The following is a 61,162-nucleotide window of genomic DNA, read 5'->3' on the forward strand; positions in this document are numbered from 1 at the left end:
AATTATTTTGCTACAGTGTTTTCAGTTTTCAACAATAAGTTCTATTCAAACGGACCCATAACACTGTAACTCATATTTATGTGAGAAAAAGTATCACTATATAGATCACTAATACTGGTAGTTTTTTTTTTTTCCTAAAATAAGCTTGGTTTCACATATGCATAAATCTTGTTCTAGCAAATAGTAAGATGATTGTCCATACAATGGAGATATCAGAAATTTATCTTCCGCTTCTTTTTGTTGAAATTACTATCCATATGATAGTTCACTTGAGCAACCTGGACCTATCGATCTTCTGAATTATTAGTTGGCATCCATGGAATCATAGAAATGAGACAAGCTTATGACTTCAAGTTTCGTGTTCATCCCTATAGGCCCTGGATTGGAAAGTAATAGACTTTGTGATTCAATTTTTGGAGCTTCTTGGTAGCAATAGGAGTTAGTGGAGCACTTCTACAGTTCTACTTCTTAACTCCGAATAGGGCTTTACTTTGGTTGGCAGTCTTGTCAATGGGTTATAACTTGCGTCTAGCTATTTGGATGGAGGAAATCACATCATAAAAAGCTTTTCCTGTCCAGTTTATTCTAATAGAGTAATTGTATTGTTTTCTCTTTGATAAAATTCTTTTAACAATTTTAGAAAAATGAATTATCCTCACCATGCCAACTTAACTACGACGGTAAAAGGCACATACATATTATACCTTATCATGGAAATTTTTAATGCCACGTAGGACGAAAGAGGTGGGAATATAATATTGCAGAATTCCATATTATATATATACATATATATATATATATATATATATATATGAAAATTAAGTTACACTAGATTTAACTTTGATTTAATTAGAGTACTAGCAATAGTAGTGTTAAATAGCTATATAACTATTTTTAGCACCACTAAATATCAAAATGTACCCTGCAATAGTGGAGCGAAAACTATATTTTTTGGCTCCACAGCTATAATGCACAACTACTTTTGGCTGTGCACTGTAGTTGAAAGGTAATATATATATATATATATATATATATATATATATATATATATATTATGTTCAAACTGCTTTTGTTCACTACCTCTCTATGTCTCTCCTAATGTCTAACTTGTTTTCACACTATTTTTTGTTGTGGTTGTGTTTTGGTGGTTGAATGAAATATTATTTTATTGTAGTACTTATATTATTTTACTGTGTTAAAAACTAAGATAAAACCATTGCTGTTGAATGTAAGATGGTAAAATAGATAAAGTAACTTTTTGTAGTGTTAAAAAACTAAAAATTTGGCTCCAATGTTATGGATGCTCTTACAACATTTAATAATTTTTTATTAGATAAAAAAAACTTGAAAATTTTACGATTGGATTATATCTTCGTATGTTCTTAATATAAATGCTGAATTCTATAATAATCAGATATTATTTAATATTCGATCTAGAACTCATCTTTTATACATAATTTAAAATTTTAAAAAGTTAAAATTTAAATATTTTATAAATGACATAGTTATTAATCTTTAATTATCCTAAAAATTTGTAATCTAAAGTATAAAAAGAATATATAATCTAATTAGGGTTGAGGGGAGGCGGAGGCGGAGGCGAGGGGCACATAAACAACTTTTACTTTTTTCTTTTTTTCCAATTCCCAAAACAACTTTTCTTACGCCATCTACGGTCTTACATAAACTCTAATATTAAAATAATGGGTCCACCTAGTCATGAAAAAATTAAAACAATTTCTTTCCATCATTGAATAAAAAAAATAGTTAAAAAATTAAAGTCAACAAGTAAAAATGGTAAAAAAAAAATGTTGCAAGAGAGAGAGGTTGATTGCACCCTCCACCAGATCCTAATCCTCTCTACCGCTACTTTTAAGCACACCTCCCATCAATTTTTTTTTTCTTCATTTGGTACCAGCCTCTTTCAATCTGAAACCTAGAGTCTCTATTAAAATTTTAATACCATTCAAGCCATTGAGTCTACCATAAATGATCATAGATATATTGATATATTTTACATTTATTTATTTATTTAGAAGAATCAAATTATATGTTTAATCTTGCCCCCGCCTTAAAAACCTGGCTCTACCACTGAATCTAATGGTGAATTTGTTCCAATAAAAAATACTAATGGTCTAATTACTTAAAGCTATATTTGGTATTTTTAAAGTTACAGTAATGTGTGTGTTTGAAGGGGAGCTAAATTCGGGTTATTTTCATAACATAGATTTACACGGTGATATATATAAGAATGTAAAGCTTGATTATCTACCCAAGAAAAAAAGCGTTATAAAATTGCATTATTAATATATTATTGTTTTTCTTGCGGTTTAAAAATAAAAATTCCCTCTAAAGACACTTAATTAGATAAATAATAATAATAACAAATAAATAAGTTATGAAGTTCACCATACTAATTCTTCGCGTGCCTTAGGAAGGAACTTTCGAGTTAGATGGGAAAAAAAAAAGCTCACTTTGACCTTTCTTTGATGCCCATTCAGTTCCTTAAAAGATTTTTTTTCCTATATTTCTTGTTTAAGATTTTGGCTTTTGGAGTAGAGATCGGATGGGTATGCTTTAGAGAGACATTTGATGTATAATCATAATTTTAATATATCTAAAGTGTTTACATCGATCTATAAAATATGATGGTAGACAATTTCTCATTCTTACTTGCATTGGGTAATAAAATGCTACACGTCTTTACCCATATTTGTCTGTTGAATAGTAGTTCACACAGACCCAAAAAAATAAAGACTATATTTTCTAATAAAAATAATATACATCGATTTGTAATCTTCACTTACTTTTTTTTAGTATGCATAAAATGCTTGACTTTTTTGAACAGTTTAAAATATAACAGAACTGTAGAATTACATTAAAAAATAAAATGGACATAAAAAATGAGAAATAAAATGTCTGTTTTCATAAACTCCGACAGGTGGTTGCCCTGTAACGGATTCTCCCTTGCAATCTGTCTTTTATTTGTTCTCAAAATGTACATCAGTAATCACATATAATAACAATCGAAAATGAAGAAAATAATGTGTGCATATATATAAATATATACACACATATTTGTACCAGTAAAAGAAAGCCAAAATATTCATAAATAAAACAAAAACCCAACTATTTAATAGAACTTTTGCCAAGATATTATCAGCTTTGATTTTACAAATTATGTAATTCATGTTCAAGTAGAGCCCTGAGGTTGAAGGTAGAGCCCTTGCTTCCACTTTTTTTAAAACGAGGAGTTTATTCTCAATATTTTGGTAGTAGTAAAACTTAAACATAACTTCTTTTTTCCACAGATAAAGAAGCTGCATGAATGGATTTCGTTACTCTTTTACATTATTAGAATATTGTGCAACATCCTAGAATGCATTTGGAAATTCTTTCCCAGCAAAGTTTCTTTTACACTAAGCTTTACATAACGCTTATATACACTTGGTCACAAGATGATTGAATAGAGAAGCAATTTGCCAGCAATATAATCATTAATCTTAATAGGCTTTTGGGTTTTTTCAATATTAATTTCTTTTATATTTTTTAACGGTTATTATATTTTTATGCCTCGAGTTTGGGATCGCTTGCAATTTCTGTTGTTTTTCAAAGTCATAACATTGTTGAAGAAAATGCAACAATCACTACCTATGTATTTCTATTTCAAAGTTGAAAACAAATTTTGATTTTCACTCTCATGCTCTCATACCGGACACACTTTTCTAGATCGGCTAATGAATTTCCCAAATTGGGTCGAAGCCATGCAGCCTAAGGAAAAAGATAATCTGTGAAAGTGAATGTTTTAAAGCCAAGACGCATGTAACTCACGCTTAATTTTTATATACTGCGGCTACAAACACGTGCACACACTCAATTGGATGGATTATTTAATTAGATTATGTAATTAAATGAAGATCTTGCATTGGGTTCGGCCGCATTTTAAAGCCACTTGATTGATGGGAATATGAAGTGTTACTCCGCTTGAAAGCCCAATTAAGTAGGCGATGAAAGTTTGCCTAGGATGGTCGAATACTCTAAGGAGTGTCATTCAGGGGCCTCTTACTCAGGAGGAGAATGGTCTTAAGAGTAAGGGATGTAGTTTCGGATAGGGGATGGGAGTGGTCAAAAATCACTATGGAGCTCCCCCTACCATATAAACTTGAAATTCAAGCCATTCCATGTGCCGCTTCCATCCCGAGACCTGATAAACTTGCCTGGGCCTGCAATCCTCAAGGTGTTTTTGATCTAAAAAGTGCTTATGATTTAGCTATTAGCAGCGAGATTACTCCTTCTGAGGGGGAGTGGATTTGGAAATTGAGAACCCTCCCCAAAATCCAATATTTCATTTGGAAGTGCCTTCACAATAGCATAGGAGTTAAAACATGCCTTGCCGCGCAAGATATTAATTCAGACCTACTTTGCCCGCTTTGTAAACATGAAACAGAGACTATTATTCATATCCTTCGTGACTGTGAGGTGATCAAGCAGGTTTGGTGGAATTTTGGGGTCCAAAGAAATGACAACGCTTTCTTTGGAGGAAACTTGCTAAGTTGGTTTGTGGCTAATACAAAATTCAAGTCTGGAGCTACCAGAGGTCAAACCCACTGGTCTTCTATTTTCTTATTTGGCGAGTGGTGCATTTGGTTAAAAAGAAATGCTATTATGTTCCGGAACAACCCTTTCCCAGTTGATCTTCATGTCAAGATTCTTCAAAGACCAAAGGAGTTTGCCTACTGTGCAGTGAATTACCAAGCACCAACCCGTGTTGTCCTTAAGCCTATCAGGTGGGAGAAACCCCCTAGGGGGTGGATAAAACTAAATACAGATGGTTAGTCATTGGGTAATCCAGGGTTGGCTGGTGGAGGTGGCATTTTTCAGAATGAGGGCAAATGGGTTCTCGGCTTCTCCAGACATATTGGCAAATCAAGTTCTATGGCTGAGTTATGGGCAGTTCGGGATGGAAGCAGCTGCCCATCATATAATTCTACAATCTGGATCATGATTCTGATAACATTGGGATCTGGATCGTCTAATATCAAATGAAGTGTGAGAACTAAAAAAGTAAAAACTTCGTCTGTATACTCATGAGCGAAAAAACAAAATCGCCTGTACACATACATACATTCATACATACATACATACATATATATACACACAAAAAAAATAGAGAATTTACTGAATTTAAAAGTTCATCAACACTCACTCAGTAGGGTTGTACTTTCCATGCCCTGCTGCATGCCAGAATCAGCTGGCCTTTCAAATGCATTGAGTAAAACGTCATCATCAGTTATAAATAACAGAGGCTCAACCTGAACAAGGACAGAGTACATCATAAGACACAAAAAGTGAAGTCAGAGCAACCATTTTACCTCAAAATATCACTTAAGAATCACATGTACCATAGTGTCCTTAATTTCTAATCCTCACCAAATGGACATCCTGCCAATCTATCGATTTCCTTATTCAATTACTATGTTTCTGTCTGTCCCAAGATAAGTGGCTTAGTTGACAAATGCACAAATTTGAGGAAGAGCAAAAATGTTGAACTTTTAGCATAACTTTTCAGAACTCTCCATTAAAGGTAAATCAACAGGCAAATTGAGGTGCACACATGCTTTTAAAATAAAGTATTATGGGAGAATAATACATTGATTTTTGAAGTAGACATTTTATGGGAAAAAGTATTGGCAACTCTATCGCTCATTATGTGACAGGAGTAAAACATACTTCCATCTTTCATTCAGTTGTGCTCTTTTCACTCATATAATATTTATGAGCAGTACCTGAGTACCTGGTAGGCTGTAACTTGAGACTTTAGATCCAGTGCTTACAATGTAATTCCAACAAAAGCTTGCATTATTATTATTTTCAATTCCAAAATACAAAAATGAAAGCTGGCAGTTAAAATGAAATAGGAAAAGTGACATATTCTTAAAATGCAGCCAAGCTGTAATATCTATGATGTAAAAGGTAAATGAAGTTAGCGAGTGTGTCATCATATGACATAATTGCAAAGAAAATATTTCTTCAAATAGATTTTTTTAAAATTTATTATTTTGAGACCACCAAGAGTCTAATTGGTGTAATTATTGAGTTATATTTAAGAGGCAACTAATGAGATTGAGATAGGCATGCCCAAATGAAAACCAAGTAACCAACACCAACAACATTACAGCACAGAAAATTTTCCATTGAAATGAATCAATTTTATATGTGCAGCAGTCGTATGTCCCACTGATATAGGATATAGGCCAACACTTTTTAGATTGGCTTAGGGAGACTGATATAGGATATAGGCCTACACTTTTTAGACTGGCTTAGGGAGTAAGGTTCGGTCTTGGCATGACTGCTGCTGGGGAGATCAGCCACTGAAAGTGACTTTCTCACTTTTATTTGAGAAGGCTATGAATAGGGAGGTGTCTCTGGCAAATGTGTTGATGAGTCACAATAGTGGATTGGTGTTGCCTATGCCAATGTAGTGGGGAGGATGTTAACCATTTCTTGATTCTTTGTGAGGGGGCTCCCCGGTTATTGAGTTTTGCAATTAGATCTTTTGGAGTCTCTTGGGTTTTACCAAAGAGGGTGATTGATCTATTGGCAAGGTGAAGGAATTGTTTGGGAAAGCATTCGTCAAATATTTGGAATTTGGTAATGCAGTGTGTGATGTGGATTATTTGGATGTAGCACAATAATCATATATTTGAGGAATTAGAGCGTTCCAGGGATCAAGTCACAACTTCATTTGCAGGGACTTTGTTTGATTGGTCTCGTGCTTGGGGATTCACTTCGGGTGATTAACATATGGCTTATAGTAAAAATGGAAAGAAAATATTCACACAGCCAACCCAAGTAATTAAGATAACACTGCTAAACATGCTTATTCAAACCTGTTCCATCCACCAAAAAGCGTTTCTTACACTAGTCAACAATATATTGCTAACATACAACCATATTCTCAGATTCAAAAATCCATTTAAATTAATTTACCTAGTATATATTGTAAAACCAGTTTAGGGACACATGACACTTGATAGTTGTAAACATACCTGTTGAATTCTGGTATTAAAAAAACTAGAGTTCTAAATAATATGTTTATGTTTGTTTGATGTTTTTCCAAACTTTGGAACTTATAATGAAAATGATAAATCAAATATGAAGGACAAAAGATATAGCTGGTACTAATTTCAAAATGTTTCTCTAAATGCAATTGATTTTCATTCCAGTTTGCAACCATTAAAGATTATGCAGACAAAAAGCAAGTTTCAAACTGCAATTACAAAGCAAACCTTGGATAAGGTTGCCCTGCTTTAAGAATATCCCTCTGATTCTACTCTGTCCGCAAGGATTATACTTAACATTGATTCCATCAAATCGATGGAACGTGCTTTTTTCAGCATGGACATCCAACAAATCAACATTCAGCTCATACCTGCATTGCAATTGCCTTCAGTTTAGACAAACAAGGACACACATGCAAAAACACATAAAGAAATGGAGAGAGAGAGAGATAGAGGCTTTCTTCTAGCAAATAGGAAACAAGAAGAGAACTATAATAGTGCATACCCTGAACAGAATTGGTTAAGCTAGTATTTGTGATGGAACATTTATATGGGCCTAATAAAACTAAACAAAGCTCTAATAATTTTCCTTCTCAAAACTATTACTTACTTTTCTATTGAATGAAGCAGTGGGTTAGAACTCAGAAGAAGGCTCTTAAGTAAATTTAAGACAGAATTTGGCAGTTATAACCATCATAAATATTAACATCAACCCCAATTTTAATCCACATTTCATTAGCAGGAAATAACGAAATCTATATTGATTTCATGGGACTATTTCAGGAAAGCTGGCTTCTCCTGTGTAGACATACTGCATCTCCTCCTTCCATGTCTGCAAAACATCAATCTCATTATTTGGTAACAACAAACATCAAACTGATTGCATTTTATGATTTATATCAATAATCATAAAACTTGCCTCATGTTGAAATACAATACTTAAATGGGGATTTTTTTTTTTTTGGGAATATCATTTCCATCAGGGCCACACATATATTTATCACCAAGCCAACGCAACTGCAAGAGGAACATTGCCATGATCATTATTAGAATTACTATTTAAATAAAAACTTTTGGCAATTATTTTGCTTCTCCATGCCAATAACACACATGCAAACTGCAAAACCCAAATAGAGAACAAAGAAATTTCAAGTAAAAGTTGGACGGTATGAAGGGAAAGTAATCATAAATATAGAAAATGCTAAATATTTTTAGATTCAAAATATTTGATGCAGTTGAGTTTGTTTAGCATTTAGCATACGTGATGCTAGACTCCCCAAGGATTGGTACCATCAATGTAAAGTTGTAAAGATGTGTTCACAAGTTGGCCGCCATCATGGATTGACAGCGGATCAATGAGTATTTGGGTATCATTGAAGTCCAGTTAAGAGTTACAAACGAGACAAGAGTTCAAAACCAGGCACAATCTTTTATGGCTTGTTTGGATAGAGGGGGGAAAAGAGAGAATAGAGGGGAGTAGAGTTAGCTTAAAATTGGCTAGTTTTGGACTAAATCTACTTAACTCCCCCTCAATCCAAACGGACCATTACTTTGTATGTATCTCCCTCCTTTTGGAGATAGATACCTAGTCTCTTGAATAAGAGAGAAACTTAAAAAAAGAGTGGCAGAAGCCGCAGCCATGTTCTTGATGCATTCAGAAGCGTTTGCCAATCTTTGTACCTTCATGAACTATACACATTCACACCCACATCCGATCACACCCACCCCTCATTTCGACTTTTAACACAAGGACATCTAACAAACACTTCTTCTCCATCCCAATATTCCACCAACCAAAACTCTCTCTTGGCTCTCTCACTCCACTCTTTACACTCCCTTCCCATCCCTTTGGTCTCACTTTATTATTATATTTTGTCAATTTGGAATTTTTTTCCTTCTTTATATTAATTTTTATTTTTTTTTACCAAATACGAAATTTGAGACTGAACTTACTAAATTTGTGGTGTATTTGTTTTTCTCAAAAATATAGGTGGCAAGTATATTTTGCATATAATTTATGGTTTTGTTAAAATTGTAAGAAGAATTTCAAAAAGTGAGAAGGGACATGGCTCTCCTAGTACTCTTCTTTGGGAGTATCTTCTCTCTCACACTAGAGCTGAAATGCTCAAAAATTCCTCATTAGAAATAAGATTTGCAATAACTACATTTTTTTTTTAAAAATCTCAAATATTATGCAAACATATAATAAATAAAAAAATCTTAAAATTATCTAAATTAAAAAAAAGTTCATAAAACTATTTCATTACAATAAGATCCAAAAGTTGCTTTTCAATTAAATTTGCAATATTAAATTTTGAGACCTCAAAAATAGTAGCATTCATCGTATGTTAGTTGGAACGATGATTCTATTCCTCTAAGTACTTAGCAAAATATCTCTAAATAGTAATTCTAATAATGATAAGAATACTAAATTTCCAAATGAATTTAAAGGTAGTTTGCTAAATACTTTCAAGAATAAAATTATCATTTCAAATAACATACTAAGAGGAGCTACTAGATTTGAAGATTCCATAATTTAATATTGTAGACCCAATTGGAAAGCAGCTTTTGGATCTCATTGACGGTGAGATAGTTTTATGAATTTTTTTAATTTAGAGAATTTTAAGATTTTTTTTATTTGTTCTATTTTATATGTTTGCATAATATTGAAATTTTTTTATTTTTGTTTCCAAATAGTTATTGCTGAACTTATTTCTAATGAGGAAATTTTGAACATTTTAACTCAATTCCAATATGAGGGGGAAGATACTCTCAAAGAAGAGTACTAACAAAGTTAAAGGGGGCGGAGGACTACAACCCACCCCAACTATTTCAAATTCCTTCTTACAATCTTAGCAAAATAATAATTATATGCAAAATATACTTGCTAAAATCCTATATATTTGTGTGTGTATATATATATATATATATATATATATATAAAAGGATTCTTCTTTCATCTAAAGTCTAAAGTCTAAACATGAACCATCAAACAAAAACCCATATTTGAAAAAAAAATCAAAAAAAAAAAAAGAAGGAAAAAATCTTCTCCCTTATTTTAAAGGAAAAATCCTTACTCCATTTAAAATAAGATTTTGTATAACAACTTGGCTTTTTGTTACAGAATCCTTATTTTATATATATATATATATATATATATATATATATATATATATATATATATATATATATATATATATATAAAAATATAACCCTTATTTTAAATAACTTTTGCTTATGCAGGCAAATACGGTACTCAAAAAGTCAATACCTAATACTAGGTATTGAAATTCGATACCTAATAATTGAAATTCAATTATTGTATTAGGTATTGACTTTTTGAGTACCATATTAGTCTGCATCAGAAAAATTTATTCAATATGATGTTTTCAATATCAATATATAAAGGGCAATTCTAACAATTGTACTTAGGGCAATTATTAATCATCCATTTTCGAAAAATTTTGACATGAAATGAAAAAACGGTTAAAACATTGAAGGTGGAAATATTTTGCAATTTTTTAGGCTTCAAATTTTTTAACTGAAAAAATTCAAAAGGATGCAAGTCTATCCTAAGAAGGACAAGTGGATCTATAACATGTAAAATCTACCCTAGGGTGACATGTAATGCACAAAATGTGTGTATAATATACTCTAGGATGACATGTGAATCATAAATGACATATATAAGCTATCCTATGATGACATGTGAATGTATGGACATGTGAACAATTTAATTTAAAAAACAAGATTAACCAAAAATACTAGCAGCTTTCTTCGATTGTTTCTTTCCCGCCGCTGCAGTACCTTTACTCTTCAGCCTGAACTCACCAAAAAATAACACACATTTACTAGTGAGTTAAACAATAAGAGTATTCTCATTAATAATGCTAAATACTATGAATGCTAAATTTTAACATACCAAATACTATAAAGGCTAAAAAACACACTTCATCAATGCTCTTAAATCTTATTATTTTTGCAATTCAGACTGCTATCTCTAGCAGCCAAGATTGTAACAGAAAAAATATTTGTTTAATAAAACACGCGCCTATCTCTGTTTTCCCTCGTTCCTTTCGCGCCTATCTCCTCTTGTTTTCCCTCATTTTTTTTTTTTCTGGCTCTCTCATTTTCCCACGCCTACGCCTCTGCCTCATCTCTGGCTCTCCCTCACTTTCTCACTTTCCCTCACTCATCTGCTCTCCGTTAAGCTTCAAGGGTTTGTGGTCGGCGATTGTGGTCATGATTTGGTGGGTTTCGTGGGTCTGATTTGGTGGGTATCGGTGGTGCTCGGCAACGGTTTTGATGGGGTTGAGATCGGAGTGGTAGGTTTTGGCTGGGGTTGTGATCGGGGTGGTGGGTTTTGGTTGGGGTTGAGAACGAGGTGGGTGGGCGGAGGTGGGTTTTTTGTTGGGGTTGAGATAGGGGTCGGTGGGTGGTGGGTGGTGGGTGGTGGGTTTTGTGGTTCGATTTGAACGACGACATCAAATAGCTTGTTGTTTTGATCAGAAAACAGTGCTCCAACAATAAGCCTTACGTGGATCCCAGAGAACATGAGGTTAAACGCACCGTTTTGGGTTTACTCGATTCGATCAAGAAGAGATTGTTCCAGAACAATCTAAGCTTGCTTGGGTGATAAATTTTTTTGGATGTGGTGGGTTGCAGTTTTTTGTGATTGTGGTGGTTGGGGGTGTGACCGTGACTGAGGTGTGGTTGCTGTGGCTGAGGCGTGTTTGATGTGGTTGAGGCGGTACTAGTTGTGGCAGTCGTGGGTCTCTGGGTTGTTTTTGTTTTTATTTTTCTGGTTGATGGTGGTATGAGGATGTGGGTTTCGGTGGATATGAAGTTGTGGGTTTGGGTTTGTGATTTTGGTGGTTAGGGATTGTGGTGGCTGCCGGCTGGTGGTTTTCTTTATTTTTTTATAGTGGTGGTGGCTGGCAGTGGCTAGCCGTGGGTGTGGCTATGACCGGAGTTGCTTGAACTGTGCATGTGAAGAAAGGGGCGGAAAGAGAGAGTCACAGTGGTAAAATAAAAATAATATTATTTAAATGAAATTGTAAAAAAAAGTAAAATGTTTGATGTGCTAAATTCTAAAATATTTGGCATTCTTGTTGAGAATGCTCTAACAGATCTGAGATCTAACTCGGTACCATCAAAGACGAAGAAAAACTCACCTGCTGTCAGTTCTGAAACTCCGCAAAAAAAACCACGAAAAACGGTGAGAATCGGCGCAACTCGGTCCGAGTCAAAGAAGTTTACCTCTAGGGTTAGGGTTTTCGGCGCAGAGAGAAAGCGAGAGAGAGAGAGAGAGTGTTTTGGAGATAGAGATAATGGAGAAAGGTATGTTCTTTCTTTCTCTCTCTCCGGCCTCCCTCATCTCCTCTCTGCTTCCCCGGCCAGCTCGCCGGCGGTGGTGCTCATAAAATCCATATAAAACGAGATAGAGAGAAGTGAGAGTGCAGAGTGGAGAGAAGAGAAATGAGAAGTGAGAGTGAAAGTGAGAGAAGTGAGAAAATACAAAATAGCACCAGCAGTGTGGATGCTCTAAAACGAAAATTAAAATTGAATCAGGAAAAAATTTAGCGGGATTTCAAAAAATATTGCCACGTCATCGATCCGTGTGCTCTTACACTATTCGCTCTCAGGCTCCTCTCATTTGTGTTTCCTTGTGTGTTTCTTCGTAAACTTGCTGCGGAGTGGACACGTGGTCCAGTATTCGGTGGCACACGCTCGGGAAGGGATAAAAATGTACACAACTTCTTTGGCGCGTGTCGGTTTGTTCAGGTGAAATGACCAATATAGCCTTCAAGGCTGGGTAGTTGGAGCTTTATCAAAAGGTCCAAAATAAAAATATATGCGTATCACGATTCACGCTAGCTTCAGGTGTCGATTTTGCGGATATTATTGCCTTGGAGGGTATATATGTAAAACCGTAGTCTTTATATTTTAGACCAGGCTGTTGATGATATACAGTATGTTACAGGGCAAATCACACTTTTTTGACACTTTCTTCTCAAAATCGAACGGATTACACTAATGAGCTTTTGAAATGCACTATTACTGTTCAAAGACGTGGATTTTTTTTTTTTTTTTTTTTTGAAAACATGAATTAACGTAAGAATACTCTATTTTGTAGACATTTTAAGTATAGTTCAAGATATATTTTAACCAAATTATCTTTAAGTTTTTTCTTATTAAACCTAAGATTTATGGGTATTTTTAAAACACATAAAAGTCCAACTTAAAAATAAAAATCCTCTTATAAATAGTATAGATGAGAATATCGACATTTGACCATTTATTATTCTAGGATGAAAATATTTTATTTTGGCACAAAAAGGATCGAAAATGCATTTTTATGGCCTAAAAGGCCCTCATGCAATTATTGGAAATTTTGAAGGTCATTTTATGATTTCATGAAAGATTCAGGTCAAAATACAATTTGGAAAACATTTAGGGGGTTGAAATGCAATTTTTGTAAAACAATTTGGGTTGAAAATGTAAGTTTGAAATGTTTTGGATCAAGAATGTAATTGTAAAATTTGGAGGGTTAAAATGAAATTTTAACATAGCTTGGAGTTGAAAAGTATTTTGAAAAGGCCTTAATGAAATCCTATCTCCCATCTCTAAGGGTGTGTTTGGTTACCACTTATTTTATTGAAAACAAAAAACATTGTAGCAAAATATTTTTCATTAATAAAAATATTGTTCACGCATTTTTCATCACTTGGTTGGTCCATGAACAATGCCACGGGACCAGCCGAGTAAAATGCAAACGCACACTATGTCACCAATGAAGTATTGCCACATCACCCAAGCTTATATCTCTTTTATTTCAAATATATTATGAACTTCAAAATTCAAATCCTAATCATACTAATCTAAATTTTAAACCTCCCCAAATCTCTCATCTCTTCTCTAAACCGTATCACTCTTAGCTCAACTCTAAGCTCTCTTCCCTCTTCAACAACCACGATACATGATCATCAAAGCACACACAAGCACAAAAAAGCTCGATAGCTTACCTTTTGTGAAGCATGTGTTGTTCACGTACCTCAAGCCATGAACCCACGCGCCACCACAGCCATGGTTCTCGGTTGATCATGTAACCTGAAACTTAAGTAAGAGAACCCCAACAGCAACCGATTCGAACAACAGAGAAAGAAGAGAGAAACATGCCATTATCGCCAATTTATTCTCATTCAAACCAAAGAGAGCATTTTGGTTCGGTCAAGAAATAAGAGAAGCAAGGGAGAGAGTGGAGAGAGATGGGCAATTGGGACAAGAGACAGAGAGAGATAGAGACAAATGAGATATGAGAGTGGATAAAATATTATATTTAAGGAACAAAATGAGAGGTGTTACGCTTACAACATTTTCAAAACAAATCATAGGTGGTTAGTTGTTACTGGTTCAAATTTGAACATACCACTAAGATTATTTTTTGGCCCAACAATATCAACTTGCCACCTATGATTTATTGTGAAAATATTGTAAAAATTTATGGACATATCATTTCTTAAAATATTATTAAAAATTTTGCATCCTCAGCTTTAGTATAGAACCCACTGTTCATGGTTAGCAAATGTTTTTAGAAATACAAACTAGGATGGAGGCGAGTATTTGGCTTCTTAATGGTTAAAATAGCAACTAGGGGGTGTTTACGCCCCATGCTAATGTTCTTACAAAGGAAATAAGAGAGTTGGGCCAGGTCTAGTCCAACCCATTTATGAGGTCCAACCCATGTCTCAGTCAGCCTTGGGCCCGGACCAAAACCTACAAGCCCAAATCATCTTGTGCTAATCCACAATCCCTTAGGCCCAATCGTTTTTATTTTTTGATAACAGTTAGGCCCAATCGTTGGTTCAATCTTCTAGTTCAAGCCTACATCTGATCAGCCTAGCCAAACCAACCCATCAGGTCTTAAGCTAGCCCAAATCCGAAATCCACACTAGACCTAGGTCCAAACTTATTTTAGACTTAAGCCCAACATCCATTGGCCCATGCATTTTATTAAAAAGGGTCCCGCAGAATTGTAAATCAACAATTGATTCAAAATAAATCTGGACACGTCCATTAACTAAAATAAATTAACTGAAATTATAAATAAATCACATCTAGTTTATGAAAATCAATTAAATGTATTAATCAATTGGACTAAGCATTCTATTTTTTCAAATGTAGTTTATGAAAATCATTTATGAAAATAAATCACATGTAGTTTATGAAATTATATTTTGGACTAAGTATTCTATTTTGGACTAAGCATTCTATTAACTGAAATTATAAATAAATCACATGTAGTTTATGAAAATCAATTAAATGTATTAATCAATTAACTCAACTACCTCAAAACACAAGAGACAGGGCATTCTATTTTTTCACTTTTCTATTATTCTTTTCAAATGGACTAAGCATCCAAGAATTGAATACTGCCTCTTTCAGATTGCAATCAGCAATTCATATTTGAAACATTTGCATAACACAAAAAGGCCACATAGTTGAAATAGAAATTTGCATTACTATTAGAGTATTGAATTGTCTATTCAATATCTGAATTCTTTTGGACACTACCATATTTTTTTCCATCACCGTGTCCACAAAAAAAAAATCAACACGAGGCTTTTTGTCTAAACCAAAGAGAACAGAATTGTCTAAATCAATTGAGAAAAGAAATATTAAAAGGCACATTTAGGAGCATTTCAAGGAAATAAGGGACTTTTATAAGGCAGTTTGGAAATTTTACCAGGACGAGCTTTCAGAACCAGAGCACTCTTTCACGTGTCCTTCACTACTGGTATCACTACTGGTAGCGAATAAAGATCGTATTAAACAAAGCAAGAATCCAAGCCAGATCATTTGGTATCTTAATCAGATGAAACAGACTAAAAGCTATAAATAAAAAGGTCATTTCTGTTGAAAAATAAAAAACTAACACCGTCAAAAAGGTTTTTCTTCATTTCTAGCAACACCATCGGATCATATAATTCTAACAACTTCTCTATAAGCTACAACACTAGCAACACCATCAAAAAACAAACAGAAAAATAAAAAAGAAAGAACAAGGAACTGTCCTAATCAGTAGAAATTTTAATTACAACTTGTTCCACTATCCAAAATTCCCCAACAGCAATTGTTCCCAGCAATTTGTAGAAATTCTCATTCCTTTCTCCTGATGCTCTTAAATGAGATTGGTAGGAACTGTCCTATCCGTAGAAATTCTAATTACAACTTGTTCCACTATCCAAAATCTCCCCCAACAATAATTGTTCCCAGCAATTCGTAGAAGTTCTCATTCCTTTCTACTGATGCTCTTAAATGAGATTGGTATGAGGTTGGCATCCGTCATAACTCACAACGGTCAAGGTCCTCATCAGATTCTTCGAAATTGGTTGACATCTACAAAATTCAACATGAAGGAACATTAAAAACTTTAATTTTCTTCCGGTAAAAAAATTTTAAGTTCAAAACATTAATAAATATACTTACTGTGATTTGAAAACAAAAGGCTCCAAAGTATTTCCACATTCGATGAAATTCAATTATTGAATCAGGTATTATTGACTTTTTGAGTACTGTATTTGTCTGCATCAGAAAAATTTATTCAATCTGCCGTTTTCAATATCAAAATATAAAAAGTGCAAGTTTTCTTTGGTAAAATGCACAAGGAGAGGCTACATGGAAAATGACTTGTGAAGACCTAAAAGTTGTAGATTTAAGTACATATTTAGTCCTTAAAGGTTATAAGATTTTTTAAAAAATATATAGATAATAAAGTTTATCTATGAAGAGAAAATGTTATAAGATTTGTATTATGCACTTGTAACAAAAACAAACAAATCAAAGAGGAGAACTAACAGATATAAGGAAATCAGAAATTGAAATACACTGCATGAACCCTCCAAATACAAGACCATTCAAGGGCTGACCCCCATCATAGCAACATGAGCAAAACCAATTATCAAGGTTATCAATGGTGAAGGCTCCAAATCACCGCAATGTTATAAGAGTTAAAAAGAGTTAATAAACACTCACTTTGTTTGAACCTTTTTTGTACTGGGAAAACACTTTCAGCACCCCCTACAATTTTAATGTAAAAAAAACAATTTAGTATACTCAAAATCGTCAAATAAAAAAGATGAGAGAGAAAAAGAAACAACCTTTTTAAAAGGTAGGCCAGTCTGAGTCAAATGAACTTGAATAGAGTCTAGGAAATTGAACCTGTATAAGAAAATAAAAATATAAATAAAATAGATAAATAAATAAAAGACAAACCACAAGCAAATAGGGGAAATAATCAACGTACAGATCATTAGATCATCTCCAGCAGTATAGGTAAAGGCAAAATATTGTCTATAATAGAGAATGAGACCATAAAAATGGTCTCCAATGGATTCGCTGTACCTGAAATTTTTTTTTTGCTGATGAACAGTCGCTCATCAAATCTGATGGGCTACTGTACATTAGCAATCCCATTTCCGGGATTATATCAATTCTTTCTCTCTCCTCCACATTTCTTTTTTTCTCTCATCCTCTCCGTTGCTTCTTTTTTTCTCTCGTTCACTCACAAAACAATTCTTGCTCTCATAAAACTGATATAATTTAAACAACAAATCTAAAATCAAAACATCAACAACAGAAAAAAAAATTAGAACAACAATAAAAGATCAAGAAAAAAAAAATAGAAGCCGATCTGAATCATTCTCTCCGTTCCTCACATAATCCAAACACAAAACAAAATCCAATTCTTAAAATAAAATTGAATCAGAACAAGAAAATATGAAAAAAGAAAAAGAAAAAAAGCAAGCCGATCTGACCCAGCCTGGTGCTGCATGGTGAACGCCGATCTCCACCGGCTTTGTCCTTACGGCGACTCGATCTCCACTGGCGGTGGGGCGGCGGCCGAGCAGCAGTCTTTCTCCTCTCACTCTCTCTCTCTCTCTCTCTCTCTCTTTTCTCTTCTCTGCTGTGCTGGAATGTTCTGGAGGCGAATAAGAAAATAAAAGAAGCGGGGATAGAGATGGGAGTTGTGTGGTGGAGAAAAACAATAAAAAGATAAAAGATAAAAAAGAAATGAAACGTGAATGGATGAGGAAGAAATGAAAGAAAGAAAAATAATATAAAAAATAAAAAAATCGTAAATGAAAAATATTACTTCAATACTTTCACTATATTTTTATAATAAATTTTAAGTAATATATTGTTATTAGTTAATATTGACAAGTAAAAACATAATTTTAGTGGTGGGTTCAAATTAGAACTAGTAATAATTTTTCACATAAATTTTTTTGTAAAAGTATTGCGTAAAATATTATGAACATAACACTTCTCATTAAAAAATATAATTGTCAAAAATAAATAAATGATGATTAAAAAAAGAATAAACAATAAATGAAGAAATAATATTTAAATGAGATAGATAATTTGTTAGAATGTGTATTTGAAAAAGTTGATAGATAATAATTAAGTGTCACTGTTTATTTTTCAAACGATAAAAAATTTGAAGAATATACTGGAGATTGTCTTATGAAGTTTTCTTGCTTTTTTTTTTTTTTTTTTTTTAATATAGTTCACACCAACTAGTATAAGAAAAAGAAGAATAAATTAAGTTAAGCGTGAAACAAAATAAAATTATAACTTAAATTAAAAATACAGACTCAGATACTTTTTTTTTTGTTAAAAATATATATATTTAGTTTGTTTCACACTTTCACTGTGATGGGATGGGACACGATTTTTCTTTTTTTGCTATGATAGCTTTTCTGCCCCTCTTTGTACCCTTCTCTGCCATGATAATTGATAGGAGTAGGAGTGTAGGACACGTTTTTTCTGTAAAACTTAGCCATAGGCATAGGCATAGGATGATAGGACTTAGGAGCAGTGGAGTACAGCTGTGCAGGCTGGTCGGCTTCCCGCACTTTTTTTTTATTTTTAATCTGACACTTTACCGATTATTATACTGATTATTAAATAAATTTTTATTTGTGGAGTTTTAAACTTTAATCAGGTTCTACTGTCTAAAAAAATTAAGTAAATTAATTATATTATTAATTAAAAAAAATGTTAGAGGAACTTAAATACAAAAATTTAATTAACAAAAAAAATATATTTTAAATAAAAAATTTTAATATATATATTATTTAATTAATGTTTAATTATAAAAATGCCTCATTTAAAAGAGAAAAATTAATAAAATTAATCAATAAGAAATACTATGGGAACTGAAAATGCTAAGATTATAGTAATAAAGTAAGAAGAAGTATAAAATTATAATATAAAAAAAATGGTATTTACTACAATTGAGTCCTTAAGGAGTGCAAAATTGTAATAAAGCATAACTGTGGTCACCACTTAGGACAATCCATGACTATAATATTTCTCTTGGTACATTTTTTAAAGAAAAATGAAACTGGAGATTATTTAAACGTAATGGGTTGAACGTTACAAATTTGAATTATTAGATATTTTTTTTATAAGCTTTTTGTTAAATAATATGTACACTTATTGTTGTCTAGTTTAGTCGATTTTTTTTTTTTAATAGTTATTATTGTTTTTATTTTGGGCTAATTTTTATTGTTACTATTTTGTTTAAGAAGTTTTTTTTTTTTGAGAAAGAAGCTAACTTAGATTTATTGAATAGAATCAACTACATTCGATTGTAAAAACGAAACAATATGCGATGGGACATCTTCCATCCATACTTGAAAATCTGGTATGCGTAATGCATTTTTCGCCAGACTATGAGCTACCCTATTGCTGTTTCTCTTAACATGAGAATAAAACAATCTTACAAAATTATTTGCAACCCTTTTCACATCGTCTATTAGCAAACCTATTGGAGATAAGCTACACTCCGCTGACTTCAAAGCTTTAATCAGATCGAGAGAGTCCCCTTCGAGTATAGCATTTCGGAAACCCAATTCAAGCACAAAGGACACTGCCCTTAGAGCAGCCAACACCTCAACCTCTTTAGGTTTGTAAGCTTGATGGATTTTTTCTGAACAAGAGGCCAACGCAACACCATTATTATCCCGAATTACCACTCCAATTCTGGACTGATTGGAAACAGCTCGATCAATATTTATTTTCACCATGCCAGCTTGTGGCCCACTCCATCTAGACCCTCCAATACTGTTGTTCGTAACCTACAATTAATCATTCTGCAGATCAGCTTTGACTTGCACCAATTTTTGCTTTGCTTGTTGAGCCACTTGGTGGAGAGGGGCAGCTTGTTGATTCACACGAGCTTTATTTCTTTGATTCCACACAATCCAAGCCGTATAAGCAAACAACTCTAATGACTTACCTTTTGCAATCAGCCATGACAGCAACTCCTTCACATCTGTAAACTCAATCTCAGATCTGAAGCACCACTCATCACTATCACTCCAAACCACTTCCAACTCCGGGCATGACCAAAGAGCATGCATGGACCCCTCTACAGCATCATGGCACCTCTCATAGATTGAGTCAGCCAAGATTTTCCTCTTCATCAACGCCTGTTTTGTAGGGATTGCATTGCGACATGCCCACCAAAGGAAGTTTTTAATTTTCGGTGGGACTTGCAGCTGCCATATCCTATTCCAGACCTGTTTAACGTGAATTGGTGGAACTTGTTGGTTTGATTCCAACTTTGATTCTTCTTTGAGGAACCTATAACCAGACTTGCATGTGCAGTGACCTGATGTGGTGTAAGGCCAATACAAGGTATCCTTCGTTGCAACTTGGCTACGAGGAATCTTCTTGATCAGCTGAGCATCCTCTTCCACAAATAAACCATCAATTAGCTCCTCATTCCATTTCATGGTGTTTGAGTCTATGAGCGAATCCATTGTATGATTTTCAAAGCTCTCTAATGAACAAGTTGGCTGCCTTGGAGGGTGTTTCCTTGGCAGCCAACGTTGTTGCCATATATTTAATTTTTTCCCCAACGTTGCTGCCTGGATCCTCGGACCACATACCTCGTCTAAATTGATACTTTCTATCAAGTGTTAAATAAAACCTTAGTTATGTCTAGTCCTCAGATCATCTACTTTGGGAAATTAACATTTCATTTCTTTTCACTAAGTATCAAACTAAAACTTGGTATGCCTAGATCATTGGACCATATGCCTTATCTAAGTATCAAACAAAGCCTAATAAACGTTTTGATCCTTAGCCATGCCACATCTAAATGAAATTCAACTACGTATATCTTAAAGCCTCCCTGAGATAGTGATAAATGGATAAAAATCCATGAGCATCACTTAATGCATTTATAGACATGTTGAACATGTTTATTGCCTAAAAATCAATCCAGGTTGTTGCTTTGACTTTAGTAAACTAATAAGGGTAAAAGGATTACTGTTCTAAATATGGCAAAACAATTATGAAGTAGCATGATCAAGGCAAAACAAAAGAAAAAGAGAACATCAAACAAAGGAAGTAGAACTTATGTTTTCATTAAATTCAAAAATTCTTTGAAATTACAAAAGTACTTACGAAATATCGGAAATTATACTAAGTAGAAATAAAGGAAAGGCTAAAGACGAGAGGAGAATAGTCACTGCTTCAACTTTATCTTCAAAGGGCCTTTAGGGTCTTGAGGAAGTTGAGGTTGCGCCGAAGACTCAACAGCTATTCCTTTACCCTTGGGATCATCCTTCAAGGTTATCGAATTCGCTTGATCACCTTGCTTGTCCTTGGGAGGGTCATTGAGGTCACTTGAGGGCTGTGTGTCCTCTAGTGCCTTTCCTTCTATTGGATCAGCTTGCCTGGGGAGTTGATCTTCAGCAAAAGCAGAGTCTTCAGCCAGCTCACTATCCTTATCCTCAGATTGTGGTAGGGAAGCATCATCATCAATTTGAGGAAGGTTAGAGGCTTGAATGGCTGGGGGGTAGTAGACACTTTTTGCTTTCCAAAGAGTAGAAGAAGCCTCAACCCCAGCTCGGGAGAGTGCCTCGTTCCACACTTGGAGGCAGTAATGCCTGCATACCTCGGGGACCTGAACTTTGAAGGTTTCTGTGATCTCCTTCACACCAACCTCATAACCTTCCTGTTCGACTCGGTCTTTTGCATTCTTAGCCTCTTCCCTTGCCTTCTCAGCCTCTTCTTTTTCTTGAAGGGCCTTCTCTTTGCTCTTGATAGCCTCCTCTTTTACCCTCTCAGACTCCTTCAAATTTTTTTTAAGGTCCTCAACGAGCTTTCATGCTGCAGCAAGATTCTTATCAGTTTGCCTAAGCAGCAGTCGTTGGTCCTCGATCTGTTTCACAGTTGTTCGAAGAGCATCCCTCAAACTGGATTTCTCACTTTTTGCCTTAACCAGATTATCTGAGACCTCTTGTAGTTTTTTCTTTTGTAGGTCTGAGATCGTTTGGGCGGTTTCGCGCCTTGATTTTTCGGCCCTCAAAGATTTGTATGAGCTAATGGTGATCTCTTCTGCCCTATGGGCAAACTAAACAGCCAATGAACGAAAAGACAACAATACAAAAAAGACAAAGTTATAAGTTTTATGCAATAACAGGAATAAAAATGGATAAGGTTTAGAAGAGATGCTTACCATGGCGAGTTCCTTCTTCAGAATCATAAAAACATTGTGGTCTCTCTTTTTTCTGAGCTCACCCATATCCTCGGGGAGCAGCAAAGCTTGCTCTAATGCGTCTGCTACGCAAGCAGCAGTCCCCTCATCGAAATTTCTAATGGATGCGTCAACAATGACTGCATGGTCATCCATAGTCATGTCAGGGAGCCAGAGTGGAGCGTGTACAGCCACGTGAGATTTGGTTCATCTATCTGACCTCGTCTGCACGGTGTAGGCCTGTTTTCCTCCTTTTTCGATCTCAGGCTCTTTAGGAAGAGAGCCATTTCCTACCTCCATCACTTATTTCCCTTTTTGCTGGTCCCGTTTTCTTTTAAGATCAGTCAGATTGGTACGCTGAGGTTGGGAAGGAGGAGGAGGAGGAGGGAGCCTGGATTCAGGGCCCTTTTCAGCACCTTTATCTTGGACCCTAGGGCGAGGTTCCTTAGGAAGCTCTTGAGGCCCTGCTTAAGCCTCTAGTACATCTTTTAAACTCGGCTTGGCCTTGCGCTGGATACCCATAGGATCAGACTGTTGGATGATGTCTTGTGAGACTTGAGAGGATGTGTCGAGGATAGAAACTTGGTCTTCGGGAGAGTGGGGTTGATTAAAAACCTCGAACTCGTCCTCATAATCGAATACTTCGACAATCTCTTCTTCTTTCTTTATGCTGGGTTGGGATGAGGTTGCTTCACCAAGTATGTGTTGTGTTGAAATAGGGATTAAGGGAATCCCAACCGGAACTAGTTGTAGGGGTTGTACGGGTTGGGTAATCAAGGTACCTTGAGGAATAGGAGCCCCCTCGAGTAGCAGGAAACCTTCAACGACAACGCTGATCTGGGGAAGACGGGGGTCCTTGGCTTTAATCACACACTTCGACGCTTAAAAAGCTTTGGAAATGGGATCGTAGCCGAGGATTAGATGAGCCACTCGGAGTTAGCCGTCTGTATGCACGAAAACTTCCGCTTTTAAAATTCTGTCCAATCTCCCAAAATCAACAAGGAGAGGGTGACGATCCGCTACGTGTGAGTCTGCAAAATTGTCCAAAAGAAAGAAAAACAAGGTAAGAATAAATAAAAAGATAAAAGGGGTGGTTTTTAAGGGTTTTAAATAAATCCAAAACTTCACCTAGGGTCCCCTCCCTTGTCGGACAGGGTAAGCTGTCATGCCAATCTCCTAATATGATCAAGAAGTCGTTTTTTAGACCCTTATTGGATTTGGGCAGACACTGAATTAACCTAACTGCTGAATGTCTAGATTTTAGGTAATATTCATCTTTTTTCGTTAAGTAGTAGAGGTTATAAACCCAGTTCACATCGTGATGAGTGAGCCCTAGGTTCATCTTCTCATTTAGGGCATCTATGGAACCTAGAATCCTAAAGACATTTGGGGCGCACTGGGTAGGAGCTAATCTAAAAACCCTAAGATAATCCCTAGTCACAGTCCCCATTGGGATTCTTATCCTTCCTTCGATGAATGCAATCATTGGGATTACTACCTCTTTCGTTGTTCTTTTTACAAAATATTCCTCTTCTGTACAGTACCTAATAGATACCCTTGAGGGAATTCGGTATTTAGCCTTAAATTGCTATATTTTTTCATTTGAATCCACTAGGGATGTAAATCTACCCATTTTTGAAAAAAAAGGGGTGTAGGTGTGTTAAAGAAACTAAATAGACTAAGCCGTGGACAACGAAGTACAGAGAAAAAGAAAAGGAAATGAAGAAAAACGAAAAGAACAAGAGCTAATAAGAAATTGAGAGAGTATGGGAGAACTGACTTTAAAAAAAGAAGAAGGCACGGTCACCTCGGACAGGGTATTTGGTAAAAAGAGAAGGCACGTGGAGATGGCAAATGTGGCAGGTACGTTATAGGAGCGTTGTGGTGTGTGAGAAGATTTGAAAGAAATTAGTATTTATATATCAATAGGAATTATGAAGCGGGAGAATTCCCGCCTCAGCCCAAGAGCAATTCTCAACCGTTGGATATGTGTCACATCGCTGAACGTGGGGAACATAGAGACGCCATAATTTAATTTAGGGACTTTTTGCATGCCGAAGTGTTGGGAACATGCAATGGGTAGTTCAAAAGTCATTATCCCTGTCAGCAATATTGCCAAAAATCCGCAGGACAAAAGGAGATTGAGGTCGAGATCCTCTTTTCATCCCAAATTGGAGAAATAAGAATCTCAAGAGGTTATTGTAGGGACATTGGGCCTAGTAATTTATAAAGGATGGCCCAAAAATATCTCTTGGGCTAAAAGCCCAATCCGAGGACATCAAATGATCTAGGGGTGTGTGAATGTACCTCGTAAAAAAAAATACTAGATACACGTGGAGGATAATAGAAAGGGCGGTGGAATATCTAAGATAAAGCTGCTACCACCGTCCACACATTAAAGATTTTGCAATTGATATACTGACTGCATTAATGGAGAAATGGGACCTAAGCATGAGGTTTGAAACTTGGTCCCTGACCCTAGAGGACTTCAGGGAAATCTGATGGGACAAGTATCTAAAACCAGCATTATAACCATGAGGTGGAAGATGAGAAGGAGGGAAAGAGGAAGTATAAATAAGAGAAGTGACATTCGGAAGAGGGGGAGGCTTTTTCTTTGGAAAAAGAAAGAATAGTATATGATAATCTGACTATCCATAATTGTATTCGGGAGTTCGAATAGTATATGACATTCGGGAGTTCAAATTGTGTTCTCACACTTGTAATTCTCAAGTTAATGCGTTTAGCATATTAGGGTGTTCAAAACAAGTTAATTTAGTATATAATTTGTTTTTTTCAAGCATATAACATGTTTCCCAAGTTAGGGTGGTCACAGGACCACCTTGGCTTAGACTTGGAGTTGGTCTCGAATGTAGAATATAGCCTTTTTTTAACAATTTATTTAATTTTTTACTTAAAATACTGTAAATAAAAGCTAAATAAAATAAGTTAGATTTTTTTATTTTTGCTAAAATAATGTTAGTAAATAGTAGAGTGAGACTTACCATAGATATTTACTATTTGAACAAAATATGTTTATTTCCAAAATAGTTTGGAGAGAAACTTTGTTCTATTTGTGGGACCTCACGTGAGACCCACAAATAAAATAAAATAAAAAAATTAGATTTCTCTGCTTATAATCACTAACCAAGTGCACACTTAAGAAACATTCACATCAATTTATGCAAAATTTTCTATATACTTTAGCATCCAACTTTTTATATTTTACATACTCACTTTTTAAAATTCTTCATATCAAATTATATATTTTACACTATATCGGTAAATTTCATTCAAATATCACCTTTCTTAATTTTGTATATAAATTGTTTATATTTATTTACACACAACAATTATTAATTACTTTATTCTTTCATTATCGGGATATGTAAATAAAAATAAAAAATGAAAAAATAAATAAAAAATGAATAGAATCAATTTAAATATATATAATTACTATATCAATTATATATTTTAAATTGTATTGGCTCAAATATGGTTCTTTTTCTACTATATAAATACTGATGTGAGCAATTTGGGGACCGTTTGGTAATATTGTTCTAGTAACGTTGTTTGTATTTTTTTAAAATATGTGTGGGTGAAAAAATATGTGAAAATATGTGTAATATTATTTAAAAACTAAAAATATGTTATTAAGGAGGTTTTAATAAAGTAGTTTAAATTATTTTGTTTGAATGTTTTTAATATATATGTGAGTGAAAATGTGTATAATGTTGTTTAAAATATGTAATTATGTTTTTAAACACACTTGCCAAACACTCTAAATTACTTTACCAAACAGGCCTTAATAAAGTAACTGCTTAGTTTCCAGTTCGATGACGTCCTCACCCCTCCCAATTGGCTGCGTGTGTATGTGTGAATATATATATATTTTGAAAGGAGAGTCGAGATTCACATTTTTAACCATTATGCGTGTGAGACTGTGAGTGTGTCTTATCAGTTATCCCTCATGTCTATAGGATGCTTGCTAGAACCTAAAATCCCGTGCAATAGCTATGGATGGCTCGGATGGAAAGTTAAAAAGCAAAATTTTTATCTCAGCCATCTGGATTATAAGTAAATTTTTTATTTTTTTTACCTTCTAATTATTTTCAGGTCTGATGGTTGGGATTGAAAGTAAACTTTTTTAACTATTCATCAGAACCATCGATATAACTATTGTACTCTGTGTTGAAAAATCACATCAATCAGCCTTTATCTTTTCGTTTTTAATTGTTGTTCACTTGTTCAGCTCCTCCCACTGCTGATTCTTCTCGGGTACTTTTTTTTTTTTTTGTGGTAACCATACCAGTTAACTAATTCACAAAAGTTAAATGTAAAAAGGGCAATTCTATACTACCAATACTACACTTTTTCTCAAAAAAAAAAAAAAAAAAAAAACTCTTATAAAAAAAAAATACTAATGTAAGCTCACATAAAAATTTAAAACTAATGTAGGCTATTCTGCAAGACCGCAGGTGAGATTTGACACCACAATATTCACTGTTTCAACTTTTTTGCCAAAGCATAATGTGATAACTATTTTTTTTATAAATCTTAGCCATTATTTAATTTGCTTTTGGCAAAAAGTGAAATAATTTATTATAAAATGGACAATAGAGAGGCAATGTTCTTAGAGCATTCGGATTAAAAGATTTCAAAAAATTTTAGTATTTAACAATACAAAATTTTATTTTAAAATCTTACTCGATAATGCATTTTACATCAAAAGTTTTAGGACTTTTTTTGGGTAATGTTGTTCTAGTAACATTGTAAGTGTTGTTAAAATGCATGTGAGTGAAAAAGTGTTATGGAAGTTGTTTAAACAACACAACCAAAAAATATTACAATTTGTTTTTACTAACAAAAGAGAAAAAGGAAAAAAATTGACCAATAAGAAATACTATGGGAATTGAAAATGTCAAGTGTAAGGTCACAATTTGCACCCGAACCCAATACTGTGAAAGGAACAGGCCCAAAAAGCTCAAAACAATGAAATTTGTAGAGTGTGGGCTTGAAACCTAGGTCTTATGGATTTTGAATAACACTGATGATAGGCTAGATTCACAATTCGCACACAGTGATCTGTAAGGCAAAAGAAAATCTTCTCGGATGAATGCCGAGAATAACTTGTATTGCTTTTTCTTATTCTAAAATCAGATTACAATGGATAGTAGTGTGTACAGTGTTCTTCCTCTCCTTCTCCTCCTTGGCCCTAATGTCTTTCTCTCTCTTTTATATCACCATCCTTCTTCCCTTCACCTTCCACGTGTAGCACAAATCACCAATTTAGATACTTGTCCCATCCACCACTCTCTTGAAGTCTTCAAACAATAGCTGTAAGGCTTATCACCACTGTTCAGATGTCATTTCTCCATTAATGCGGCCAGAGAGGTATGTGCAGAGTTTTTAATGCAGTGGTAACAGCTTTCTCTGAGATATTTCTCATTCATTCTTCCTCTCTGTGCTCTTCTGAAATACATCTTCCTTCTCCAGGCCTCCTAGAATTCCCTCCTAAATATCCTGGCGTATCATATGATCTCCACCTCTTCTAGCTGAGGACATGCCCCTCCTCGGACCATTCTTATCAGCCTCTATTATAATAGTTTGCTTGTGGGCTTTTAAGTTCGATATCCTTCGGACCATTAAACTCTCCTCAGACAAGTTAGTACCCTCAGATCAAACCCAAGGCCCAAAAAACACATTTTGGCACTTTTGCCCCCACACCAAGATTATAGTAATAAAGTAAGAAGTATAAAATTATAATAGAAAAAAAGAGAGAGATGGTATTTGCTACAATTGAGTCGTTAAATTAAGGGTGCAAAATTGTTTTGATTGCAAAACTAAATAAAGCATAATTGTATTCACCACTAAGGAAAATCCATGATTACAATATTTTTCTTAATATATTTTTTTAGGAAAAATATAATTGGAGATTATTTAAATGTAATGGGTTGAACGTTACCATAGTCATTCCCATAATCGCATTTTTAGATGGTCGATTGACACTTCCCATGAAGGATGTCACTAGTGAATACCTGCGTAACCATAGATTATGTCCAGACCAATGTACACCTAACATGTTTAGAACCCTAGGTTGTGTGGACGCTCTCAACGAGCAATTGGTTCTGAATCTCAGATGGCGCGATGTCGTCCATATGTATGAGTGTCACCAACTTAAAGGCGTAGGTTACTACCTCAAATCTAGGTCTAGCATTGTTAGACTCATATCATGTCTTCCTAAATCCAACAAAGGCATGAAGGACGACTACTTAATCGTCTCCGGGAGATGGTCCAATGGCCCTCACTGTCCAGTCAAAGAGGAAAAACTTGACTGAGGGAAAACTAGGTGTGATTTCTTAGGATTTAGATTCCTTGGCCTGGGGTTTAGCTCTTCTAACTTTATCGCCTAGATTTAAATTATACTTCACTATTCTCTTTATTTATCGCTTTATTATTGGTCTAACCATATTTGACTTCTCGAATGTGTCCTTTACAGACAAACAGCATGTATCGCCTGAGCGAAACAAACATCACAGATCTTAATAGAGTTTTAAGATCCGAGATATTTGTGAGCGAAGACCTGCAAGTAAGGGCAGCTCATCTCATCTTGGGATACGAACCGCTATTGTCAACCTACCAAGATATCGGCAACACTATCATCGCAGGTGACCGGAGACGTAGAAGGATAGACGTATCAAAACCGGATTTTCTCGCTCCATACGACTTACCAGACGACCCCTCTGTCGTCCTATACATACGCCCAATAAGTGTTGTCCCTCTTTCGGTACCACTTAAAGCAACAGTCATCCGAGAAGAGCCCACGTCTCCTCGTCTGTCTCTTGAGGAAGAAATAGACCAATTTTGTCTTGAGGAAGCAGAAAGACATCTAGAGGGCCATGTTGTCAACATCTCGAACGAAGAAAACAAATCTGCCAAGGGCTCTCGTATCCAGGGCCTCATAGTTACGCGTGTTGATGGCAGTGATGAGGAAGAAAAAGAAGAAATGTCTCAAAATCCAGGGTCAAGTTTGAAGGATCTTCTTGGAATGAGGAATAAGCAAGCCGTTGTGAAGGGTACATCGGGATCTCAACCTCCTGCCAATCTCCCTCCTCCTCCCCCTCAACCAGGCCCTGTTCTTCCTGCATCCAACCTTAAGAAGAAAAGACCAATTGAGGTTGAAGAAGAGGATTTGGCCCAGAAAAAGAAACAAAAGCAACAAAAAGCTAGAAAAAAGGCCAAGTCCGAGCTTCTTCCATGGAGAGTAGGGACAACCACGAATTGGCTGAGGTGCGCCAAGCTCAATCCTATTAGTCACCTTCATTGGAATTGGATGGGGCTCCTATCCCCTGCCACTCTACTATAAGAGAGTTCCAAAAAGGGCACTCGCACTATCTATCTAAAGCCTTGGAACAGCCCCTCCTTTTACCAAAGGACATGAAGGCCCTAGAGAATATGAAGCAACAACAACTCTTCCTTTCCCTAAAAAGGGATTAAGCTTTGGTACGTGTTATTCAACTATCTTTACTTTGATATTTTTATTATATTCTTTATTTAGACTTTCCCATATATGCTTTCCTATTGTCCTCGTCACAATGTACTTGTTCACCATTTTCTCACAGGCCATCCAGGAGGTTTTTGTGGTTGAAAAATGGGTAGAAGATGCTCGGAACAAGGCTGATGCTAAGATCAACGTCAAAGTTGAGACCGAAAGAGCTCTGGGCCGGGCCGAGCAAGAGAAGAAAAAGATTGCGGACAGAAGAGGTCCAGTTAAAGAGGAGTGCTGAGGCTGGGCTTAAAACAGTCAAGAAGTAGGCAGAGGAACAGCGCAAATAGCTTATTGACAAATAACAAGAGCTAGCTACTGCCCAAAAAGACATTTTGTGCTTGAAGGGTGAGTTAGCTCAAGCCTAAGAAGCAGCCCGCACTATCAAGGAGACTGTGGATGCTGCTTCGCTAGCTTCTTACAATAAGGGGGTTGAAGAGACTGAGACCCGGTTGACAAAAGAACTGGCTGAGGTGTGTAGGGAATATTGCCAGCAGGTGTGAGCAGAAGCCCTCAATATTGTAGGGGTCCCTGCCACCTTAGAGTGGAGAAAAAACGAGAACATGTGGGTTCCCCCTGACATCCACGTGATTGAAGTCATACCTCTTCCTCCTACCCAAACCTCAGCTATCCAGGGCTCACTTCCAGTCACTGTAGTGTCCACAGGCTCTGATCAAGCTGCAGCCCAAGCTAAAGAGACTGATAAGGATCTAAATAAGAAGGCTGACCAGGTTGATCCTCCACTCATGGCGAAAGACACAGGAAAGCAAATTATGACTTCGTCCGAGATCAAGCCTTCAGACGCTCCCCTAGTTATCAAGGAAGTGGCTTCTAAACCCAAAAGGACTGAACAAAAAGGGGCAGAGGATAAAACAAAAGAAACTGAGACCAAGTCCAAAGAGGACCCTCTAGCGAAAGACTAAGACATGAGCAGCTTAGGGCCCTCTCTCTCTCGACCTTTTGCTTAAATTCCAGATAGCACTTCTTTATTTCTATTCCCTTTTTTTTTTTTTTTTTTTCAATGTAATCAAATACCTTTATAATGAAAAGTTCAAGATTTTAATCTTTACTTCTTTACATATTTCATTCATTGGAAATGTTTAATTCTTACTCTTATTATAATTAATGTACATAATATGAATGGCTTAGTGCGCAAATGAACATGATAGGTCTTAACAATGCATTAGATAATAACAACAGTCTGTTATAATGACAATTTCATTTTTTGGACTTATGCCTTCAATAAATAATTTGTATGGTGGAATTAGGTTATGAAACAACACATATTTAAGTACGTAAAGCATTCATAAATTCAAAACGAGAGGAATATGGTCTAAAACTAGACTTTATGTGAAACTTAGGCACAAAGTAATTCACAAACCTTTCCAAAGTATATGGTCCGAGAGCTAAATATAGCCTAAATTCTGCTTGATCCTTAGAAAGTAGGACATAAGCGTTAATTTTTTCCCAAAGTAAATAATCTGAGAACCATACACAATTAAGGTTCTGTTTAACATTTAATAAAGATATCAATTTCTACAAGGTATGTGGTCCGAGGAGCCAAGTATGACCAAGTTTTTGTTTGATACTTAGAAAACTGAACGAAAGTGTTAATTTCCCCAAAGTAGATGATCCGAGGACCAGACGTAACTAAGGTTCTGTTTAACACTTAATAAAAATATCAATTTCTACAAGGTATGTGGTCCGAGGAGCCAGGCATGACCAAGTTTCTGTTTGATACTTAGAAAACTGAACGAAAGTGTTAATTTCCCCAAAGTAGATAATCCGAGAACTAGACGTAATTAAGGTTCTGTTTAACACGTAATAAAAATATCAATTTCTACAAGGTATGTGGTCTGAGGAGTTATGCATGACCAAGTTTCTGTTTGATACTTAGAGAAATGAATGAAAGTGTTAATTTTCCCAAAGTAGATGATCCGAGGACCAGACATAACTAAGGTTCTGTTTAACACTTAATAAAAATATCAATTTCTACAAGGTATGTGGTCCGAAGAGCCATGCATGACCAAGTTTCTGTTTGATACTTAGAAAACTGAACGAAAGTGTTAATTTCCCAAAAGTAGATGATCCGAGGACCAGACATAACTAAGGTTTTGTTTAACACTTAATAAAAATATCAATTTCTACAAGGTATGTGGCCCGAGGAGCCACGCATGATCAAATTTCTGTTTGATACTTAGAAAACTGAACGAAAATGTTAATTTCCCCAAAGTAGATGATTTGAGGACTAGACGTAACTAAGGTTCTGTTTAATACTTAATAAAAATATCAATTTCTACAAGGTATGTGGTCTGAGGAGCCATGTATGACTAAGTTTCTGTTTGATCCTTAGAGAAATGAACGAAAGTGTTAATTTCCCCAAAGTAGATGATCCGAAGGCCAGATGTAACTAAAGTTCTGTTTAACACTTAATAAAAATATCAATTTCTACAAGGTATGTTGTTCAAGGAGTCATGCATGACCAAGTTTTTGTTTGATACTTGCAGAACTAATAATTAACGCAACACAATGATAATAGAAACAAGATGGCAGAAACGCATTTCATTAATAATAGTACTTTCGTAGGTTATTTACATTCCAAGGACGTTGTACAACTTTTTCATCTAGGTCTGCAAGATAATATGCCCCTATACCAGCTTCTAAAGTAATAAGATAAGGTCCCTCCCAGGTCGGTCCCAATTTTCCCCAAGCTGGGTTCTTGGCCGTACCCAAAACCTTCCTTAATACCAAATCACCAGGGGCTAGCGGTCTTAATTTCACATGAAAATCATACCCCTGTTTGAGTTTTTGCTGATAATAAGCTAACTGAACCATAGCATGCTCTCGTCGTTCATCAACTAGGTCTAGGCTTCTTTCCAGTAAATTGTCATTACTGCTGAGAATGAAAGAGCTCGTTCTCAATGTAGGAAACCCAATTTCCAAAGGGATTACAGCCTCAGCTCCATAAGTAATAGAAAATGGCGTCTCTCCAGTAGATCTCCGAGGTGTGGTCCGATACGTCCACAAAACATGAGGTAGTTCTTCCACCCATCTACCCTTGGCGTCATCCAACCTTTTCTTGAGTTCATTGACTATAACTTTATTAACTGCCTCAGTCTGCCCATTCTCTTGAGGATATGCTGGAGTGGAATACATATTCGTGATGCCTAGATCACAACAATACCTCCTGAAGGCCTTACTGTCAAATTGCAAGCCGTTATCTGAAATAAGAGTATGAAGGATTCAAAACCTAGTGACAATATTCTTCCAAACAAACCTTTTCGCATCCACATCCCTAATGTTAGACAGTGGCTCAGCTTCCACCCATTTAGTAAAATAGTTCGTTTGGACAAGCAACCACCTTTTATTCCCTGACGTTTTTGGGAAAGGTCCTACAATGTCCAAGCCCTATTGAGCAAAAGGCCAAGGACTAGACAAAGGATTAAGTGCACCCCCTGGTTGATGAATGTTGGGAGCAAATCTCTGGCATTGGTCACACTTTCTTGTATAGTCCTATGCTTCTTTTTGCATATTGGGCCACCAATATCCCTATGTAAGAGCCCTGTGAGTCAAAGACCTGCCTCCCGTGTGACTTCCACAAATCCCTTCATGCAACTCTTCCAAAAGTAACTTCGTTGCTTCAGGATGTATACATAGCAAAGATGGTCCTGAAAAAGAGCATTTGTACAATCTTCGATCCTCGAACAGCCAAAATCAAGGTGCCTTTCTGCCTATTTTGTCTACCTCAGACTTCTCCTCGGGCAAGATGTCATTTTTAAGGAATGACACTATATGATCCATCCAACTAGGTCCCATACTAATCTGATGAATTCAAATGGTGTCATTATTCGTTCTAGTAGGTTTACACAGATCTTCAATAAGGATGACCCGTGGGAGGCCTTGTGCCGAGGATGTGGCAAGGGTGGCTAGTGAGTCAGCATGGGTGTTCATACTCCTAGAAATATGCAACAAAGTAAAAGATTCAAACTTAGATTGTAAATACCTGACCCTGGTTAAATACTCTTGCATCCTCGGATCTCTAGCCTCTAACTTCCCTTTCACTTGGCCCACAACTAACTGTGAATCTGAGAATATTTGCACCATTTTTTCACCCATTTTCTGAACTATATCCATTCCCACCAATAAAGCTTCATACTTTGCCTCATTGTTAGTGGCCAAGAATCTCAATCTCAAGGATTTCTCAAAAGTAAGTCCCTCAGGGGACACTAAGACGAGTCCTAGACCAGACCCTCTTTGATTTGCTGCTCCATCAATGTACACTTTCCATGTCAAAGGTTTCTTGCATGAGATCATACCAACTGATTTTTCATCCATGTCCAACCTCCGAGGATCATCTTCTAATGAAGGCTCAACAAACTCCACAACCAAATCAACAAGAACTTGACCCTTCATGGAGGTGCGAGGCATATACTGGATATCAAAAGCCCTCAAGATGGTACCCCATTTAGCAATCCTTCCCGTATAATCAGCGCTCTGAAGTACAGACTTAAGAGGAAGCTGCTTGCTCACTCCCCAGTGCAGGAGATCATAGCAATATAATTCTCAAAGTACCGAGGTCGAATCACAAGAAGCAGGGTAAATTCAAAGACAATATAATTAGATAACAATATGGGTGAAGAAGAAAAATACTTTTACTTGGTGATTGTTAACAAGAATAATAATAAAAACTGATTTAAATCAATAATGTAAATACTAAGACATCAGAATGTTTCCCTATATCGATACGAGATTCTTTGTGATCTAAGAAAATATCTATTTAATAATTGATTGTTCTTATATAATTAAAAACTTATGATTCGGTTGAACTGAGACAATTCAAGAACGCATGATAACCTCGATTAATAATGCGATTAGAAAAGTTTTTCAGAAAAACCCATTCACTTTAAAATCTGATTTCTATTTGAAGCTATTAGAAATTCATCTAAATAATAAGAAAAACATGATTGAACTTATTGAAAGCATGGAAGAACTAATACATCAAAAGAAATCTAATTGAACAATCAAATATGTTGTTGATAAAATCTTAGAAAGAATCACATTGAATATTCACACCGTATAGAAGAAACATAAACCCTAGCCCTAGTAAAGAGTTTAGGCTGCCATTAGAGAAAGGAAAATACAAGGTTTTCTCTACCAAAAATTCGTTCTCATAGCCTCCCTTCAAAACCCTAATGTCTAAGTGTTTTCAGAAAATAAAACTTTTACTATTTTTAATTTCCGTTTAGGTTTACAGAGGTAACTTGTGAGTTAATTTCGGCCTTCAAAAATTAAGAATTTCGAAAAACTTAAAACTGAAAAGTTGTAGATAATTAAGTCACAATTCCAACCCATCTAACCTTGTGTCAATTGGATTTTTGAGGAAAGAGATACGCCCAAAATACTGATCGGTGCTCAGATTAGATTTTTTCCTTTTCAGATTCTGCCTCTTTGATTTCTTTTCTTATTTGAAGCTTCCAATCATGGTAGATGATCCGAGCACTCCAGCTGCACCTTCTTAGACATTTAAGCATGGTCCTTTAGCTCCACTTAATTCTAGTTTGGCTTCCATTCTCTCACAAATTTCTATAAACTTATCTTTCTCACATGATTTTCTGAAAGTAAAAAATTACACACAATGAATGTCATCTTATTCAAGAAATTATGTAAATATAAATAATAGGGACTAATGCAAATCATGGCTTAATTGTACAAATTAAGTATAGTAATAAGGAGATAACGCTAACATAAATATATAACAAGTATACATTTTAAAGCGTTATCAGAAACTGAGTTAAAACAACGACCGTATGCGATTGGAAGTAATGGGGAAGTTTACGTGTAGCATGCACTACTGCCATGACAGCTTTTTCTGAAGGTAAATAATGCACCTTGGCTACATGCAAAGATTTGCTCACATAATAGACGGGCCTTTGGACGCTATTATCAACCCAAATCAAAACCAAGCTAACAGCATGATTTGCCACGGCAATATATGCGAACAAAACTTCATCAACCTCTGGCCGAGACATAATGGGTGGTTGTGAAAGATAATGTTTAAGTTGTTGAAAAGCTAAAGCACATTCCTCTGTTTATTCAAATCCCTTCCACTTATTCAATAGTTGTAAGAAAGACTTGCACCTATTTGCTGACCGGGAAATAAATCGATTGAGGGCTACGATCATTCTTGTCAACTTCTGAACTTCTTTAGGGTTTCGAGGTGCCTGTAAGCTATTTATGGCCCTGACCTGTGCATGATTAACTTCAATTTCCTGATGAGTCACCATGTAACCCATAAATTTACCTGATCCCACACCAAAAGAACACTTTGAGGCATTAAGATGTAAATTGTACCTTTTTAGCATCTGAAACGTATCATTAAGATCCTCCACATGCATGGCAACCACTTTACTTTTCACCACCATGTCATCCACATATGCTTCAATTGTTTTTCCCAACTGTGATTCAAACATCCTGGTCATCATCCTTTGATAGGTAGCCCCTACGTTTTTCAAACCAAAAGGCATTACCTTATAATGACAATGCCTTGTAGGAGTAATAAAGGTTGTCTTCTCCTGATCATCCTAAGTCAAAGGTATTTGGTGATAACCTTAGAAAGCATCCAAAAAACTCATCCGAGGGTGCCCAACCGTAGCATCCATCAATTGATCTATACGAGGCATTGGAAATGAATCTTTAGGATAAGCCTTGTTCAAGTCTGTGAAGTCAACACATACTCTCCACTTCCCACTCTTTTTCTTCACCACCACTGTATGAGCCAACCATTTTAGGTAAAACACATCTTTGATAGCACCGGCCTTTTTGAGCCTAAGCACATCTTCCTTGATAGTCTTAGAATGCTTTTTAGAGGAACGTCGAGGTGGTTGCCTTCTTGGAACGGCAGCTAGGTTGACGTTTAAGTGATGACAAATGAAACTTGGATTAACCCCCAGGGCTTCATAAGCATCCCACGCAAATACATCTATATTTTTTCTCAAAAACGCAACCAACTCCATCTTCTCCTGAAGTGGTAGCTGATATCCCACCTGAAAGAATTTTTCTGGGTCATTATCTATAAGGACCTTCACTAACTACTCACACGTAGCTTCCTCAGATGCTGCCACATTGGGCATAGCCAGAGACATTAATTGCTACGAGTTCCCCGTAGCCGAGGACCCTAGCTCAGATTGATACAGAATTGCAGCTGATATACACTGTCTTGCCACATATTGGCTTCCAATGATTTCTTCAATTAGTTCCCTAAACGGGAACTTCACCTTGACATGTAGAGTTGAGGAAACAGCCCCTAGAACGTGCAGCCAAGGCTTTGCCACGATGGCCATGTAGGGAGAATAAGCGTCGACCACAATAAAATCTACATTAACCACCTCTGGACCTGATTGCATAGGTAACCGAATCTAACGTTTTGGTGTGACAGCTTTCCCTTCGAAGCTTATTAGTGGCGAATCATAAGCCGTAAGATCTTTGAGCTTTAAGTTGAGCCCCCTGAACAAGTCAGGGTACATAATATCTGCACCATTACCCTGGTCAACCATTACCCTTCTCACGTCATAGTCTCCTATCCTCTGCGTAATTACCAAGGCATCATCATGCGGTTGGATAGTACCAATTTTGTCTTCTTCCGAGAAACCTAAAATAGGTAGAGTATTTCCCCTAAGCCTCTTCGGCCCAAAGTTAGACTCCTCGGCAAGAGTTTGTGATACTGACATCACCCTGGTATGACCAGAACCAATTCTGTTAGGAGTAGCAAAAATAACATTGATCATTCCCAGAGGAGGCCTTGATGAATTATTCCCTTGACTCACCGACCCTGAATGGCTTCCTTGCCCATTGGGATGGTACAAAAATTGATTCAACCTAGCCTCCTTGACCAACTGCTCCAGATGATTCCAAAGAGTCCTGCAATATTCAGTGGTATGACCTATGTCTTGATGATAATGACAATGAAGATTCTAATTACGCTTCCTAGGATCCCCAGCCATCTTGTTGGGCCATTTGAAATTTGGTTCACCTCGAATTTTCTCCAACACTTGATGCATTGGTTCTCGGAATACAGTGTTAACCACCTGGGGAACTATAGGACCGGATTGCCCAATAAAATCTCTCCGAGGCCTGTTATTGTTATACCGGTCCGACCTGAAATCCCTCCTCTCCTGAGGGATAACCTTCGCCTTGCCCTTACCCTATTGTTGATCTTCCTCAACCTATTTGTACTCATCAATTCAATCCATAAGCCGACGCACGTTCCTTATAGGCTTTTTGGTCAGAGATTTCCTTAAGTCATGCTCAGTTGGCAAACTAACTTTAAAAGTATTGATTGCCACCTCGCCAAAGTCACCATCGATCTTATTAAACATTTCCCAATATTTGTCAGAATATGTCTTCAGGGTTTCTCCTTCCCTCATGGCCATGGACAATAATGAATCCAGAGGACGAGGAACTCTACTGCAGCTGATGAGCTGAGACTCAAATGCCCTAGTGAGTTCCATGAAGGAATCGATAGAACTTGCCTTCAAGCCATTAAACCATCGCATCGCAATAGGTCCCAAGCTAGAAGGGAAGACTTTGCACATTAAAGTTTCATTTTTAGAGTGTACCGCCATTCTTTGATTGAAATGACTCACATGCTCCACTGGGCCTGTTCGGCCATTGTAAATGGTGAACGTGGGTTGAGTGAACCGTTGTGGAAGCTTCCCCTTCTCCATCCTATGTGTGAAAGGTGACTTGGAGATTTGGTGCAACGCCCTAGACATAGCATCATTTCCCAAGCTCCTGGAGGAAGACTTCTTATCCTTACAACCATGAAGATCATCCTCCTCATACGAGAAAGATTCACTGGGAGAAGTTCTTGACCTAGGCCTATAACTACTACCTTGAAAGTCTTCGGAAGAAGGATCAGAAAACGAAGGTGTTCGCCTCCGTCTCGCACGACGTAACTTCTTCTTTAAATGATCAATCTCCTTCTGCATGGCCTTAGTGTCGTCCTGCTGAGGACGTCTGCTTCCCCCCCCGTGAGTGACTCCTAATGGTGTGCCCTGTATGCACACTAAACTCTCGTTCTCTTCCTTGCTCAAGATGTTGGGAGTGGCCTTTTTGCTGGGACCCCAAAGACTTTGCATAGTGTGGACCTGAGCTTGCCATCGCGTTACCTTTCCTTCAACACAAGATTTTCCACAGACGACACCAATTATAAGGTCACAATTCGCACCCGAACCAAACACTGTGAACGGAACAGACCCAAAAAGCCCAAAACAATGAAATTTGTAGAGTGTGGGCTTGAAACCTAGGTTTTATGGATTTTGAATAACATTGATGATAGGCTAGACCCACAATTCGCACATAGTGATCTGTAAGGCAAAAGAAAATCTTCTTGGACGAATGTCGAGAATAACTTGTATTGCTTTTCCTTATTCTAAAATCAGATTACAATGGATAGTAGTGTGTACAGTGTTCTTCCTCTCCTCCTCCTCCTCTTCCTTGGCTCTAATGTCTTTCTCTCTCTTTTATATCATCCTTCTTCCCTTTACCTTCCACATGTAGCACAAATCACCAACTTAGATACTTGTCTCATCCACCGCTCTCTTGAAGTCTTCAAATAATAGCTGTAAGGTTTATCACCATTGTTCAGATGTCATTTTTCCATTAATGCGGTCAGAGAAGTAGGTGCAGAGTCTTTAATGCGGTGGTAGCAGCTTTCTCTGAGATATTTCTCATTCATTCTTCCTCTCTGTGCTCTTCTAAAATACATCTTCCTTCTCCAGGCCTTCTAGAATTCCCTCCTAAATATCCTAGCGTATCATATGATCTCCACCTCTTTTAGTCAAGGACATGCCCCTCCTCGGACCATTCTTATCAGCCTCTATCATAATAGTTTGCTTGTGGGCTTTTAAGTTCGATATCCTTCGGACCATTAAACCCTCCTCAGACAAGTTAGTACCCTCGGATCAAGCCCAAGAACCCAAAAACACATTCTGGCACTTTTGCCCCCACACCAAGATTATAGTAATAAAGTAAGAAGAAGTAGAAAATTATAATGGAAAAAAGAGGGAGATGGTATTTGCTACAATTGAGTCGTTAAATTAAGAGTGAAAAATTGTTTTGATTGCAAAACTAAATAAAGCATAATTGTAATAACCACTAAGGACAATCCATGATTACAATATTTCTCTTAATATATTTTTTTAGGAAAAATAAAATTGGAGATTATTTAAATGCAATGGGTTGAACGTTACAAATTTGAATTATTAGAGACTTTTTTTTTTAAATAAGCTTGTTGTTGAATAATTTGTTCATTTATCGTTGTCTAGTCTAGTCTTGTTTTGGTTTAGTTATTTCTGTTTTTATTTTGACCTATTTTTATTGTTGCTATTTTGTTTAAGAATTTAAGGATTATGTGTTTGGGGAACTCGAATTATTTTGGTGTAATATTAAGTTCACAATATTTTCATAATAATTTTATGCGACAAACTGTTATTGGTAGATAAAAAAGTGATGTTATTACTGAGCCAAATTATAATTAGTAACAGCTTACCACATAGAATTATTTGTGTTGATGTATCATTACTCTTATTATTGTTGAACCTCTCTCTCTCTCTCTCTCTCTCTCTCTCTCTCTCTCTCTCTCTCTCTCTGTGTATGTATGTATGTATGTATATATATAGCCAAAACTCAGAGAAAATCTAATTAAATTTTAATTGGATTCTCAATTTTGCGCCACGTGTCCCATTTGATTTTTAATTTTATGCCAAATGAATTATTGGGTGAAAAACTGAAAAATTAAATTCTAAATTACACACACACACACATTTATGAGAAACCATTACTTATTTTGAAAATGTATGGTTTAGAAAAAGAGTAAGGTAATATCATGAATAATTTGAGCCTCTTCTAAAAAACACATATATAATTTAAATCGTATAACTGTAATTATTTTTAACTGTAACCATACATATACAAATATATACACAGGCTACACACCAGTCCTTATAATTCTAAAGTCAAGGTGTTTAACATATTAGGGTATTCAAAATAAGTTAATTTAGAATATAATTTGTTTTTGCAAGTATATAGCATGTTTTCCAAGTCAGGGTGGTCACAGGACAACCTTGGCTTAGACTTGGAGTTGGTCTTGAATGTAGAATGTTCAATTATGCAAGCATGTAGCTTTTAAGTATCTGTTTTCTTGAACAATTTATTTAACTTTTTACTTAAAGCACTGTAGATTAAAGTTAAATAAAATAAATTAGATTTTTTTTTGGCTAAAAATAATGTTAGTAAAAAATAGAGTGAGACCTACCATAAGCAAAAAGACTTGACATCTAGGGTAAAACGTATGACATGGGGCCCACAAATAGTTAATTAACATTTATATCAAATTTCATTCATATTGGATATTCTTTACTATTTGATCAATAAACTTACTTTTTATACACAATTTTAGATTACGAAAACTTGAAATTTTAATATTTATTTAATGACATAATAAGAACTTGCAATCTAGTAGTTAGATTTTCAAAATTTACACTAAATACAAAGTTATATGAGGAGTTTGTAGAATTTATCTCCAAACTAGTTTGGAGAGAAATTTTGTTCTATTTGTGGGTTTTCACTTGAGACCCATAAATAGTATAAAAAAAAAGCAAAAAGTTAGATTTATCTGCTTATAATCACTAACCAAGAGCAGACTTAAGAACATTTACATCAGTTTATGCAAAAATTTCTATCTATTTTAGCATCTTACTTTTTTCTATTTTACATACTCACTTTTAAAACTCTCTAAATCAAATTATCTATTTTACACTATATTTAATTCAAATATCATTTTTCTTGATTTTTTTGTACATAAATTGTTTATATTTCTTTACGCACAACAATTATCAATTACTTTATTCTTTCATTATCGAGATATGTAAATAAAAATTGAAAAACTAAATGCTCAATGAATAGTGTCAATTTAAATTTAAACGGTTGCTATTGAAATCATGTATTTTTTACACATTTTGCATGGCCTAATGTAGGTGAATTTTGGGATTGATTCGCTAAAATGTGGTCATTTTTCTATCACATAAACATTGATGTGAGTGCTTTCATGTTTGATCAGTGGAGGCTCTTAGAAAGTTTTATAGGATATTTAATAAGTAATTTAAATTATACAAAATCTAATATAAAAAAAACTTTAACAACATTTTGGAGTAATGCTACGTTCACAATATTTTAACAATAATTCCGCAACAAATTCTATATAACAAGCTATTATTGGTGGGTACAAAAGTTATGTAAGAGTGGGTCAAAATTAAAACTAGTAACAACTTACTATTTCAGATTTGTTGTGAATATATTATGGACATAACATTACTTTTATTTTTGTTGAACCCGAATTATTGGGATTCTCAAATCAGGATGCTTAATATATTTTTTAGGTAGATAAAACAATTTATATATATATATATATATATTTGCAAGTATAATTTATTATTTTATTTTTTATAAGTCATAAGGTGTGTTTAGATACCGCTTATTTTGCTGAAACTGAAAAATTATTGTTAAAAATATTATAGATAAAGGTAAAAGTTAGTTGAAATAGTACAGTGAGTCCTATAAATAGTGCCATAAAGTGTGGTGAATAGTGTCATAAAGTACGGTGAAGACCATAAATAGTAACAAAAATAAACTGAATAGTGAAATAATTTTCATTTATAATCCCAATCTAAATGCACGCATAGTGATCATGTGAACAACCTAACTATAATGTAAAGCCACCACTGTTTGCAATGACTTATTGTTGGTAGCTTATTTGCATTATGTTTATCAACAGATATAATTTTTGTAACTTTTATATTAAACTAGTTGTTGAACAATGTTTTGCACATAATTTTCTTTATTCGTAATTTTGCTTGAGATTTTCTTTATTTGTAAATTTGTAAATCTTAGTCTTTAGATATTATAATATTCTTATATATATATGTATATATTTCTTGAAAAAATAATAGGTATTATCAAAGGGTTTAATTTCATTGCATAATATAAGTTATGCCTGCATGGTTGAACTCTTCTTCTATGTCGAGTTGAAATTCAATTACATGTTTTTATTTTTCATAACTAAAAAAAAAATTATTCTCAACACAGAAGGATTGCGGAGAGAAAACACAACCCTCCGCCCTTATAATAAAAACAGAACAGGAGGGAGGTTGTCCTAAATCAAAGGAACCAAAAACATTGTTCTCTGAAGACCATTACATGTTTATTGGACAATTTAAAACACACAACCAAATATATGCGTACACAATCGCCTTCTCTTGTTTGTATCTTTAACTTTAGGTAGAAGGACACGTGTAATTATTGACAAAAAGACATGTGTATTATATTATTTACTTTTATTTGTATGCTATGTCACTAATGAAGCAAATTTTTCATTGTACTCGAGAACTTAAAAGAAAATAATAGAAAAAAAAAAATTCAAATCATAGATACCATTTACTTACAAAATTTATTACACCATAAACCATAAAAAGTATACTTAACTGAGATGGAGAAGATGTTGTAGCTGATATATTCCTTTTTCACATTACTTTTGCTCTATAATGTAACACTTATTCATCAAAAAAATAAAGTAACACTTATTACTTTCTCAAAAAAGAAAAAAGTAACACTTAGTGTGCGTTTGGATTGGCATTTTTCAGCAATTTTGTGCGTCTACATTTTTTTTGGATCCATGAGTATTGTCCATAGACTCACAAAAGTCAGCAAAACACAGTTTTCTCTCTCTCTCTTTTGGTCTCAAAGTACTATTTATACATTTAAAAATTATTTTGCTATAGTATTTTCAGCAATAAGTTTTCAGCAAATAGGCGGTTTCCAAACACACCCATTGTAACTTCTTGTAGCTTCTTTTTTTTTTTTTCTTTTTCTTTTTTTTTTTTTCCAACAAATAGGTAATTTACTATAATTATTTGAATAAGGAAACTTTTAATTACAGGGATGTTAAAAACTCAAAAATTGCGACTTACAGAAAGGGAAGAAAATCAAGGAATGATATGGAGAAATTTGGATCCATTAATTGGAGATATTTTTAAAGGTTAAAATTTTATATTCGATGATAGTCTCTACAATTTTTATGTTTTTATAAATCAATTACCAAGCCTTTAGGAGTACGTATGAATTTTTAATAACAGGAAATCTTTCTAAAATTACCATATTCATAATGGCCCTACTAATTCTGGTATTGGATTTTTGATACGAATTTGCCTAAGAAAGCAAGACCAAAGTACCATTAAGTATATTTTAGAACATACACTCAAATCTCTTGGTCAGTTTAATACAACATTTTGTTTCGAAATTTGATGTTTGGAAAAAAAAAAAAAAAAAAAATCTCTATTCCTGGAAAAGTTGTAAAGAATTTAATTTCCTTTCAAATGAAACCAATTTCAAGCCAATCAAAACTAATTTCTACCATAGAGAAGGTAAATGATTACTTCAACAAAGACACAGAAGAAATGTTAATGCTAGTGTGCGATCACACACACAAAGGACAAAGGAGTGGCTAATTAAAAGCATTTCATGCCAGTGTATAAAGAAGCTAAATTCAGAATTAAGGAAACACCAAAACTTCACAACAGTCTTCATAACAAGAAGCAAATACTTCTTAGATTTTAAATACAAAGCACAATAACATTAGGATTAATTCTATGTGCAGCATCAGCTATAGCCTGAACGCGAACTACACTTTCCTCCATTGATACAGATGTTTGTGCATCTATGGAGCCAGATGTTGAGTCCCATATGGGCCACTAGGATATCAGTCCCCGCCTTTGCCATCTCTGCAGCTTCATTTTGGTTAAAAGCATACGTTGTCAAGAGACCCAATTTATTTGCTTTTTCATTCATCTCAACTTCTAAGCTGATCATTAAAACAAGAAAAATAATAGCTTTAATAGGCACAAAAAACACCATAATGGTATAAATGAGGGTAAAAATTTCTGTGAGGGCATACCCATATCCCATTCCTGTTTCTTCAAGATTTTGTCTGAAATTACCATCAAAGAGCCCAACAGTTGGAAAATTTTGCACCCCAGAGAATCCAATAGACTCCACCAGCTTTAGGAAGTAATCCATTCGGCGAAAAGGATTGGTAGCACAGACTCCAGCAAGAACTGGTACCTCCTTCACCACCTATACATGCTTGTAAGCTCCATGTCAGTAACAAATTTTACAAAAGGGGGAGCTGAAATTGACTTAGAAACATAACCAAGCAGGTCTTTTGATGATTATTTTAAGTTATATTGGTCATCCCATAAAATACAAAATACAAAATACAAAATACAAAATATATATATATATATATATATATGTATGTATGTATGTATGTTTGTGTGTGTATGTATATATATATATATATATATATATATGTATGTATGTGTGTGTGTGTGTGTGTGTGTGTGTGTATATATATATATGAGTGGACATAGAAGATAACTGAAACAGAAATAAGAGTTAAAATAAATATAAAAAAAAAAATCTATTAGGCAAATAAAATGTTGATAATCGACCAAATGATCTTATATTAAAACATATTACCTCTACGGTCTGAATCCAATTGATTGAACTTTTGGTATAAATTACAAGTTACAAGAAGGATGTTCAACTCTTCTATAATGATCTGAAAAATTCTACAAATTTCAAGTTCTTAATTCATAGGATTCAAACGTTTCTTTTGAGTCAGACGTTGGTTAAAATTGCCATAAACTGGTGATGATCCGCTGTCCCTCTTATATAACATGGTGACTCTTAGTTCCCTCAACGCCTTTTATGACCAAAATTTTGAACTTAAGTTTGAATAAATGCTTAGTAACGTAAGTGAAAGTTAGCAGAAGTTTAGGACAGTGTTTCCAGATGATTTAATAAAAAGCTTCCTAATAAGGATCTCTCTTGTAAACAACTTTTAATTCAAGAACAACTTTTAATTCAAGCAAGCAGTTGAAACTTACTGGTAACACTTCATTGGCCATGTCAAGTACTATAGCATTTGCATCAGCAAAAGGCAACAAGCCAGCTAAGGAGCCCCTTCCGGCCATGTGAAAGCGACCTGAATTGTACAACACTTAAGATCAACACCACCAGCCTCCTCAAACTTTGCAGATATGCCTGTCCCTGCACTAGCTCCTATTATTGGAACTCCCTTACTTGACCTGGTTCTTTGTAAAGTTACTGTTGCAAAAATAGTTGGTAACTGGTTAGCTCTGAGTCCACCATGAAAAAGAACAACATCTACCCCTTACTACTATGGTAGCTGGTAATTGAAACCTTGTGATACAAAAGTAATAAGTTTATTCTTATTTTGCTTTCTTAGTTAATTTGTAATCAAGTTATACATATTGACATGGCTTTTCTCATAATAAAATCTAAATCACAAATTAGACTACTAAAAATGTTTGAAGTAGTAATTGCTGGTTTTTGTGACAGTATATTGGAAATATTAATGGCTTTGTTAATCTTTCATATAATGGATGCTTATGCCATATTGTATTGACTTTGCATTGGCAATTTCCATCAATGTGGTCTAATTCGTACATGCCCTGTCCACTTGAGTGTCTCTTTTTAGAGATAAAATTGGTTGTCAAAAAAATTCAAGTGCCTCATTTCATTGAGCTGTACTTTCATATGTAACATATGAATTCAAGTTCTAAAACAGTAACCTGGTCTTGCACCTGGGAAGTCACTTGGGCTGTAGAGAATGGTCCCAAAGCTTGATGAATTCATCTTGGAAACAGTATTTTCCTGAAATTTTTTGATTGGCTTCAGGGCTAGCAATTTGCAGAAAACTGGAATCCTTAGAATTGAGTCGACCAATGCATTTGCAAACTCAGAGTCATTAATATGACAAGGATACAAATTCACCTATAAAACATGAACAACTTTTAATTGAACAAGGTAAACAAGGATATTTAAGCGCAAAGAGAAGGTTGAAATTGTGACACTGATAGAATCAATTCAATTCAAGAAAAATAGAGAGAAAGTTGAGTAGTTCTTACTTCTTAGAGGGAACATTCTGAATGATTCTTTACAATTCATATAATCCCCTTTATAGGCTTTACAATGCCAATTCCATTACACTGAAGCTACTGCCTAACTGCCAATTAGTTATACCAACTAACTAACTACCTGTAACAACCATACCAGAATAACTCCAGCTCAGCATAACTAACTCCCGCTCAGCATGACTGACTTCAGCAGCTTCAGCTCCTATCATTTCCTTCCCCTTAAGAAAGACCTTGTCCACAAGGTCTATGCAAGATTTCAAGTACCTTCCCAGACATTCTAATAGTTGTAACTTCAGTTTGAACAACATACTACATAAGCAAACATAACAATTCCAGCTGCATAAAGCAATTCAAAGGCACAATTCCACTACAGCACACCAGCTGTGCACAACTAATTCTGCACTACCATCACCAACAACATATTCCAAATCACTACACATCACCCCTCCCTTCAAAGGACCTTGCCCACAAGGTGAGGGAACTTATTCTGGAGGAAGAACAAAGACTCCCAAGTAGCATCATCTGGAAGTTGGCCCTGCCACTAAACCAGAACCTCAGTGATGGATCTAGTCCTCAACTACTTAGATTGAGTTTGAAGGATAGCAATAGGTTCAGGATTGAACAACCCATCAGCATCAACAGGTGGAAGAGTAAAAACTGCATCCCAGTCACTTACAATAGATGTAGGCATGCCATGCAATCTAAAAACTTCTTTCATGAACGCAGTAGCTACCATAGTAGCTGTGTAAGGATGGGATAGAGGTAAGAAATGCACATACTTTGTGAGCCTATCAATCACTACAAAAACAACCTCATACCCCATGGACTTAGGAAGGCCGTCTACAAATTCCATACTAATGTCAACCAAAGGCTTGACAGGAATGGGAAGTGGCTGTAATAACCCAGCAGGTTGATGTGTCTGCCTTTCTTTGACATGTCTCACAACATTTGATATGGGACTTGGCATCTGATTTCATACCTCTCCAAAAAAAATCTTGTTTCACTCTATGTAGAGTCTTCAGATAACCCGAGTGACCCCCAAGGGGTGAGTTATGCATGTGCTGTAAAACCAGAGGTTTTAAAGGAGAAAGAGAACTCGTACAAAATAATACCATTATGCAAAGAGAACCCTGCAGGTGAATTATTGCTAGTAAAAGAAGCAAGTGCTGGTATTCCTGCTCATTAAGATAACTGTCCTGTAAAATGCTCAGCCAAGAAGGACAAGGGAAAGAAATTAAAAACAAGGCCACATTCTGGTTAGCATACCCCAAGTCACTGTCTTCATCAGTGTCAGCAGAAATTGAGACCATGGAATTAAGAACACCTTCCATTCTTCGAGATAAAGCATCAGCAGCCTTATTGTCCCTACCCTTTTTATACTCAACCACAAAAGAATATCCCCAGAGCTTCGTAATCCAATTTTGTTGAGCAGGTGTACCCACCCTTTGTTCAAGAAGAAACTTCAAACTTTGGTGGTTAGTTTTGATGACAAAAGGTTTCCCTACCAAGTAAGGTCTCCATTTTTTTACTGCCTTCACCACAGCCAAGAACTCCTTCTCATAGGTAGGGAGGTGCAAACATCTACCCTTAAGGGCTTCACTATGAAAAGCTAATGGCCTTCCTTCCTACATAAGAACAACACCTAGCCCCACACCACAAGCATCACATTCTACCACAAACAGTTTTGAAAAGTCAGGCAAAGCTAGAGCTGGAGGTCTTGAAACAGCTAATTTGAGAGCATTAAAAGCAGATTTAGCTTGTGAAGTCCGCTGATATGCTTCCTTCTTCAATAAAGCATTCAAAGGGGCTGCTATGACACCAAAACCCTGAATAAACTTCCTATAATATTTAGTTAACCCCAAGAAACCCCTCAATGCCTTCACAGACTTAGGACTAGGCCATTGTAACATAGCTTTAGTTTTCGTAGGGTCAATTTTGACCCCTTGACCTGAAATAATATGACCTAAGTACTCCACCTCTACACAACCAAAGGCACACTTGCTTTGCTTTGCATATAATTGATTAGCAAGTAAGATGGTTAAAACAGCCCTCAAATGTTCCACATGATCTTCTAAGGTCTTGCTAAAGACTAATATATCATCAAAGAAGACCAAAAATGTGATTCATCAATGATTGAAAAGTAGATGGAGCATTAGTTAATCCAAAGGGCATAACTAGAAATTTAATTCATAGTGCCCTTCATGGGTTCTAAATGCGGTCTTAGGTATATCAGAATCTTCCATTTTAATTTGGTGGTAACCAGATCTAAGAACTAACTCAGAGAAAATTGTAGCACCACCCAATTCATCAAGCAACTCGTCCACAATTAGAATAGGATATTTATCCTTATTAGTAGCATGATTTAGAGATCTATAGACTCAACACATATTCTCCAACTATCATATGCTTTTCTCACTAGTAAGACAAGAGAAGAAAATGGACTGTGACTCACTTTAATAGAACCAGCCTCAAGTAAATCATGCACAATTTTTTCTATTTCAGACTTTTGATAAAAAAAATGTTTTGATAAGTAAGAAAGAAGTATATTCAAGAAGCTGCTTTATGCAAGAAAGGCACAAAGCAAACCAAAAATTACAGAGAAAAAGAAAACAAAACAGAAAATTAATTACAAAGGAGAAGAGAGTTTAGGAATAAGGGGAGAGATTCACTAGATGTGAGCCTCCAAGCCTGAGACTAGTCAAACAAAGAGCCACTGAAAGAACAAGGCAGCTGGTCTCTGGAAGACTTTTGATCAAATGGATACCTGTAAGGCCTTTTGCAAATGGGTTGAGTGCCCTCCTTTGACACAATCTGGTGTTCATGGCCTCTGTAAGGTGGTAGATCAGTGGGTAGAGCAAAGACCTTGCTGAATTCTTGCAGCAAGTTGTCAATCTCAGCATGTTGTTGAACTGGTTTTGCAGTTGATGATCTGCAACAGTTGGCCTTTCTTGATGGTAGGCTTGAAGAAAACATCAGCATCTTGAAGAGCAGACCAGACGGTCTTTATCCTTGAAGCAAAACTGGTTTCCCCTGCTGAATGAACTCCATTGTTAGCTTCTTGAAATATCATTGAATCAAGCCCAAAGTGTATAACCATTGATTCCCCAAAACTACATCACAGCCTCCCAAAACCAACACATTCAAATCTAACAAGAAATTAGTGCCCTGTATTTTCAAAGGAACTTAATGACAAGCTTCCTTTGTTCTTAACATAGCTCCATTAGCTACCTTCACCTCAAAACAGTCTGCAGTAGATAAAGGTAATTGCAAGGACATCCACATAGACACATCCAAGAAATTATGAGTGCTACCAGAATCAATCAAGATTATCATTTCCTGGTTGTTAATCCTTCCCCACACTCTCATAGTACCTGGTGATGGACTACCAAGCAGAGCATAAAGAGTAATTTCAACAGTCCCTTCTACTATGGCTTGTGAACTTTCCAAATGGTCACTAACTTCCTCCATTGACTCATCCTTAGGATCTACCTCATATGAACAGGTCAATTGTTGTTGTAACCCTTCCAACAAAAAGACTCCAGGGGTTTCACATTGGTGACCAACAACCCACTTATCATCACAATGAAAACATGAGCCCCTCTCCTTCCTTTCCTCTATCTGAGATGGTGATAGCTTCTGAATTGGCAATTTCGCACCCCTAGCTTCATTCTTGATCAATGGTGGTGGACCAAAAATTAATCCCTTCTGATTATCATTCCATGGCCTTATCTTCTTACTAGCTGGAAGGTATTCTTCCTGGATTTTTGCAAGTCCAAATGCTGTGTTCAGATTCTGAGGATTCAACATTCTCACTCGCAACCTTATTTCATCCTTCAACCCACTCAGAAAACAGCTCAGCTTGTGCTTCTCAGAGAGTTCCTTGATTCGATTAGACAAACCCTCAAATTGGCCTTCGAGATAGCTACTGAACTCACTTGTCTTAGCCTTGTTAGAGGGTCATCATAGGCTGATGCACCAAACCTAACATGTAAGGCTCTCACAAATGCTTCCCAACTCTTGAACTGCCCAGATTCCTCAGCATCCTGAAACTATACCAGAGCTTCATCTTCCAGATGATATGAGGCCAAAAAAATTTTCTGGTTAGGTAGAGTATTGTATATTTGGAAAAATTGGTGAAACTTAAAAACCCACCTCAATGGATTCTCCCCCTTGAATTTATGGAACTCCAGCCTTACAGCTTTTGGAATAACAGTCAAAACTGATTTTGAACCACCTGGAAATGAAAGTCTTTGCTGCCAACGATGCCCAGCTTCTATAAAATTTTGCATAGTCTCGGATAAGGTTTGCAACACACTAGTCACTGCATCCAACTTTTGATGAATCTCATGCATCTCAGCTTGATGAGGCTCAGTTGTCTTTGAAAGTGCATTCACCTTATCAATAAGAGCAGACAAGGATCGAGTTTCTATCATTGTGACAAAACTAGGCTCTGATACCACTTGATAGAAACAATTCAATTCAAGAAAAATAGAGAGAAAGTTGAGTAGTTCTTCAAAGGAACTAGGCCACCGAAGGAAATTGCAGACGAGAGAGAGACAAGTGAATAGAGAGAAGTTCTGCATCAATATTCTGAATGATTCTTTACAATTCATATAATCCCCTTTACAGGCTTTACAATGCCAATTCCATTGCACTGAAGCTACAGACTAACTGCTAATTACTTATACCAACTAACTACCTGTAACAACCATAACAGAATAACTCCAGCTCAGCATGACTGACTTCAGCAGCTTTAGCTCCTATCAGACATGCTCTAGTCAATGAGCAATAATGATCCTGTCGATCTTCATTTGTCTGAATAAGTCTTTGTGGTTCATTTATAAGAGTAGTAGTAGCCTCAAGATCATAAAAGGGCATCCCTTGCACATCCAGAGCAGAGAAACCCTTTTGTGGCAGGCAAACGCAGATCTTTGATGATGACTTGTATAGTTTGTTTGCTATAAATTCAGCAAATCCTTTGTTCTCATCTGGCATAGTTCGCATCAGTGAAACCTAAAAATGGCAATATAGATTCTGTCATACACACTATGATATATAATTTATCAGAGCTGAGGATGTATTAGACAGTTGCTATGGCATAACACATGAGATTCCAATCTTCCAGCAGAGAAACAAACAAAGATCAGAGACTTTGTTTTTCCATTAGAATCACAAGGAAAATGAAACCACTTTTGTCATATGCATAGATTAACATTAAGACGATAAATTTTGTAGTATGTTGAAAATTGAAGCACTCAAATGCCTAAAATAATGCCAGAATAAAATGACAAAGATTAAAGAGAAGAATAAGGGTTGTAGAGACTCATCACCCGCTTATTATGCTCATGAATCTTTCTTTGCTGAAAATTAGAATAAGGGTTGTAGGACTAATGGGATCCTCTTCTCTATAATGGCATCAAAGCAGGAATCTTCACAAGCCATGGCCCCTCCAACTAAATAGTCTGCGACCTCTGTTGTTGTGATGTCCAAAACACCCTAAGTAAAATGAACAGGCAAGAAAGTAAATATATAAAAGGAAGAAGCCATTACCAAGCTGGGGGGAAAAGGATTTAAAAAAATAAATAAATTTAAATCACAGAGAAATTATAAGGATTAAATAATCTGGCTCCACCAACTCAACCCATAACGAACACCTTGACAGACTGAATAAAAGAAAGATATATGAGTCAGAAAATATTCTATACATGCAAAGAGAGTCAATTAAAGATTTCTTAATAGATGCATGCCATTATAACATGATATGACACAAATGTAAGTTTGAAAATTTAACATCAGCTCTTAAGTACCAACATTAACTCAAGAAACATTCAAATAACAAACACAAGTACCTATCTCTAGCTTAAGCAGATGTCTTTTCAATTAGTTATTCAAAGACAAGTTGGAAGTCACCTAAAATTGATGATGTTAACATCATCAATTCAATATAGAAATTTAAGGTCGAAAAACAATCTAAGAAAACTTTTGGTTACCATTTCCTAACTACCAAACATACAAGAAGGTTCAAATTTTTTGTAGACAACTTCCAAAGACATAAAAGATCCACTTCTTTTGACAAAGCATGCGTCTTGTTCAAGCTTTGGAGTTTTGGATGCAAATGGATTGTATAAAGAGAACTACTTGTAAATCCCTCTCTAACAAGAGACTCCATCACCCTTCCCCCTACCCCAGTGGCATGAAAAACCAAGGTCTCATAAGTCATTACCTTCTTTATACAATCTTTGTTGGACATCATTTACACAAGGAGTTGTAACCACAAACATTGTTAAACCAACTGTAGATTTTTCATTGCCACTAGAAAAATCTCTGGATCTCTCAAGCCTTCCAATCATCATTACAGCAAAAGCAGCTCCAGCATTTGAGAACACAACCCCACTTACACTATTAACCCCACAGATATCCACTATCGATAGAAACAAATATCAAATCTGATCTGATGTCCCAACATAAGCTAAACTCTAAGAAATCATTTTTTTTTTTTCCTTCACAACTAAAACAAATAACTAAAGAAAATGTCGTGTAATTCAATATAAGAAATATTCATTAAATATTTTGTGTACTTACAAAAATCAAAGTAGGAAAAAGGATAAACCTGATGCCCATATTATAACAGAGGATATGACCCTAAAATGAGCTACGCTCAGAGCTTTATTTTTACTATACAATCTAATTTAAATTCAATTTGGATTCTCATTGAGCTTCGACTTTAATATATATATATATATATATGATAAATAAACACCAAAAGCTAAATACATAATAAATGTCAAAGCTATTTATCTGTGAATCCAATTCACAAAATGAAGCACTACATTAGAATTCTATTTTTGTACAATCAAACACACACATATATATATATACAAAGATTAGAGAATGTGTAATGTGTATATACCTTTAGAGAAGAGAAGAAGAGTTGTTGGAGAATGTGTTGAGGATTGGATCGGACAGGAATCGGAGCTCGTCGAGGTTCGTATTGGCCGTTCCAACAACACAGAAAACTCGGAGAGTTTGATTACGTACGTGCGGTCCGCCATTTTCAAGTCTCAAAGTTCTATAGATTCGGATACCAAGGCCGGCTTGTTAATTACAATTAGGGGCAGGGCATCGACTGAAGTTTTAAGCAGAGTATAGGGTTAGATATGTAAAATCAACCTCAACCTCTGACTCGTATTATATTAAAACTAGTTTTTTTTTTTTTTTTTTTGGAGAATGAATTAAAACTAATAATTGACCCGTACCGTACGATTTGAATTTAATATTTTGTTAAATAGTAATTATTTTCTTTTTAATTTTATTTTGAGAAACAAAAGTACCTTTTTTTTTTTAATCTAAGATAATATAAGTAGGCATTTCTAAAAAAATAAAAAATTGGATAAGTTCTATAAGGTATTTGTTATTTAAAAGAAGTTTTATTAAATAATAATTAACCATATATGTATTAGGATCTTCTTTGTTAAAGAGAATTTAACAGCGCAACTAAAAAAAATAACACAATTTCAACTTAAAAAAAAAAAAGAGGATTTTTTTTATTTGAGTTATACATTATTAATCATTATTATAATTATTATAAAATAAAGGGAATAAAACACCGCACACCCGTATAGAAATAATTTGTCAACCCTAGAGTATAAGATTATACTTATGTACTCTAGTGATTATGTTGATTATAAAATATAATAAAAATGAAAACTTTATTTTTCCTTTTATGCTCATTTAAAAAAAAAATCCTTAAGAAATTTCTTTCTTAATTAATTTGAATGAAAAATTCCTTTTGATTTACTATCTAATTATTCCATAACTCGTGAGATTTATATATATATATATATATATATATATATATATATATATATATATATATATATATATATATATAAAAGACAGACAGATTCAAGTTAAATCTGGTATAACTCCTTATGAGTTACACACACACACACACATATATATATATTACATAATGTTGTATGGGGACGTTTGGTTTGTCATAATGTTACATTACACCGTAATATTACGTTATTGTAATCTCAATATAATAATACAACATTATATTGTTTAGGAGAGTGATAAAATTAAAATGATGTGATATATTTTGTAATTTTAAATTATAACAATGTTAAAATAAATAAATAAATAATCTTAATGTCACATTATCATAATGTGCATCATAACAAGGGCACAACATGGGAACTACACGTCCTTTATTAAGTGATTTCCCTTATATGCTCAAAAACATTATTTGATTTACCTTGTATCACTATCAAAATAATATGGAAACATTTCAAAATAATATAAAAATTAAATGTTCATTTATTCAAATCAAAATAGTGTCTTCATTCATTTAAATAAGAAAACAAAACTCACTGCTTGCATGTAATCATGATGTTTCATCTTTTTCAAATAATGAATAAAAAGTCAAGTCTTCTAATAAAAATTTAAAAAAAAAAAATCTTGTTTTTCTTCATAGCATCCTCTTATTCATTAGCATTTGCCTCAAACTTGATTAACCTGCATTGTAGTATAAAATATTACATTCCTTACGCGGTTAATACTTTCAAGTCTAGATGACCATAGATTTACTTGAGGGAGTACTTGTGTTGCTTGCAATAAAATATTTTTTATATATTACTGTTTTGAAAAATTTAAAGAAATTATTAAGGGGTGAAAGTGGAATTTGCCTTCTAAAAATATTAAATATACGTATATGTGTATGTGTATAGTTGAACACACATGGCAATACATTACAATTCAGTGGGGATCCAAGTTTGTTGGGTACTCGGGTTGGCCGGTTGGGTACCTCCACGCGACAATAGGCACCATGCCTGATTGGGGAAAGTCAAATTCTCCACATTGGTTGCATATTTGCACCATGCATTTCATTGTTAGGATTTTTCAAATTGGAAATATGAATATTTTAGTTTTATTCAATTTATACGATGCCAATCGTATTAGGAATCACGATACAATGTAAATAGGGATTCTCTTTGATGAAACAATAATTTGTCAGTAATAAGGTCGTCTAGAAGGAGTCTGGCGTGAACGTAGTCGTGATCTGCAAAAATAATAACAAAGATGCTCCTCCATTTGGGGACACCGACATTGTGCTAGTCGACGAGTCTTTGATGATAAAGTCAGATAATTAGAGAAAAGGAGAAAAAGGAAATATAACCAAATAGCTAAGTGTATCTGTATGTGAGTGTGTACCTTTATTATGTTCTAGAGTGATTTATATAGTTGATCTCTTTCTAGTCAAAGGAGGCCTTTAATGGCCATATTTGCGCTTTTAGTAACATCCTTGGTGCTTTAATGAGGTTATTGATAACTCCGTCAATGGTCATGTCTTGGTATCTGTTAATAACAGTTTTTGTATTAAGAGTCTATTTGGGATCCGTTTATTTTGCTGAAACTTAAAGCTGAAAACTTTTTATTGAAAATATTGTAGATAAAGGTAAAAGTTAGCTAAAGTAGTACAATAGGACCTATGAATAGTACTAAAAAAAGCAGTAGAACCCATAAATAATAGCAAAAATATGTTAGATAGTAAAATAAGTTGGCAAAATAATTTTTGTCAAACAGATACTAAGTACTCATTTAAGGTACTATAATTGTTCCATGGTGAGTTTGGAAGACTCAAATTTGTGTACTCATCACTCTTCATTTTGTCAAAACTAAGAAATCAGAGCAGCCCACAATTCAACTTAAAACTGTAATAATAATAATAATAATAATAATAAATCAGCCAAGGGCCACACCACAAAACAAGACAATCTATCGAGGCAAACAAAAAAACTCTAATCATTTTGTACTAATGGTCATAGATACATTGCCTTTTCACAGAAAATATGAGATGTAGACAGAGTTATAGTATTGGATTGTCACAGTATAGACTATAGAGCATGGTCGACGATTGGGTCCTGCCATTGGCCAACATGGACAACACCACCCATTCTTTCACATACCCAGTAGTTGTGAGTAGCGAGGCATATAGGGTATGAAAAGTTGGGCCTTTTGATCGGGCTTCTTTTGATCAGGCTTCTTCTTCTCCTCGGGGTTCTTTAGGAGAAGGGACAATACATCTTTGGTAGTCCTGGTAGATGTGATTATAAAATAAGGGCAAATTACAACTTACTCACTTATAAAAGTTAGCATTTTACTCACCTAAGATCAGAGCCGGCCCTAGGCCTAGGTGACTTAGGCCACCGCATAGAGGAAGGCAAGGTAGTGAAAGCAAGTATGGTGTTAGGGGGTGGGGGATACCCCATCTTACGATTAATAAATGAGCTCCCAAATTTTGGGGCAAAAATTGATATATATATATATATATGTGTGTGTGTGTGTGTGTGTATTCTCTTTTACAAATAAATTTTTGGAGATACAGGGGAAAAAATAGTTTTACATTTTTTCTCTACTTTTAAGAAAGAAGTCCCAAATAACTGAGTAATATTAGAGATAATATAACTTAAATTACACGTGTCTTACAAATACATGTGTCACCAACTGCAATAAATAATTCAGATAAGAAAATGATAGAAATATTATTAATTTTACTTGAAAACTTTACAAATTTATGTGATAATTAATATGATATGTTGACGTCAATAACTTATTAAATGTATTTTTGAATTACTTTTTGTGTTTTGTGATTTGTGATACATCCTTTTAAGTCTCACGTTGTAAAATTTATAATGTCTTTAATATCATTAATTTAAATTGTTTATTATCTTCTTGAAGTGTTATTAATCACATTCATTTCTACATTGTTTGTAAGTTTTTTTTAGTAAAATTTGTCCTAGTTGTAGCATATTTTCCACACAAAAAAAAAATTGCTTATTACAAAATAAAGGATTGGATTTTTGTTATAAAAAAATTATGATATTAAACACTAATTAAATATTATTTAAGTGATAATAAAAATGCTTCATTTAAATATATTGTCTTAGGCCTCCAAATTTGTTGGGCCGCCCTTGCCTGAGGTTCATTCCGTTAGGTTTCTGTAACCCACCTCATTCAACTTTTTTGATTATCCATTGAAAGATATTAATTTGATTTTTTTTTTTGTGTGGAGATATTAAGTATCTTAATTTGCGGTGTGCTTGATTTTAGATTGATAGGTTTGAGAATGTTCTTAAGCTAAAGTTTCATCATTTTAAGAAATATGCTTTTGGATTTAGATTTTTATGTTTTTGTTTATTTTTTGTGTTTTAAATGGTGAAAGTACGGAGGTAGGTTATGGTTACGAAAACTTAAAGGAGTGAACCTTAGGTAGGTAAAATGTCAATTTTAAATTACAGATATGCAACTTAAATTTTGGCCAAATCACAGTTGGGTAAGTTGTAATTTTCCCTATGAAGTATCAAAATCATTCTCACCTATTTCACGACCTAGAGAAAAATTGCTACCAAATTCCTCCTAACTAGTAACTAGACTATTAGTTATATTTATGGGCATTTTTTAGAAAATGCATTAAATCAATGACAAAGTTTGGGTCCACTCATTGATAAGAAGTGATACTTATTATTGTCATGTGCATTGCAAATGACCATTTATTATTTAACCCAACTAAGTAAGTTTTTTTTTTTTTTTGAGAAACACACACACACACACATATAGGGGAAAGTCTCTGATGGTTGAATAAGAGATTTGAGGTTCAATCCCCGCCTACACCAAAAACCGATTAGTGTCTTGGTTTGATGTAAAGAGCTATTATTATGAGCGGATGCTATAGGTTGAAACTCTAAAAAAAAAATTTGAGAGACAGGATAATAAACTAAGTTAGTCATGTGCATTATTGGGACATGTCATCTTCCTATCTTATTGATAGTTGAATCATAAAAACATAAATTTCATGTCAATTAATAGTAAGCTATTGCCCTGAGTTCAAATCTAGCTTATTCTAAAAATAAAAATAAGAAAGTTTTCAAATCTAGCAAATATAGGTAAAAGATTGGATTGTTGAATGATTAAATTGTAATCCCTGCATGTTGAAGTGTAACTGCCATTTGGTTCAGCTTCTTCTTTTGTAAAACTAACCATTTATAGTGAATGTTGGTAACTTTTGTCAACAAACTGTTATTGATATCCAATTTTGGGCATGATTAGAAAGCAGATGAAAGTAGTGAATTTCTCCAAAATCTACCATTGTTCGGGATGTGGTCAAACTTGGTTTGGATAAGTGTTAATCCTCTGGAAAAAGGAGAACGTATTTCAATGATCTATGCTGCTTCTTTTCTTTTCTCTTTTAATTATTTTTTATTGCATAAGAAGCAATTTTCAATGCACTTTTAAGCAATGTTTTTCCGCCCACTTGTGATTTTGTTGGTTGAGACTTGAGAATACAAGCCTGCAAATCATATATGCTTGGGCCTAAAAGACTGATTTTTTGTTGGGCCTTGAAGGTATTGTTCCCTAAGCCACTTTCTCTGACCCAAAAAGGTACTATTCCCTGCGGTTTGGAAATGCTGAGTTCACAAATGTTTTGCAGGTGTGGCACAGGATTAATATTAGGCTAGCCAAATGGATATCTTTGCAAAAGTCAAAACTTATATATAGTATCTTAGGTGCTGTTTCTTAGGGTCTCCTCTTAAGATTCTGCTATGTGGCTACTTAACTTAAAATATACATTTCCATACATGAGAAAAAAGCCACATGGTAGAGTTTTAAGAGAGGAACCTAAGAAACAATATCTAAGTATTGTATCTAAGTCTTACTCTTTTGCAAAATAACCATTTTCCTAAAAATTTCGTTAGTTAGTATGGTTTTTAAATTATTTAAGAAACTAACATCTCGAGTTTATTAGACTCAAGTTCATTGTAGCAACTTGAGTTTTAAAGACTTGAGTTCTATACGTTGACAGAATTGAGGTGAAAATTTATCTTCGTAGAAATAGAGTCTTTAAATCGAGACTCGAGTTCCCTTAACACTTCTTTCTTCAAAATCTTGTCCTAAGCTCCATGGTCAACACTTTTTTCTTCTAATCTCAAAACCTTCGGATCGCCAAGGCCAAATCTCCATGGTTTAACCTCAGCCTTCGCCTTTTCTCTAAACTTGAACCTAAACACTTACATCTAATCGATCTCTCTAACTCTCAAAACCTCAAACCCAATTTTGGAGACAACAAACCCAAAAAATAGAAAACAACAAACCCAAGTAGCTTCGGTGCCAAGATCATGATTTTTGGGTTTTTAGAAGTGGGTTTGGACATTTGAGAAATGAGAAGAAGATGGAGAGGAAAGTCAAGAAGAAGAAGAAGATGGATTATAAATTTGTAATATTACTATTTATAAACTTATTATGTATTTATTTATTTTATAATTATTAATTTTTAAAAAATGATTTATAACATCACAATTCAACTACTGTTAGATCTCAATAGTACTAGAGAATTGAAAATGATACCCTTTCTAATTTTATGTTCGATCTAAGTTAAAATCTCAATTGATTTTTAGGTGTTTTATATTGAAGTCTATGTTGCTTGATGGCAAATGTGTTTGACATCACTTATGTCACGCAGAAATCCATCAAGGCTTAAGCCCCTCCTGCATATCTAAAACTTTGCTCTCTTTCTTCCAACCAATGCTTGCCAATTGCCATGGCCAGTGCTTCCTAGTTTGGATCATACTTGTACTCCTCAATTGAATTTTGGGTGTAGGCAAACTCTAAATATCTTTTTTTTTTTTTGAAAACAAACTAAAATTTAATTCCTAAACCAATATAAACAAGGTAGGGGGAAAAAATTCCAAATACCTTATTTAACTATAATAAATTACTAATTAAGTTAACGGAACCCATTAAAATCATACTCCTTTTTTGCAATCTAATTTTTTAATTTTTAATCTTTCTTTCATTCTTATTTTATTACATAACACAGTGGTACACTTGCCTTGAGAATGACCAAACTTCTCCAATACTCTCCTCATCCACACCCCGTGACAAGCACAAG

At 34.9% G+C, this 61,162-nt stretch overlaps 2 protein-coding genes, 1 long non-coding RNA gene and 1 pseudogene across 7 annotated transcripts; all 4 read right to left on the reverse strand.

Moving 5' to 3' along the window:
• Nucleotides 1-2,740: 2,740 nt before the first annotated feature.
• On the reverse strand, nt 2,741-12,584 carry LOC142628136 (uncharacterized). 5 transcript variants are annotated; one of them, XR_012842986.1, is made up of 6 exons: nt 12,233-12,584; nt 10,815-10,879; nt 7,978-8,075; nt 7,669-7,890; nt 7,287-7,429; nt 2,741-5,309 (listed from the first exon to the last, which is right to left on the reverse strand). It is a non-coding gene; the product is annotated as an uncharacterized LOC142628136 (long non-coding RNA). The 5 variants fall into 5 exon arrangements; XR_012842985.1 differs by having other exon boundaries at nt 2,741-5,029; nt 5,204-5,309; nt 7,287-7,890; XR_012842988.1 differs by having other exon boundaries at nt 7,287-7,890; nt 10,866-10,879.
• Nucleotides 12,585-19,687: 7,103 nt separating this feature from the next.
• On the reverse strand, nt 19,688-20,152 carry LOC142629127 (uncharacterized). Its single transcript, XM_075803111.1, has one exon. It carries the CDS (start codon nt 20,150-20,152, stop codon nt 19,688-19,690), a length of 465 nt encoding a protein of 154 aa, XP_075659226.1.
• Nucleotides 20,153-20,209: 57 nt separating this feature from the next.
• Nucleotides 20,210-20,890, reverse strand: LOC142629128 (uncharacterized). The gene has a single exon (XM_075803112.1). The coding sequence runs from the start codon at nt 20,888-20,890 to the stop codon at nt 20,210-20,212; it is 681 nt and encodes a 226-aa protein (XP_075659227.1).
• A 23,808-nt stretch (nt 20,891-44,698) lies between these two features.
• Nucleotides 44,699-50,308, reverse strand: LOC142629129 (toMV susceptible protein tm-1(GCR26)-like; annotated as a pseudogene).
• Between the last annotated feature and the right edge of the window lie 10,854 nt (nt 50,309-61,162).

The sequence above is a fragment of the Castanea sativa genome, chromosome 3, assembly GCF_040712315.1.
Source record: "Castanea sativa cultivar Marrone di Chiusa Pesio chromosome 3, ASM4071231v1".
In the NCBI taxonomy this organism is placed as follows: domain Eukaryota; kingdom Viridiplantae; phylum Streptophyta; class Magnoliopsida; order Fagales; family Fagaceae; genus Castanea; species Castanea sativa.

Excerpts from the sequence above, each read along its gene's own strand:
- LOC142629128 (XM_075803112.1), bottom strand. The coding sequence starts at position 20,890 with ATGGATTCGCTCATAGACTCAAACACCATGAAATGGAATGAGGAGCTA.
- LOC142629127 (XM_075803111.1), bottom strand. The coding sequence starts at position 20,152 with ATGGTGAAAATAAATATTGATCGAGCTGTTTCCAATCAGTCCAGAATT.